The sequence below is a fragment of the Choloepus didactylus genome, chromosome 22 (assembly GCF_015220235.1).
Source record: "Choloepus didactylus isolate mChoDid1 chromosome 22, mChoDid1.pri, whole genome shotgun sequence".
NCBI lineage: Eukaryota > Metazoa > Chordata > Mammalia > Pilosa > Megalonychidae > Choloepus > Choloepus didactylus.
Window position 1 is genome coordinate 27,913,047 of NC_051328.1, and position 72,089 is coordinate 27,985,135.

The following is a 72,089-nucleotide window of genomic DNA, read 5'->3' on the forward strand; positions in this document are numbered from 1 at the left end:
AAAGATCCAAATTTTGTGGGAGAAAAATAAAACAAATGCATAGATAAAATGCACTGATATGTAAGGGATGGGGGGATTACAAATGACTTTGATTTTTTTCTGATTTTCTCCAGTGCACATGTATTATAATTTAAATGGGGGGGGGGTGAGGAGGTAGTAAAAGCATTTAGGAAAGAATGGTCTTCTCTGGTCCAAATCTCCATGTTTTGGAAGCAATACCATGGTCTTGCTTTGTTGGCAATGACACCAAGCTCAGTCCTGTTCAGTTGCATTTAGTAAAACAAGCAAGCCATTTGACTTTTGCCATGTGGTGCTAAATACCAGATCTAACTTCAGCCTTTTTCTTTTTTCTGCATCTTTGGATATTTTAGAGATAGGGCTAAGGATTTGCCCTTTGAAGCAGAGCAACCCTGGTTTTCTTGCTCAGGGCTCAAGGCTCCAGAATTTAAACTCTCTTTGCCCTGGCTAACAGCATCCATTGTCTGGTGCCTCTGTTTCTCCATTGGTGAAATGTGGTGATGAACGCCTGCCTCACTGAAGTAGGGGAGAGAATGCATTAGATACATTCTTCAAAGCACTAAGAGAGGGAAGGGCCAGAGAAATAAAAGGTTATGCAACCCTACTGGCACACAAATCACTTACAAGTGGATGGAGAAGAAAGAACTAACAACGCTTTGTCTCCCAATAAGCAGATAGGGTCTAAGCCATGGGGTCACTGAGCTTTCTCTTAACCTGTGAGTGGGAGGCATTTTTCATGGGCCCTGCTGTGGACTCTGCCTGGCTTAGAAAAGTTGCTGTTTTGTTTAGATCCCTCCCAACATCTTACTTTTCCAATAATTCCATAGCAGGTGAATGGAGGAGTATAAGGATAAAATTGCACAGGAGTCTGTTGCCTTGGAGACCTTGTACTTTTAAGATATTTGTTGAGTCAGCCTTCATTTACATCAACTACCAAATTTGTTCCAACTGGCGTAGATTTTTGTGGACTGACAAGGAAAGATGTCCAAGATACATGAGGGTAAAAACAAACAAACAAACAAACAAACAAGGCAGGTTGCTGAACAAATTGTAGAGCATAAACTCAGCTGTGTTTTAAAAATCTATAAAACCGTCTGTCTGCCTATATCTATCTGTTGACTGATCACTCGATCAATCGGTCTATCTCTCTATCCACCTACAGTCTGTGTTGGTGAATGGAATGAAAAAGCCAAACCATTAATATTGCTTATTCCTGGGAGTGAAAATGAAGTCTACAGATGGAAGGGGTGAAGAGAAGGCTCTCACTTTTTATTTTATATATTTCTGTACTTTCAAATTTTAATAGTTTATTTTGTTTTGTAACTAAAAAAAAAAAAAAACAATAAAATTTACCAATATAATCATAGTGGCCCTCTGCCAGCTTTCTCTAACATCTCAAAAATGCCCAGAGAGAGTTAACACTGATGTTTGAAGTAAGAACAGACTTCTCCTGATCTGGGGAAAATGGGGTTAGGTGAAAGAAGCAGCAAAAAAATGTGGCGGGGAGGAAAGATGACCAGGGGAAGGCTGGCTGCTTAGCTCTCACCCCCAACCAATAGCATAAAGGTTTCAGGCCCAACGCCCATTTGTGGAGACTATTTTAGGAGATAGAATTTGCATCTGAGTTCATTGTCACTGTAACTTGTCAAAGAAGGACTAAGTGAGCTCTCAGGCTCAGCTCCTCGGAAGCTGCTTCTCAAGGTAAAATCTCGAGCCTCAGCTGATGTGGTGGTGGTAGTTAGATGTTGGCTCTTTTCTTCATGATGTATTGACTTCTTTTTCCACCTAGTAAGATCCTTATGAGATAGGGCTTTATGTATACTAACAAGAACATTAACCCTACATTTCTAACAATGTGGGCTGGTTCTTTCTGGTTCTTCTTTGCAGAAGTCAAGACAGTCTCCTGAAGCTTTAGGGAGGCTCTCTCCTAAAGGCTCTGCAGGGGAAGAAGGGAACAATGCTTTGATTACTTAACACTTTTCATGCCATTTTTCCTCGGTTTCACTTAGAGCATGAGGATTAAAGTAGCACATAGTAAATCTCACTCACAGTAGATGAATGTTGAAGGAATGGTCTCCGCTAACATTGTAGAATCGGTTTTAGCTTTATTTTCCATCTCATAAATAAAAAGTCTTATTCATTATAAAGCTACTGTGAGAAAAGAGTCAAATAGAGAAAAGAGTTTGGGAAGAAGGAGTCATTTAGTCAATGTTTGTACCCAAAGGTAGCCCCCGAGATTGGCACTCTGTTCTCAGTTTCCCAGGGATCCCCTTTTCCCCCAGGCTTTGAGGCAATGGACTCTTACATGATCCAGAGGAATGGCAATGGCAACCTCCCTTCAGTTCTGGATGTACATGTCAACATCGGTGGGAGAAGCTCTGTGCCTGGAAAAATGAAAGGCAGGAAGGCCAGATGGTCCGTGAAGCCCTCGGACATGTCCAACAAAACTTTCAATCCCATCCGAGCCATTGTGGACAGCATGACGGTGAAGCCAAATCCAAACAAAACCATGATTGCTCTGTCAATTGGTGAGTTGGGGTCACTTAACTGCGGACAGTCATTATCCCCCCTACTCCAACCCCCGTGGACTGGTTGAACATGGGAGTGGAGGGTGAATCTGAGCACTGGACATGGAAGGTAATCTCTCAGTGGCTCCTTTTTTCTCTCATTAAAAGGGGACCCAACGGTGTTTGGAAACCTGCCTACAGACCCTGAAGTTACCCAAGCAATGAAAGATGCCCTGGACTCGGGGAAGTATAACGGCTATGCCCCATCCATTGGTAAGCTCCTCCCGAGATAGTATACCTGGGGGCTCCAGATCTTTAGTGCTCTTCTAATAATACTAAATTTCTAGCAATTCTCCTTGCTTTCCTGAGGCATCTGAGTTCCTAGGGAAAAGCTAAGATGAAATGACCATTTAGATTTGGGGGGGAAAAGCTCTCAAGATGCTTAAACATAAGCCATAAAGGTCCAACTTCTCTCCTGGCTTCCTTTGGCCAGTTGGCACCTCACTTCACCGGGAGGCTCCCTATCACATACTTATTTCTCAAATAATGCTCCTACCCTGTCGGTACTAATTCCAGTAGGAAGGCCTTGGGTCTGGCTGGAGTTGCTTGTTTACTGAGTCCTTTAGGTCCTAAAATAATTCACTTCTTGCCCTATATAAATAGCTCCTTTACTTTATTTCTCCTACTTTCTATATTAAAGGTCTATTTCAATTATGGTCTTGATTGCATTGAAATGCAGTTGTTACTGTTTAAGATTAAAGAGGTAAACAACAACGCCAACAAAAAACAAGAACAACAAAAAATCGGTTTTTCTGTTGAAAGACAGAAGGTTGATTTTTGCAGAAAGAAATTATTCCTATTTAGATTGAATTCTCCCCATCTATTAAAAATTTCCTCCCTGAACTTAAGTTGTTCTTAACCTTGATTCAGTGTTGCACATTTTTTTCTCTGTGTGTATGCACATAGAAATATATTCTTAATGCAGAATAAAAACCCATTTTCATACCAAAGTGGAATTTTTAAAACACTTCAAAGAGATATCAGGGACCTGACTTTTAGGTGGATTATTTAAATTTTTTAGTTTCATATGATAAAAATTAAAACAAAATTCAGAGCAAAAGTTTAATCACATTCATATTCAAAGTATCAGGGAATTGACTCAATCTGGAAATTCAAAACTAAGTCCCAATTTGATAAATGGCCAAAGGAAATACAGGTGATAAACACACATCCAGGAAAATGTTCTTCCTCATTAGTAATTAAGGAAGGGCTAATTTATATAACTTTCAGAGATCCTTCCATACCTAAAAAATTGACAAAATTTATGAAATATTGCCTCTGGCCTTGCTAATTGAAGACAGTCTTTTCAGAAATATATTTGCAATCTTTTCAGGGATATAATTGGCATGAAGCTACCCACACTTTAGGCTTATAAATTAACATTTGGAAATATGTACCTAAAAATAACCTAAAAGAAAAAATTGTACAAAATACGTATAGCTATATTATATAATGTAAAAACTTAAAATAGACCAAATGTGTTCAACACATTAATTATAACCTTCAAAAAGTAGAGAATCAAAGAATGCTATCTGGAAGGGATTTAGGAATAATCTAAACCCTTTATTTTCCAGAGAAGAAAGCATAATCACAGTAGTGAGGTTGGTGCAGGGTTTTTGATAATTTGGGGGGCTCTTTTATGTTATTGCTTATCACAAAATTGTTAAATATAAAATATAAAGTTTTCTCCCTTCTCTGCAGAGGCTAAGTGCTAAACAGTAAGGTATGTGGTCTGAGTAGGGGCAGAAGCTAGCCTGGAGCCCAGGTTGGCTCTCTAGGACTTCTGTGTCAGTTGAGGGATGACAATCTCTTGTTTCCTCCTCCCACACCTCACTTTTTCCTTCCAGGCTACCTATCCAGTCGAGAGGAGGTTGCTTCTTATCACCACTGTCCCGAGGCACCCTTGGAAGCTAAGGTGAGCTTTACATATGATACCAGCTCTGAAACAATTTAGGGCAAACCATTCTTTTCCTTGTTTCCAGTCCACAAGGAGTAAAGGCTTGAGGGGGAAAAAATCTGGGGATAATTTCCTTTTAGCAATTTGATAACTTACATAGTGGAGGTCACTAATGACTATATGTACTTAATGTCATTACAATACGATAAATGTTGAATACAACTTACATGGTGTATATCTCAAGGAAGCTCAGAGTGCCCAGAGATCACCCTCTAATTGATTCTTGCAAAAAAAAAATTGATAAACAGTCCATACACTCTAAATAATTGAATTTTTTTAATCTTCCAATAGGATCTATTTTATTATTACTATTTTCATTTGTCTCTTCCCTCACTCTGTCACTCAGATGGGAAGAGTGAAGTACTGTGGCATACTGAATAGATGGCAGAGCCAAATTTAAGATTAAATGTCACCCTTCCCTCTGTTGACCACTCTGTGGGGCTGGTATTTGCTAACATAAGAGGTGACCTTTGTCTCTATTTCAGAGAAGAGCCAGGTAGCAAATTTCTGGCCAAAAGTAAATAAATAACTAGGTGAAAAAGTCCAAGGTCACCATGGAAGTCTGCTAAGTTGTAGCCAACCCACTCTTTTTTAAGTGATTTGTTTATTTAAAAAAAAAAAACAACACAACATTTCATCAACATATAGGTATGGACATATATGAAATGTTCATTTCTTTTGGTTTTGTTAACTGCGGTCCATGCTACTTTACTTAGACCTGTAAAAGTAAGTTTATTATTGCCTTCCACTCACCCATCTGACAAGCTCTTTTCTCTTGTTGCTGTCAGAACCTCTAATAAAATTAACCTCTTCTGTTCTCCACAGGATGTCATTCTGACAAGTGGCTGCAGTCAAGCTATTGAGCTTTGTTTAGCTGTGTTGGCAAACCCAGGGCAAAACATCCTAGTTCCCAGACCCGGTTTCTCTCTCTACAGGACTTTGGCTGAATCTATGGGAATTGAGGTCAAACTCTACAATTTGTTGGTAAATGACCTTTTCATGTGTGAACTTTTTATTTTGAAATACATTCAAATTTACAGGACGGTTACAGAAATAATATAAATCCCATATAGAGAACTCCAAGATAGCCTTCCCCACACACAGATCCCCAGATTCCCCAATTTTAACTATTTGCCACATTTCTGGCTAGCTATCAATTCATTTTCTGAACACTTGAGTGTAGGTTGCATACATCAAGATCCTTGAACACTTAATTCTGCCATGTACGTTTCCTAAGAACAAGGATATTCAGTTATGTAACCACCTTAAGTACAGTTATCATGTCAAAGCAATTTATCATTGATATAAAGTTTACTGTTTATATTCCAATTTTTTCATATGTCCCAATAATGTCCCTATGAGTGGTTTTTCCTCCCCTGATAGATTCCATCCAGGATCATGTATTGCATTTAATTGTTATTGTCTCTTCAGTTGCTCTTTCTCCCTTCCTTCCTTCCTTCCTTCCTTCTTTTTTTAAATTGTGATAACATATATACAACATAAACTTTCCCATCTCAACTACTCCCAAGCACACCATTCAGTGGGATTAATCACATTCACAATATTGTGGTGCCCTCATCATCGTTCATTACTGAAACTTTCCCATCCCCCCAAACAGAAACCCTACACCCATTATGCCACTGCCCATTTCCCCTGCCCCCAGCCCCTGGCAACCTGTACTCTAATTTCTGTCTCTATGCACTTGAATATTCTTTGATATTTTCTTTGTAGTTACCAGGAGCCTTAAATTTATCATCCTAAATCTATAACAATCTAGTTTGCTTTGATACCAACCTAACTTCAATAGCATACACCAACTATGTTCCTAAACCCCTCTATCCCCCCACCGTTATGTAGTTCTTGTCAAATATTACATGTTATACAGTATGAGTCCAAAACCACCGGTTTATCATTACATTTTATGTATTTGTCTTTTATATCCTGTAGAAAGTAGAAAGAGGTGTTACAAACCAAAAATGCAATATTACTGTTATTTATATTTACCCATGCCATTACCCTCACTGGAGATCTTTAATTTCTTCACATGGCTTCAAACTATTGCCTATTTTTCTTTCCTTTCCACCTGCAGAACTTTCTTTAGCATCTCCCATAGGGCATGTAGTGTAGTGGTGACAAACTCCCTCAGCTTTTTTTTAACTGGGAAAGTCTTAATGTCGCTTTCATTTTTGAAAGACAGTTTTTCTGGATATAGAATTCTTGGGTGGCAATTTTTTGCTTGCAACCTATGTGTTCTGCTCTTAAATATGTGATCCCACTGCCTTCTTGCCTCCATGGTATCAATGAGAAATCAGCATTTAATCTCATCAAGACTCCCTTGTACATGACACATTGCTTCTCTCATGCAGCTTTCAGAATTCTCTCTTTAACTTTGGTATTCAGCAATCTGATTGTAATATACTGTGGCATGAGTCTATTTGGGTTTATTTTGTTTGGAGCTTTTTTGAGTGTCTTTGGTGTGTATATTCACATCTTTCATTACATTTGGGAAATTTTCAGCCAATATTTCTTTCTTCCTTTTCTCTCTTTCTTCTCCTTCTGGGGCCCCCACAATGTGTATATTGGTATGTTTGATGGTGTCCCACAGGTTCCTCAGGCTCTGTTTACTTTTCTTAATTCTTTCTTCTTTCTTCTCCTCAGACTGAATGATTTCAATTGTCTTATATTCAAGTTCACTGATTTTTTCTTTTGCTAGCTCCAATCTGCAGTTGAACTCCTCTAAGGAATTTTTAATTTCTGTTACTTGGTCTTCAGTTCTCTTTGGTTCCTTTTCATAATTTCCATCTCTCTATTGATATTCTCTCTGTGTTCATCTATGGTTTTCTTGATTTCCTTTAGTTCTTTGTCCATGTTTTCCTTTAGTTCTTTGAGCATATTTAGAAACGTTTTTAAAAAGTCTTTGTCTGGTAGGTTCCAGGTCTGGCCCCCTCATTGATGATTTCTAATGCTTTAATGTTCTCCTTTGCCTGAGCCATCGCATCCTATTTCTTTGTATGTTTTGTAACCTTTTGTTGAAACCTGGACATTTTGATATTTTAATGTGTTATCATGGAAATTTATACTCTGTGGCATCCATTCCTTAAGCCTGTATCCAGCTAGTGCTTTGACTCAGTTTTCCTTGAATGCCAGGAGTTAACAAAAAAAGAGAAGAAAAAAAGAAAGAAAGAAAATACCATTCCCAGTCTTTTCAGATTGACCTGTGCAAGAGCTCTCCTTCAGAGCTCACCCATACAGTGGGTTATGAGAATAGCTCCATACAAAGCGTAGGGCCTCCCTGATCCTTTCTGCATATGCATCTTTTCTGGGGCATGTGTGTGTGGCCCTAGGAATTTCTCCACTTACTCAGACACAAATGTCCTCTCTTCCTTAGGAAACAATTTCCTCATTGTGTTGGGGAACTACACTGTATGTGCTACAGCCAGCAATCTCTTGCCCTGGGCAGCATGACTTGACTGCCTTCTACACACAGGGCAAGTTCTGGGATGAAGAGTCCCTCCAGCCACCACCACACAGATGGGGCCAGACATCCATGCTGGCATGAGGGCCACCGTGCTCCCTCTGAACCAGGGCCAGGGATCTGCTCTGGGAGTGCAGACTGGCTCCATGCTGGTGAGGGGTGGGGGAAGGCACCATGAGATCCTACAGCTTTTAGGTGGCCTTTTCCCTGATTTGGCACATGCCCTATTACTGCAGTCCTTTAACTGTTTACTGGAGCCCTGAGAAAGATGTTTCTGCCAGTTCTTGCTGGTTATTCAAAGCATCTGTGAGGGGATGGAGCCCTGAAGTGTCTCATTCTGCCATCTTGATTGGGGTGGGGCCAGTAAATGACTTTTTAATTTTAGACTCAAGTGCTCAATTACTAGTCCTAAAAGTATAAGATTAGTACCTTTAGCAAGGAAAGGTCTGGAGGTGGGTGGTTAAGGTTACACACATTTTATTGTTTGCATTATACCCTTGGGTTAAGTGAGTATCACCCCTGAATTCTTCGGATTCATCTGAGTCTCACTCTTTCTTCCTCCCAGCCAGAGAAATCTTGGGAAATTGATCTGAAACAACTGGAATCTCTGATTGATGAAAAGACAGCTTGTCTCATTGTCAATAATCCATCAAACCCCTGTGGGTCAGTGTTCAGTAAAAGCCATCTTCAGAAGATTCTGGCGGGTAAGTCCAACAGACTTCACAGAGCAGGAGATGGGGAGGTGATCCTCTGCCAGAATTCTGGAATAAGAAAAAAAAGAGTCCTTCACCTTGTTCCAAGCCTAGGATGGAGGTAGATTATCTCTTCTGGGGTCTCTAGTACACAGTGTGCCAAAGCAGTGGTAGGACTTACCTACAAGAAGGTGAAACACAAGAAATACTTGGCTCTCTAACTTTTACATTGTGTGGAAGAGAGGGTTTGAAATATTTAGTCAATTAAAAGGCAAAATGAGGCTTTGTACCCTGGAAGTGTATCAGAAAAAGTTACAGTTCTAAAAGAGGAAGACAAAGTACACAAACACAAATGCAAAGTACAGTATGACTGGGTGAATATTAAGTGCTAAGGCAATCGACATGAAAAATGACTTCAGCATGTTTCTTTTATTTTCAGTGGCTGCAAGGCAGTGTGTCCCCATCTTAGCTGATGAGATCTATGGAGACATGGTGAGTCCATTGCAAGGTGTATCACATACAATAATCTCAATCCCAAATTATTTTATGGGGGCCTTTAGATGTGGCAACTGGAATAACCAGAAGCAACTCCTTGTCATTTCAGTGTAGCAAATTAGTTTCCTTGCACTCTTTCTGAGTACAAATCCATGACCTCTTAGCCATTTTTCTGAAATCCAAAAAGGTATGGAAACTCAGAGATTTTTGGAATTCATTTGTTGGCAAAATCTGATTTGAGCTGATAAGATATCTATAGATTTTATTCATCTTACTTGTAGATCTCTATATTTGTTAAGAGTGTAAGGGAAGTGGAAGAATATTACTTTGGTCGATTAGTGGTGCTGCCGCAGATCATTCTGGAGTGTTACATATTATATTGTATCTATGCCATATAACCTGTCAAAAATCCTAACAGTTCTGTATTCTGCAACATATCTGGGTCCAAAAGTTTCAGATAAAGGATTGTGGGCTCATATTTTATTTCTAAATCTGTATCTCCAACTGCCGTTGATTCCATAGAGCTGGTTTCATGGGGCTGTATGTGGTATTGGGCTAGGGTCAGCTTCCTCATTTTAGGCCTCCTTTAATCCAGGCCAGTCCCCTTTGAAGACTCTTGGAATCCCATTTGTGCTTCAGAATCGGGATGAGCCCACAAGTCCGTGGGCGGGAAGGCCTGGGACCGGGAGGAAAGTGGGCAAGAAGACAGCCATAGTGAGCACCTCTTCTCCTCAGGTGTTTTCGGATGGCAAATACGAGCCTCTGGCCACCCTCAGCACCCACGTTCCCATCCTGTCTTGCGGAGGGCTGGCCAAGCGCTGGCTGGTTCCGGGCTGGAGGTTGGGCTGGATCCTTATCCATGATCGAAGAGACATTTTTGGCAACGAGGTGAGAGCAACGTAGTGAAATAGGATGCCTTCTTTAGCACCCGTATTTACTTTGCATGCTCAGTAGTGAGGACCTAGGATGCCTTCCTTCTCCTTGGTCCTGTAGTTCAGGTGCCTGGAAAGCTGCTGGATAAGGATAACTGCTGTTCCTCTCCCAAACTCAGTTTCCTGTGTCTGCCTCCCATTTTAAGACCACACAAAAGGAAACAGTATTACTAATATTGTTTGAGGGCTTGTGCCTATAGTTTATATACACTATTTTTATTTAATCCTTACAACAACCTTACAAAGCCACTATTTGTATTAATATTTATAATTATTAATAAATTGTATTAATTTAATAAAATTTAATAATATTTTAATAAATAAATTAATTAATAAAATAGAGGCACCTCCATTTTAAAGTTGAGAACAATGAGGCACAGAGAAGTGGTATAATTTGCACAGAGTCACACCACAGGTGAACAGCAGTGATGGCTGCATACTCAGGTGGTCTGAGCTCGGAATGCCGCTAGGTTCCATCCCTTCCCTAGGGATTATAAACCTGACAGAAAGGATGGTCAGAACACGGATCCCTGAAGCCGAGATTCTTAAGAAAAGTTAAATGTGATCCCTGCGGGGCTTTCAGATCCGGGATGGGCTGGTGAAGCTGAGTCAGCGGATCCTGGGGCCCTGCACTATTGTCCAGGGAGCTCTGAAAAGCATCCTGCGCCGCACGCCTCAACAGTTCTACCACAACACTCTAAGCTTCCTCAAGGTAAGGGAGCCCGTGGCCCTCAGCGCCAGGGCGCAGGGAATGCTAGCAGGGGAATTGGAGTCGGTTCTCATTTCTGGAGCAGTATTCTACTGTAGGGCTTCCATGTCTGTCCAGGAGGTGGCAGCAGAATAAATGCTATCCGTGCATTTCTCTCACCTTTGGTGATTCACTCAGCTCTTGCCAAGCATCTTTTTTTTTCTTGTTGACTCTTTATGCCAGCAGAGCCAATTTAGGTTCCTGGTCATAAGGGGCCAATCTACTTTTAATGACTTGGTTTTTCATCCCCTAAATTTTGATCCTCAATTTCTCTCTGCCTACTCTTGTAGTCCAATGCTGATCTTTGCTACACGACATTGGCTGCCATCCCTGGACTCCGGCCGGTCCGCTCTTCTGGGGCCATGTACCTGATGGTAAGTAAGTGGGTGGCAGAGAGGAGACCTGTGCGTGTTGTGAGGCAAAGGGAAGCCAGTCAGCAGGGCTGCTACAGGTGGTCCCACAGGTTGTGCACTGAGCAATTCCAGGAGCTCCCATGCATGGAGACTACCAACCAGGCTCCTCAGGTGGTCAATTTAGGCATTGTCTCACTGATGTAACTCAACATCAGTGTTCAAAAAGCTCTTGAAAGGACTTAATTCCTGAGTACACAGAATCATTCTGTGTGTAGATCAAGGAAGATATAAGACACAGATAAAAGGTTTTCCACATCATTATAGTTCTCAACTGGGAGTGATATGGTTATCTGGTTTCCTAGGGGGTTGGGAGAATGTATAAGATTTTGCTTGCTTGTTTTCAGAATGACCGGGAGGAGGGGAGGTGCTTTGGTATTTTGGGGGGCAAGGGATGCTAAGTATATTTCAATGGGTGGGACAGTCTCATGCAATAAAGAATCATCTGGCTCATAATGCTAATAATGCCTCTTTGAGAAACATTGGCATTCTGTTTCAGCTTCCCGTTATCAGCATCCAGGAAAGAACTCTTCAATATATTAAAATATTAATATAAACATATACTCTCTTTCCTGTGAAAAATTCCATGAGCTGAAACGAGCTAGAACTGAGTCTTAGTTTTTGGTAGTAGAGTTCCAAGATATCTCTTACAGCAGTCCCTGCCTTCATTTCTGACAGGCTGTTCGCCTGTTTTCCCTCCTGATAAGTTAGCCTCTCCCTTCTTCTGTTACTGGTATAGGTTGAAATTGAGATGGAACATTTCCCAGAATTTGAGAATGACGTGGAGTTCACAGAGCAGTTAGTTGCTGAGCAATCCGTCCACTGCCTCCCAGCAACGGTGGGTGCTTGTGTCTCGGGACATTCTCAACAGTTTCCACAGCCCAGGACTCTCCCTGGGCTGCCTTTTATCTTTGCTCTCCCCGCTTCCCCCCAACAAAGGGTGGTCTCATTTGACTAGATGCAAATGGATACATCTCCTGGCTTCTATTTAAAATTTGTTTCTCTCCCATTATTATCCCACTCATACCTGGAAGAAAAATTGTGGCCTAATATTCTAGGTATGAGGAATCAACGTGCCTCAGTTACTGACTTGGCCCCTCGGTGATGGGAACAGAAGGTATCGATACCTTGATTAAATGGTGTTACTGCTGCTTGCTGATTAGGACGCTGGCCACTTTCCAGATGGTCTGGCATCAGATGCAGTTGCTCTAAAGATAACAGGCTCTTATTTTTGCAGTGCTTTGAGTACCCGAATTTCTTCCGCGTGGTAATCACAGTCCCTGAGGTGATGATGCTGGAGGCCTGTAGCCGGATCCAGGAGTTCTGTGAGCTGCACTACCACTGTCCTGAAGGGAGCCAGGAGGAGTGTGACAAATAGGCCTGCGTCCATTCTCCTGAGGATGGGGCCTGTCTGGGGACAGCTGGGCTGGGCACTGTTGCCCCTCGGGAAGTCAGATGCTCCTACTGGGAGAGGGGCCTCAAAAACACCACACCAAGGGTTCAGAATTGCTCCTGCTTTCCCCCAGCCTATATCCACATTATACACTCTGAATCCTAGATTCAACTCTGGCTCTGTTCTGCTGAAGTGACTCCCTAATTCAATAGTTTGCCACCTCCATCCTCCCTGCCACTTGCCGAATGACTTCCTCCCTTTTTTCCCTGAGGGGTTTTCCAGAAAGCAGCAGAGACAAGAAAAGTAAGACCTCAGAATGAGAGAAACAAAAGTTGAGAGAACCTGTGCCCCTACCATTTCCTCATAATAGAACATATTCTCCCCAGTCAGGTCTAAAGTCCACATTTCAGTTATACCTCACTTAATGCAGCAGAACCATTACTAGAAAAAAAAGTTGGGGACTCACATATTTGGTTAATCATATTCGCAATGTATTAGAAAATTTTGCAATCTGAAGGATCCTTGACAGAAATCCTACCAGTGATTTTTTTTTGTAAAGAATTATTTTATGATGCAAATAAATATCCTTTAATTGATTGACTTTGTAAATTTAGATTTGTGTGTATCAGGCTTTCTTAAAATATAGGGCATAACTGTACTAAAGAGAAGAGGAATCAAAACACCTCCCAGAAATACTTCTGTATAAGGGCCAGGAATATCCTCACTCATCATTGTTATAGAATCATTATTATTTTTGCTGTGAATTTGATATTGATTTATTGATACATGTTATATTATCTTTGCATATGTTTTCTAAGAAACATTTATATTGACAAGATTCATTATTTTGCCAAGGGCCTAAATTATTGTTTTTCTTCTTTTTTTAAAAATAAATTTTACTAAGTATATTCCTCTGTGATGTGGTTTTTCTCCTCTGCGGGGGAATTTCTATCCCCAGGGGCTGCCCACTGCTCATTCTAATTGAGGCATTACCCACTAAGTTTCATATTCTCTTTGCTGATACTGACTCAAGAAACACTATTCCAAAACTATTTTATTTCTGGCTTCTTACTTACAAACAAGGCAAACTTAGAGACAAGAAATTACAACTAAACTTTGCCTTCATTCTCTTTCAAATTTTTGGCCCCAAATTGCTACTCTTGCCAAGATCCACTACCCACTTACTGGGGAACCAAGTTGAACTGGTTTAGCTAGACCTAGTGAATGAGAGGTGTCCTGAATCTTCTCTCAGTCTGGGCTTTCTGCCTGTTGCCTATCTAATCTTTTCCTCACAACTTCCCTTGGAGGAGTGTGGGAGCCCCAGGCTCAGGGCCTTCCCTAAGGGCCTTGAAGACTGTGCACATAGTGGCTTGTGTGTCAGTTAAGGTTTAACCTACTCTCTTTGTAAAATCAGGCCTCTTGTGCTAAATGTAATCTATAGCTTATCTCTTTTCTGAACTCCCCGAGATACTGTTATCTATAAGATAACCTATAATACTCCCTTCTTCCCTGTTGACTATAATTGATCCTTCCCTATGTCACAAGACCCAGGGATTATGCTCTCATACCCATTGGAATGTCTTTGTCTCAAGCTTGATCAGCCCCCTGCCCCACAAAGTGCAGAGTATTTTCACATTGAGCTCTGGACCAGCTGCCATTCAGAGCAGCTCCACTGACTTCCTTTCCCTCTAGTAAGCTCCGAATAAAAGCTCATACTTCAGAATGTGCCTGGCGTCTTCTTTGGCCTCGTGGCAGCAAAAGCCCCTTTGGGCCGTGACAAGGAGGGAAACCGAAATTATCTTCCAAGGTTGGGGGCAGGAATATACCATAGCCAGCCTGAAGATTCCTCACCAAGGAAGTTTTCCTTCTCTAAAAGAGGAACTACAGGTCACAACCCTGCCAGTCACACCCAATTATTTTCCTTTAGACACAAACATCAAATGTCCCCTTCCAATCTATTTTTGACTTAAGTAAGCCCACACTAAAATTTACCTTTAAAAAATTTTTTTTAGTAAATCCAAAGGAAATATATGATTGAGATGACAAAGTTTCAGTTTCTTGTATGCCACCACTGCCTCTAATTTTCCAAAAATGGCTGGGTCCTCTCCCTGCAGCCCTCCCTGCCCCCATCTCTGCCCAGAAATAACCAGGAAGACCACTGTGGTTTACACAAGACATTTTATCTTCACAGTAGAGATAATTCTATCCAGCATTGCTGAATTCTACCCAGAGACCTCTTAAATGTCCAAATTTCTTTGGTGTTTACATTTTGATAAGAATTTAAATGAACATAAACATTTTTAAAAATTATACATGGACACTGGGCAACTTTCAAAGATACAAAACACTCCCTCTAATCCCCCTCCTTCAACCACCTAGTTTCTTCTCCCCCGAGGTAAACACAATGGCAGGTGCTTGTTCATATTTCCAGACTGAATAGAATAGTCCGAATCATTCCTTTCTTTCTTCTTTCTTCAAATTAACTTTATAACTAAACTTTATAATTCTGCTTCATCTGGAAGTCAAAGGAGGGATGACATTCTGAAGTGACCATCACGTCCTGGGTGTTTCCAGGTTAAAAAGAACCCAACAGGTGGGGGCAGCTTCCAAATATGCTAATATCAGCTCTGCGGATGACCGCGGCAGGAGTGATAGTGGCGACCCGGCGTCTCAGGATAAAACAAAGAATGCGTGAAAAGATCAGAGATAGGGCTCTACGCTGTGAATTCACCAGCCTTTCTTTAGAAACCCGAGCACCGCCTACTGTCTAACGGGTGAGGACCAGAGACAACGTGCCTAAGTCGCCACTAAACCCGGGCAGTCATCAGCCATTGCGGGACCCCAGGCGACCCAAGGTTGCGCAGGCGCAGGTGCCGACGGCGGGTGTTGGGGGCGGGGCCTGTGCCGCTTAGGGCGCATGTGCAGACTCGGGTGGCAGGGCTGCGTCGTGTACGACGCAGGTGCAGAATCTGAGAGGGTGACAGGTCAGTCCCTGTGAGGATTTCCTACTTTTCTTGCTCAGTTAGGGGTTTCCGTTTTTGTCTGCACCCTCTCTCCTGAACCCGTTCCTTGTCGCGAGATTATCCCCGTCCCATTTTTCCCCAATTTAGGCCCCACTCGGCTAGAGGCTTCCAGCAGTTCTCAAGTCACCTGGCGTTGTCAGCATCTGTTAACCTTTCCCAGCTCTGGGCCCGGCTCAGCTAGAGCAGGGAGCTGTGAAGCAAAGCAGAAAAGCCGTTTAGCTGGTGTCAGTTTCCAAAAGTATAGAGCCCTGAAATTTTTCTCGAGTGAATCGTGTCCCTCTCGGTCCCGAGTGCCTGGCACATATATTAGGATCTCTTCTCAATCGGAAAAAAGGAATCCCCCCTTATGTTCACACACGCCGCCTCTTACGCACGAGTGGCTCTACTTCAAATACCCTCACGGCTGAATTATGGAGTTAATATCCACTGGAGAAGAACGGAATTCCCGGAGCCTCTCATTCATACTCTTATTTATTTTAAACAATTTAGGTATATTTACTAGCAAGTTCCATATGAGGTTATAAAACCCTCAAATTCAGATACTCCCTTGGGGCCGAATTGTTTGCCAGTACCTTCTAAGAAGCCGTCACACTCCGACATTCTGTCTGAGGTACGTATATTATCTAGATGGTGATGCCCAAAGACGACGATCCACAGAACTAGCACACGTGTGTCTTAATTTTTGTCGTTCAGTGTTTAAAGCATCGGAAAGTATTCTTGTTCTTTGAGCCGTTTACTTGATTATCGAAATTCGAACTAATTTTACATTATGGCCCATTTAAAGACTAAAAACCCCTAGACTGTAAGGTCCATGAGAGCAAAGATTTCTTTTCTTTTGATCTGTTTTATTTTCTTCTATATCCCCAGTGCCTAGAACCTCTTAAGGCACATGGTAGGCATTCAATACATATTTGCTGAATGAATGTATGAAAGAAGAATAAGAGAATACAAAGACTAAACTATTGCCATTACTTTTAATCTTCTTGTTAAGTGAACTACAACAAGAAGTTAAGTTTAACTGAAAATATTACTAGTGTAAAAACAGTCAGACTTCAACTTATTTATTTAGTATTTAAAGGGATTGCAAGTTTTTTTTTTTTTTCTTTTAAGGAAAAACCTGCACGATTACAGGTTTATACTCTTTTGTTCTTGGCAGAGAGACTTTTCCTCATGCTCACCATATCCACAAAGATTATGACAGCCTTTTAGACATCAGCATTCTAAAAGTTAAGGAAAACACCAATTTTTATTAGGGAGTCCACACTTACCAGAATTTAGTTTTAAAAAAATGTTCTCTGGGTTTAGAACTAAACAGAGTGACCTCATCATAGTTGGTTCATCACAGGGTACAAAGTGCTTGTTTTTCTGATTCTGGAATTTCCTAGTTGAAGCAGAGCAAAGTGTCAGTTGGGCTTCCACACTGAAAAAAAAAAATTTCTAGTAAAATATCTGGAATATTTTTGTAAGTGGTGGAGTTAGCATGTATGTGACTAGTGATCTTTAAACTTTTTTGTCTACATGTTCTCTAAAATAATTTTGAAATTTTGACTGAAAATTTCAAACATATATAACAGTGGAAAGAATAGTATAATTAACACCTATATACCTGTGTAAGAAAGGAATAAGTTTCGTTTTCACATAGAGACAGCATGGAATAAGGGAAATGGAGGCAAAACCAGTTTAAACAAGCCCCAGACAAAGAGAAGAGAGAATCTGCCTGATGTAAAGAGACATGAGGTAGTATCAGAGGTGGGAACTCACAGCATAAAATAAAATAAAATAAAAATTTGGGGGGGGGATTGGCTAATCAGTTCAAAATCTCAATAATGAGCTAGTTGGCTCTCTGGGATTGGCTGTACAAATTAAAATCTCAAAAGATGAATTAGTTAGTGTTCTCGGATAGGCTGTAACCTCTGTAGTACCCAGTCAATGGGGAAACAGGGGAGGGACTTGCAAATTAGGAGTAGGAGATTTAAAGATCGCCATTCTCTTCCTCTGGGGCGCCAGCCTTCCGCGTGTTTGGCTGGACGCCCCATCTTGCAGGATCGTAAATAAATTCTTTTCTCCTCCAGAACCGAGAGAGCGTTTATTCCCTTACAGGTACCGCTTTACTTCCGACAACCTGTCACCCAGATTCAATGATTATCAAGATTTTCCCACTTATCTTCTTTTTTCCTTTTTCTTATTTTCTTTGCTGCAGGATAATATAACAAATCCTAGGTATCATGTTATTCCCCACCCCCACCCCATACACCTCAATATGCATCTCTAAATCATATTTTCTTAACCATATGCCACATCACTTTAAGTAAGACAATAGTTTCTTGAAATAGTCTAATTTCTAGTCCATAATCAAATATCCCCAGTTGCCTCCAAAATATTTTTTTATGGTTGGTTTGTTTGATTCAGGATCCAAACAAAGTTCACATCACTTATGGTTTGTCTCAGACTGCCTTAATCTAGAGAAGGTCCCCCCCCCCCTTTTTTTTTTTCCTTTTATTTCTTTTCACATCATTACCTTGTGGCAGAAACTGGGCCAGTTTTGCTATAAAATGTCCCACATTTTGGATTATTTGCTTACTTCCTTGTGGTGTCATTTATCCTGTTCCTTTAAAACCTGTATTTCCACTAAATGGAATTTAGCTGTAGAGCATGCCTTCTCAACAGGGGCAATCAATATTTTTTGCTGGGGGCAAAAGTGTTTTTTTAGAAGGTGAAAATCTTACTCTTTTTCTATATAAAAATATATACATACAAGTTATTTCTAGAATAAAACACAGCAAAAGCCAGCCAAAGTGTGATAAACAGTGCCCCAAATCTTCAGTCATGCTTGGAGAGCGATGAAGTGACCAGGTGTGCCTTGCTGGAAGCAGGCTGGGGGTGCTGTGGGGGGATTCCCTGTCCATCCTGTTCCCTGCTGCAGCTTGGTACCACCAGACAGCAGTTGTCTGCTTTGGCTTATATATTGGTGGGGATGATTCTGGGTCCTGTGGCTGGATCCAGTTCAGCAATGTTGGCTAGACCTAGCAGAATTAGGGACTTGCTCTCTGCCTACCCGCTTCCAGAGTTGGGGTTTCTCTACCTGACCTCACCCTACCCATCAGCTCTCCATCCCTTTCCTCACCAAGAAGATAGGGTCTTCAGGCTGCCCTTGTGTGGAAACTGGCAGGAGCTGGGTGGGGAATGGGAGCAGCCTCTGAATAGGTAATACCCAAATTCATATTATGTATAAATTCCCATTATGGCAATTCTTATGTGGCATCTTATTGCAGGATTTTATGTGGCCCCACATCAGTTGACATAATAACCAAACAGCTCTGTAACAGAGCTGTCATATTTCTCAGAGGACATGTTTGTTTCTCCTACCCATTGAGGTCTTTACAAAGGCCTCAGACTAGGAATAGTTGTGTTTCTCCCGAGTTCCTGGTTTGTTTCTATCTTCTGAGCCATGGGTCACACATAGCTGATGATATTTTCTTATCTCTGTTGGCTTCTAAGGAAGTTCAGTACCATATTTGTTATCTATATCAAATTTGCTGTTTGTGTATTCCTGATTTTAGGATTTTTTTCCCAATTCTTATTTCCATTGTCCTTATTTCTTCACTCTTATTTTAAATCTCATTGTATCTTTATTGTATGTACTTTTATGAGCCTCCTTAAATCATTTTTGGGAGGGGGGGAAGATGAACTATGAATAAATGAATAAAAAGACAAATAGAGGCCATAGGACTTGGCGCTGCTGCCTGGATGAAGAAGGCATTTGGAAACTCACACTTTTGTTCTAGCGATTCCCATTCTGAGAACTTGTTCTAAAGGAAGTAATTCTGAATACAAGGGGAAAAAAATCGCTGTGCTCAAGGATATTCAAAGCAGTGTTATTTATAGTTGCTCAGAAGGAAAGGAAAGGGAGATCGGGGCAAGATGGCAGCATAGAGAGGAGTGGAAGCTAAGTAGTCCCCCTGGAACAACTACAAAAAACCAGAAACAACTAGTAAATAATCCAGAATAACTGCGGGGGGACAAACGAGACCATCCACTCATCATACACCAACCTGAATTGGGAGGAATGCCCGAGAACACAGCATAAAATCTGTAAGTAAAACCTGCGAAACCAGGTCGGAGACCCCCTCCCCCATAGCCCGAGCTGCGGAGCCTTGTGGTGCCAGAGAGAAGCTCTCTCCCAGCAAGCGAATACAGCTCAGCTGAGCTCCAACTGGGGTTTTAAGTAGCGAGTGTGAACTGCTCACTACAGGTACACAGCCCCCAAAAACAGACAGAGGCTTTGGGTGACGACTAACCTGGGAGAGCCGGAGGGTTGCCTCGGACTGGGTCTGAAGGGGACTATCTGTTTCTTTTTTGGCTAAGTGGAGAAAGCCCCAGTCATTTTCAGTTTCCAGGGCTGTGACTCTGGGAAGGGTGGAGACACCACAAGCAGAGAGTGAGACCATTGAAATGCTAATGACCTCCACCTGGGGGGCTGTCTTCTCTAGGAGGAAAGGGGTGGGGCCCTTTCCATTCAGAACCAGACCCCAGAGCCTGGGGGAACACGGCCACACCTCCTCACACCAGTCAAGAATTATAGGCTAACAGGCGTCACCTGCTGGGCAGAAAAGCACAGTGACCCGAGGCATCAAAGGGTGGAGCAATTTTCTAAGACACACCAGCAGGGAAACCAGATACTGAATATTTCTTCCCTCTGGGACCTGAGCCTGTTCTGGTCTGAGAAAACCCGATTTGGATAACCAAGGAAACCATGCCTAGACAACAGAAAATTACAACCTACACTAAGAAAAACAAAGTTATGGCCCAGTCAAAGGAACAAACGTACACTTCAACTGAGATACAGGAATTTAAACAACTAATGCTAAATCAATTCAAAAAGTTTAGAGAAGATATTGCAAAAGAGATAGAGGCTGTAAAGGAAGAACTGGACATGTATATGGCAGATATCAAAAGTTCAAAAAACCTACTAGTAGGATCTATGGAAATGAAAGGCACAACACAAGAGATGAAAGACACAATGGAAACATACAACAGCAGATCTCAAGAGGCAGAATAAAACACTCAGGAACTGGAGAACAAAACACCTGAAAGCCTACACGCAAAGGAGCAGATGGAGAAAAGAATGAAAAAATATGAGCAACGTCTCCAGGAACTCAAGGATGAAACAAAGTACAATAATGTACGTATCATTGGTGTCCCAGAAGGAGAAGAGAAGGGAAAGGGGGCAGAAACAATAATAGAGGAAATAATTAATGAAAATTTCCCATCTCTTATGAAAGACATAAAATTACAGATCCAAGAAGCGCAGCGTACTCCAAACAGAAGAGATATGTATAGGACTACGCCAAGACACTTAATAATCAGATTATCAAATGTCAAAGACAAAGAGAGAATCCTGAAAGCAGCAAGAGAAAAGCAATCCATTACATACAAAGAAAGCTTAATAAGACTATGTGCAGATCTCTCAGCAGAAACCATGGAGGCAAGAAGGAAGTGGTGTGATATATTTAAGATACTGAAAGAGAAAAACCGCCAACCAAGAATCCTGTATCCAGCAAAGCTGTCCTTCAAATATGAGGGAGAGCTCAAAATATTTTCTGACAAACAGACAATGAGAGACTTTGTGAACAAGACACCTGTCCTACAGGAAATACTAAAGGGGGCACTACAGGGTGATAGAAGACAGGAGTGTGTGGTTTGGAACACAATTTTGGGAGATGGTAGCACAACAATGTAAGTACACTGAACAAAGGTAACTATGAATATGGTTGAGAGAGAAAGATGGGGAGCATGTGAGACACCACAAGAAAGGAGGAAAGATAACGACTGGGACTGTGTAACTTGGTGAAATCTAGAGTATTCAACAATTGTGATAAAATGTACAAATATGTTGTTTTACGAGGGAGAACAAGCAAATGTCAACCTTGCAAGGTGTTAAAAATGGGGAGGCATTGGGGGAGGGATGCAATCAGCATAAACTAGAGACTGTAACTAATAGAATCATTGTATTATGCTTCCTTTAATGTAACAAAGGTGATATACCAAGGTGAATGCAGATAAGAGGGGGGGATAGGGGAGGCATGTTAGACACTTGACATTGGTGGTATTGTCTGATTCTTTATTCTACTTTGATTTAAGGTTATTTTTCCTTTTGTTGCTTCCTAGCTGTCATTTTTTTTTGTTTCCTCTTTCTTTTGCCTCTCTACCTTCTTTGACTCTCCCTCCTGCCTTGTGGAAGAAATGTAGATGCTCTTGCTTAGTATGAGCAGAATGTTCAATTAGGATGAACTTAAATGTTTGGAAATGAACAAGGGTGTTGGTAGCAAGATGTGAGAATAACTAACAGTGCTGAATGGTGTGTGAATGAGGTGGAAAGGGGAAGCTCAGAGTCATATATGTCACCAGAAGGAAAGTTGGAGGTCAAAAGATGGAAATGTATAAAACTGAATCCTATGGTGGGCAATGTCCATGATCAACTGTACAAATACTAGAAATCACTTCATGAACCAGAACGAATGTATGACAATACAATTAGAAGTTAATAATAGAGGGGCATATAGGGAAGAACTATATACCTATTACAAACTATATACTACAGTTAGTAGTATTTCAACATTTTTTCATAAACAGTAACAAACGTACTATATCAATACTAGGAGTCAACAATTGAGGGGGGTTGGTTAGGGATAGGAGAGGTTTAGAGTTTCCTTTTCTTTTTTTCTTTTTTCATCTTTCACTTTATTTCTTGTCTGGAGTAATGAAAAGTTTCTAAAAATTGAACAAAAATTAAGTGTGATGGATGCACAGCTGTATGAGGGTACCCAGGGGCAAGTGATTGTACACTTTGGATCTTTGGATAATTGTGTAGTATCTGAACAATCTCAATAAAAATGGAAAAAAAAAAAAAAGACAAATAGATGGTTGTGCTATCTACTCTCCCTAAGTCTCCTCATTTACCACCTGTTTGGAATCCTTTTCTAGGAAACAAAGTCTTGCAATCCAAAAAGAGGGAGAGAAGGCTAAATGTGTTACTGGTTAGAAATAATTAACTTCAATTCACAGTAAGATGTAAATGGCCAATTCAGATTCATTTCTGAAAGTAAGTATTCATAAGGAAAGGGGCGACAGAGACAATAATGAGCACTGAATATCCCATTTACTCCCCTACTTTCTTGGCTCCTTTTGTGGGGCCACAAGACACGCTCTGGCTGATGGCATATGAGCAGAAGTGGTTGAGGAGGATGTCCCGTTTGGCACAGCTGCAGAATATGGCAACTTCAACTGCTTCAGCCCTCAAGAGACTTGTGTGGAGCAGAGCCCCTAGGTGACCTATATGGGACATGTAGATTGAGCAAGAAACAAACTTTGTTGTATTAAAAAAAAGAAGATATACATATAGCACATACAGTACATAAACAGATACACAGCACATCTATGATACTAAAATTACATGGGGGCCAATTAGGAAAAAAATGTCTGAAAAAGACTCCTCAGGGGGATAATATTAATAGTAATTTTTAAAAGGTTGAGAAACACTAGTCAGATTTGTTTAGATTCAGGCTCAACATTTTTTGGCAATCTTTCATAGGTGGTGGCATGTGCTCCCTATTGAGGCATGTCAGGAGGTATGTAAGTTAGTGATGCTAAATTAATCAGTAAATTCTGGTGGTAAACAACCCAATTCCTCCATTTCCATGCACATTTTCAAGTTGACATTACATTTTTTTATGCAAAGGCTATAATTCCAGCATATTTTAATATTGATATTTCAATAAAACGGCTCTATCACTTTTCAAACATATCCAATGGAATTTAAGTACCAAAGGTGATTTGGTAACCATCATAATCCACTATAAAAACAAACAAACAAACATGAACAAACTCTTCAACAGTTAGAAATTTTACATGCTTCCTTTTTCTTCTCATCTTGTATTTCCATTCCATGTTTTTACCAATTTTTTGTTAATGTAATGTATTTTTGTGTTTGAAAGTATTTTATTAATCATACTTCTCTGCTACAAAAATGTGGATTGATATGGCGGACTACTAGATGTTCTCCAATACATTTTCTGCCCTTCTTTTCCAGAAGGAAAAACTCCTGAGTTTTAGCTGGGCATGTGATCACTTGGAATAAGACTACATTCTCAACTTCTTTGCAGGTAGGTTGGCAATTTGACTACATTCTAGCCAATGAGATATAAGCAAAAATGGCATGCATAACTCCTGGTGAATGTCTTTCCTGGTTTGTGTCATTTATCTCTTCCTCCTTCCTGATGGCTGGAAAGGTAAGGGCCGGACTCCAGCAGTTGTCTTAGACCATGAAGTGCCCTTGAAAATGAGTCATCTGTGACAGAGCCTGAGTCCTTGATACTTTGAGCACCATTCCAGCCCTGGGCTGATTACTTCTCAACTTCCTAAAATGGGAAATAAAGACAAATTTAAAAAGTTACCCAAGAAGCCATGGATAGGGAAGTATGGTATTGGGAAAAGAAGGAACATGAGCACTTTAAGAAGGTAGCGTTTAAGGGTTTCATAAACAACATCTTATACGGTTTTCTTGCTTCCACTTTAACCCCCTGCTTCCATTCTTGCCTCCAACTCCTGTGGTATTTTCAAAATGTAAAGCATATCATGTCTTTCCTCTATTTAAGCCCTGCAGTGGTTGAGATTCACACATTAAACATTCGCTTCCAAAAGGTTTGCTCTTAACCACACCTTACTTTCTTTATTGCACTTAGAATAAATTTTAAACTTCATAGCATAGCCTCTGCCTCCCTCTCAAGTCTCATTTTTTTCCTTAGACTTTTTATTTTGGAATAATTTCAAACTTTTGGGACAGTTGTAAAAATAACACAAAACCTATACAGAGAACTCAAACATATCTCCCCACAGATACCCAGATCCACCAATTTTAACATTTTGCCACTTTGCTGTATCCTTCTATATATCGATCCATCTATATATCTATATATCTATATATCTGCCTATTTTCTAAACGTTTGAGAGTATGTTGTATACATCATGCTCCTTGAACACATAATACTTTTATATACATTTCCTAAGAGCAAAGATATTCAGTTATATAACTAATTTAAGTGTAGTTACCCAGGTCAAGAAATTAGATATAAAGGTTACAGCCTATATTCCCCTTTTTTCATTTGTCTCAATAATGTCCTTTTGGACCTTCTTCTTCCATTATTAGATTGAATCCATTATTAGGATTATGTATTGCATATAATTGTCATTGTCTCTTCAGTTGCTTTTTTTTTTTTTTTTACGGTGTAGAAACATACATACACTGTAAATTTTCCTTTCTCAGCTACTCCTAAACATAACATTCAGTAGGATTAAACATATTCACACTGTTGCACTGCCCTTACCACCATCCATTACCAGAACATTCCCATCACCCCAAACAGAACCCCTATGTTCATTATGCATTAACTCCCCCATTTTCCCTGATTTTCACCTGTACTCTGCTTTCTGTCTCTATTGGTTTGCTTATTTTAGCTAGTTTATATAAGTGGAATCATACAACATCTGTCCCGTTATGTCTGACTTATTTCATTCAACACGATGTTTTCAAGGTTCACCCATGTAGTGGCATGTGTATGAACTTCGTTTTTTTAAGAAAAAAAACAAGTTTTATTCACACACCATACCTTCCATCCAAAGTATACAATCTGTGGCTCTTGGTATAATTACAGAGTTGTGCATTCATCACCACAATCAATTTGAGAACATTTTATTACTCCAAAAAGAAAAACCCCACACCCTATAAACCCCTCTATTGTAGACACTTAGCATTGGTATGGCTACTTTTGTTACAACTGATGAAAGAATATTAAAATATTACTGTTAACTATAGGCCATAGTTTGCATTAGGTGTATTTTTCCGATATACCACCCTATTATTAACACCTTGTAATAGTGATGTATGTTTGTTATAGTTCATGAAAGAAATTCTTATATTTGTACTATTAACTACAGGGTTAACTATTAGTTAACACCACAGGGTTCACTATTGTTCTAGTTTGCTAGTGCTGCAGAATGCAAAACACCAGAGATGGATTGGCTTTTATAAAAAGGGGGTTTATTTGGCTACAGAGTTACAGTCTTGGGGCCATAAAGTGTCCAAGGTAACACATCAATAATCGGGTACCTTCACTGGAGGATGGCCAATGGCGTCTAGAAAACCTCTGTTAGCTGGGAAGGCACGTGGCTGGCGTCTGCTCCAAAGTTCTGGTTTCAAAATGGCTTTCTCCCAGGGCATTCCTCTCTAGCAAGCTTGCTCCTCTTCAGAACGTCACTCACAGCTGCACTGAGTTCCTTCTCCTTGAGTCAGCTCATTTATATGGCTCCACTGATCAAGTCCCACCCTGAATGGGCGGGGCCACACCTCCACGGGAATATCCCATCAGAGTCATCACCCACAGCTGGGTGGGGCACATTCCAAGCAAATCTATTCAGCACTAAAACATCTGCCCCACAAGACTACATCAAAGATAATGGAGTTTGGGGGACACAATACATTCAAACTGGCACAACTATGTACAGTCCCATGTCTTATCCTGTAGCCTTCCTTCTAGTGACATGCACAACCCAGAACTTTCCCCTTTCAACCATAATCACACCCATAATTCAGCACTGTTAATTACACTCACAGTAATGTGCTACCATCACCTCTATCCATTTCCAAACATTTACAATCAAGTTAATTTAAAATTCTGTACAAATTAAGCATCAGCTCCCCATTCTCTACTCTCATTCTATCTCCTGGTGATCTATACTCTAGATTTTAAATCCAAGACTTTGCTCATTATAATTAACTCATATTAGTGAGACCATACAATATTTGTCCTTTTGTCTCTGGCTTATTTCACTAACATAATGTCCTCCAGGTTCATCCATGTTGTCACATGCATCAGGACTTCATTCCTTCTTACAACTGAATAATAGTCCATCGTATGTATGTACCACATTTTGTTTATCCATTCATTGGTGGATGGACACTTGGGTTGCTTCCATCTTTTGGCAATTGTGAATAATGCCACTATGAACATTTGTGTGCAAATGTCTTTCATGACCTTTATTCATTTTTAAGGCTGAATAATATTCCATTGTGTATATGCCACATTTTGTTTATCCATTCATCTGCTGATGGACATTTGGGTTTCTTCTACCTTTTGGCTATTATGAATCATGCTGCTATAAACATTGTTGTATGAATATCTGTTTGAGTATCTGCTTTTAATTCTTTTGAATATATACATAGAAATGGGGTGTTTGGGGTTCAAAACACCTGCTAGAACTGTTGAAAGAGCTGAAAAAGAGTTCAGACTTCAATTGGAGATATGAATGAAGCAGATCTGGTTAGGACTAAGACAAATCAGGCCCAAGGGTAAAGGATAGTACTGACTGGGTTTTAAAACTACAACTTTCATGTGAGACCAAGGAAGGAGATGTTTATTTGGTGCAGGATCTATATTTTCTGTAGCACACTAGATGATTTAACTTATATGATCAGTTTGTTTGAACACCATAGGTGCATGGAGCTGTGAATGGGAAGTGGGATTTAGTGAGTTTGTACAGGCTGGGTTGAAATCCCGATACATCCCAGAGTGATATAGGCAGAGAGTAAAAGTGTATTTGCGGGGTCCCCCAAGGAACTGGGAAGAAATGCAGAAAAGTTGGACTTCTCTGTTACGGTGCCCGCGAGTTAAAGTACGAGACAGCCAAACAGAATTTAAAGAGCCTTTTATTAGCCAGCTAGCAGGCGGCTGCTGCCTCTCATTCCGCGCAGGGAGTTCAGCAAGCAGCCCCCACCTGTGTGCGCTGGTGCCTTATATAGACAGAAACCGTATCCTAGAAACGCAAGCAAGCAAGCTATTCTAACAGAAGCAGAGTTGGCAGTTTAGCTCTTGATCACAAAAAACAATTACACAAAGAGTTTCACTTGGAACTGGAACAGTTATTGATCATACAAAACAATTTCACAAAAACAATTTCACAAAGAGTTTCACTTGGGACTGGAGCAGCTATTGATTATTAAAGGGTTACAAAAAGTTTCACTTGGACCTGGAGCAGTTATTGTTAAAAGGGTTACGCTTGGCTGATGCGTGCAACCGCAGCTTTGCCTCCCCTAAAGGTAAAGTTTTGATTTCTTTAACTGGTACAGGCCCAGTCTCACTCCCCCCTCCTCATGGCCTAATACTGTTTACACAACACTATTGCTTTGCAGATGTTTTGGGATTAAGGGAAAGGGACCCCACTTCATTCTCCACCTGGGTTATTGCTGGTTTTCTCGCAAACATTGAGGAGAGCCAATCTGGTGGGCCAACCCCTCAATCTGGGGGCTTTCCCTTTTGAGGCTTGTTGCTGCAAAGGAGAAGCTAAGCCTACTTATAATTGTGCCTGAGAGTCTCCCCCAGAGAGCCTCTTTGTTGCTCAGACGTGTTTCCCCTCTCTGTCTAAGCCCACTCGGCAGGTGAACTTACTACCCTACCCCCTACAAGGGACATAACACCCAGGGGTGTGAATCTCCTGGCAATGCAGGAAACGACTCCTGGGGATGAGCCTGGAACCAGCACTGTGGGATTGAGAAAATCTTTGACCAAAAGAGGGAAGAGAGATGAAACAACATAAGGTTCCAGTGGCTGAGAGATTTCAAATGGAGTCAAGAGGTCACTCTGGAGGGTATTCTTATGTGCTATATAGATATCACTTTTTAGTTTTTGGTGTGTTGGAATGGCTGGAGGGACATACCAGAAGCTGTTGAACTACAACCCAGTGACCTTGATTCTTGAAGATGATTGTATAACTATGTAGCTTGCACAGTGTGACTTTGTGATTGTGAAAACCTTGTGGCTCTCACTCCCTTTATCCAGTGTATGGACAGATGAGTGGAAAAATGGGGACAAAAATTAGATGAAGTATAGGGTGGGATGGAGGTGATGGAAAGTTTTGGGTGTTCTTTTATGCTTTTATTTTTATTTTGGAGTAAGGAAAAGGTTCTGTTGAACACACAACTGTATGATGGTGCTATGAATGATTGTACACTGTGGATGAATGTAGGTTGTGTGACTATATCTCAACAAAACTGTATTAAAAAAAAAACACCTGCTAGATATATTGGATAAAGTATGTATTTTCAGATTCAGAACTAAGCTTTCAAGAGAGTAAGGGAGTCCTCCAAAGAATAAAAAACAAACAGGAAAATGTTTGGAAATGGATAGAAGTGATGGTATCCCATTATTGTGAGTATAACTGTGAATTACTGGTGTGACTGTAGTTGGAAGGGGAAATTTAGGGTAGTGTATGTCACTAGAAGGAAAGCTAGAGGATGAAACATGGGACTTATAGTGAACCCTGTTGGGGATGATGAAGGTGGTTAATAGTATAAATATAAGAATGTTCTTCCATGAACTAGAACAAATGTATGTCACTATTACAGGGTGTTAATAATAAAGTGGTATATGGAGAAAAATACAACCAATACAAACTGTGGCCTATAGTTAGTAATATTTTAATATTCTTTCATTAGTTGTAACAAATGTACCATACCAATGCTAAGTTTCAATAATAGGGGGTAAGGAGTATGGGGTTTTTCTTTTTGGAGCAAGGAAAATGTTCTAAAATTGATCATGGTGATGAATACACAACTCTGTGATTATACCAAGCCACTGATAGTACACTTTGGATGGATTGTATGGTGTGTGAATAAACTGCTTTTCTAAAAAATAAAAAAAAAACCCAGGAGACTGAAAACTAGGATGGTAGAGTATGCTTCTCCTTCTGCTTCTCAGTAAACAAGGGGTTTGGATTTTAACACTAGGAGAGGAGATCTTGGGCCCATGTAAGGCAGGGAGTTGGAACTGAGTCCTCTTCTTGAAGCCAAGACCCTCCAAATGCTAATCCTTTGGTAAAAAGATGGATTAAAAGGAAATCTTACTTAGTTTGGCCTCTTGGGAGAAAAAAAATCTCTTTCATGAGAACTTTTAAGCATAGGCATTCCTTCATATGCTGTTCAAATGTATTCTTCTCGAACAGTCTAAGAACCTCCAAGTTGAGCAGTTCACTTAGAAAAAGTCATCCTGGCCAGTCATATCCCATAGATGCCTGGTAGAAACAAACCGAAAACTTCTCTGGAAGACTGTTCTCTCTCCTAGGCTGCATAGAATTCCCACAGAAAAAGTTCCATTGAAGATGAGCTCTCAGATTACAATTATAAGCATGTGAAAAAACACTGCACCATGAGCAAGAGTCTGGAGAAACACAAATTGCAGGACAGAATACACCAACTTCTTGGCAAATTCAATGCCCTTGTTCAGCTGGATTCTTTAGATATCTTTCTTTGTCCTGTAGGAAGAGATGTGTTCACCCATGGTGTTTTTGTTTTATAGGGCAGCAACATAAGCATCACCCAGGATCTTGTTATAAATGCAAATTCTGGGGCTACATTCCAGACCTACTGAATTAAAAACTCTAGGGCCTGGGGCCTAGTAATCTGTATTTTAACAAGCTTTATGATGCATATTAAAGTTTAAGAATCAGGGTATAGCATGTACTTAAAGACCTGGCTGTGGAGACCCCATTTGCAACTTGCAGCTGTGATCCTTCACGTTCTAAACACAGTCTACCTGCTCTCAAGGAGAGTAGTTTCTTGCTTGTTACGACAAGAGTAAATACTATGGCAGCTGTGGCACAAAAAGTTCTGCAGTTGCTACAACCTTCCCAATTTTTCACTGTTGATACAGAATTCCTTTTCTTTTCCCCTCTAGTTCACAAACGGTAGAACCAATAGGGCTTTTGGCATTTGAGCCATTCTTTAGCTCAGATATTTTAAGAGAGAAATTCCACAAAAACTTGGTTAAGTTCTATTTTAAAGGGTGAAACCCAGCATTGACAGTCTTCTAGTTATGACAAAAGTCTGAAGCCTCCAATTTTTCTCTGCCAAGTTGTATTTCTTGTGGTGCTACACTAGACAAGACTTAAATTAAAACTTCCCTAAGTGCACAGCAGTGGTGCTGAATAGTGGAGGGCATCAGGAGCTGGAAGTTCATCCTAGATATGACATAAAATTCAGAAACCATAAAAAATTGATAAATTGATAAATACAAATTTCTGCATGGCAAAAACTATTATGAATAAAGTCAAAAGACAAACTGATGGCAAGGTGGCAGCATAGGGAGGTGTGAAATTTAGCTAGTCCTCTAGAGCAACTAGTAAATAGCCAGAAACAACTAGTAAATAGTCTGGAACAACTGTTTTGGGGACATCCATGGCTGAACACACATCGTTCACCAGTCTAGATTGGGTGAAAGGGTGTAGACCAGAGCATAGAACTGTAATGCTCCCCAAACTGCAGAAACTGGTACCCCTCCCCCACTGGCATGGCAGGCTGAGCTGGAACACTTCCCTGTGGGAAAAAGAAGCAGTCTCTTGGAAAATAGCTCAACCAAGCTCCAACTGTGTTTTTAATTAACAATTGTGGACTACTGAATACAAGCTATAAGCACAGATAAATCCAGAGCAAGCAGGAAAGGAACCCTGAGGTCTCTCCCAGCAGAGAGGAGGCAGGGCTTGTGGAAAAAAAATAAAAACAGAGACTTCTGGAGTTGGCTGAGCTCAGAATACTGGAAAAGGGTTGTGTCCCAAGAAAAGGGGTCCACAGAACTGGGTACCAACTCTGGCTCTTGACTGGTAAAACTGGGGAGCCAGGGACTGGCTTTGAAAAGGGGATTTCTTCTTTTTTCTTTTTTTTTCTCTCATTCTAAGTAGCTCATTAGAGAAAGCCTCAGACATTCTCAGTTATCAGCCCTGACCCAGGCAAGCGTGGAGTGAAGATAGTCAGAGAGATGAAGGAAGAAGTCAAGTGAAGGAGATAATCCCCTAAAGGGGTTATCTTCCCTAAGAATAGTGGGGCAGAGCCCAGCTCAATTGGTTGCCCTCCCTCACAGAATTCAGACCCCATGGCCCAGGGGTAAAAATAAGACAGAAACAGCTTAAGCTTGGCTTCTGGCTCACCCTCAGTCTTTGGCAGGGACAGGGTCTCCTGAGAATTAAAGGCACTATACCTGTTTATACCCATGGGGAACTGTGGGCTGACAAGTGCCACCTAATGGGCAAGATAGGAAAAGCACAGCATCTAGAGGCCTCACAGGAAAGTCTGACAACCTGCTGGGTCTTATCCTCAGGAAACTTGATACTGATTACATCCTTCTCCTGAGACCTGGGCCCATCTGGTCTGGGAAAATCTGATTGGGGTAATCAAGGAAACCAGATGCCTAGATAACAAAAAATTAGGAGTCACACTAGGAAAAATGAAGCTATAGCCCAGTCAAAGGAACAAACTTACACTTCAAATGAGATAAAAGAATTGAAACAACTAATTAAAGATATTCAAACAAATATGCTAAATCAGTTCAAAACTCAGATCGAGTTGAGGGAAGACATGGCAAAAGAGATAAAGGATATAGAGGAAACATTGTTTTTTGAAAAAAAAATTGGCAGAACTTATGGGAATGAAAGGTACAATACAAGAGATGAAAATTTATTTGCTACAGCAGCTACCATTACCTTAACTAACATTATGAGATAGCGTTTTTAAATTTTCATCAGTAATAAGAGAAAATTATATTCAGATACAGTAATATAAAATTTAATCCTTTTGATAGATATTATTGTCCTTCATAGTGATTTACCAGTTTACCCTCCTACCACTGATACATGAGAATCCCCACTTCTTACCAACAAAGTCAGTAAACAAACTTCTGGATATTTGCATATCTGATGGGTAAAAGTTGGTATAATTTTAATTTTTATTTATCCTATAATGAATGAATTTGAACATCTTTTAACATTTATAAGAGTCATTTGTACTTCCTTTTCTGTGAACTATGTGTTTTATATTCTTTATTCATTTTTTATTAGTTCATGTATTTTTTCCAATCTATTTCTACAATTTCTTTATAGAATAGGAATATTAACCCTTTAGGATATAAGATGAATTTTCCCCTCAGTTTGTGTTTTTTTCTCAAGCAGATTATTTTCATATGATCAGAGTTTTCTATTTTGCTTATTCTGTAGCTTCTGGATTTTAGTAATAGTTATAAAGACCTTCCTCATTCCAAGGTAATAAAGGAATTCTTTTTTTTCCTAGAACTTTTATGTTTTTTTGCATATAAATATTGATCAATTTGAAATTTATCCTGACATTAGGTAAAAATCTAATTTTATATTTTTCCAAATGGATACACAGTTGTCCAAAACAATTTATTGCCTAGCCCATATTTTTCCTATAGGTTTGAGATGCCACATTTATTATATACTAAATTCCTATTTGTATTTGAATTATTTCTGAATTTTATACAGTATTTTATAAAAATAGATTTTTATTTGTCTTAAGTTCTGTTTTGATATCTATGGAGATGATCATATTATTTTTCCTTCCACCTATTAATATGAATTCTTAGGTCAAACCATATGCAGTTGCCATTTTGGTAGGTAAAAAATTAAAATATTAACAATTTCATATGGTCCAAGCTAAAATATTAATAGGTTTCTTATTATTGAGCCATCATGGTCATAATGTGTCATAAATTCTGTTTGTTAATTAGTGTTTTACTTAAGATTTTAATAATATTTAATAATTTAATATTTTAATATTTTATTTAAGATTTGTGATGCCAACAAGTTTATAAAAACTTTAGCAGACAATCCCACAAAGTCTTAATTTTTGGAACCTTTTTTTTTCTTTATTTTTTTAACTGAGGCATAACTTACAGTAAAATGTACTAATCCTAAATTGAACAGCTTAATGAAGTTTTACACATTTATATACCCATACTCCATGACCACTCTCATCCCTTTGGAGACATTGTAAACCACAGCCCTATCTCTTGCTTCCCGGAGAAGCATCATCCAGTGGCCAAGAGCTCATGCTCTGGAGGCAGACAGATCTGGGCCTGTTTTGATGTTGCCGTTTATTGACTGTGGATTCTTGGGCAAGTCTCTTTACCTCTCCAAACGTCAGTTTCTGAGGTTCTGAAAGAGGGTTACCACTTTCCTTATAAGGTTTTTTCCTCCCAGTGGTACCCAGTGCATTTAATATTTATTCAAAAATATTATTTAATACACAGTCTACTTCCAAAAAATTTATAATTGTTCCCACAATGGCCTTTTTGTGCCTTTCTTTTTTGAATTTAGGACCCAAGTTCACTCATTGAATTTAGATGTCATATGTGTTTAGTGTTTCTTAATTTAGAACAGTTCACCTGAATTTTAAATTTTTTGTTTTTCGTGACATTGACAATTTGAAGAGTCCAGGCCAGTTGTCTGGTAGAATGTCCCACGTTCTGGATTTGACTGCCTCGTGATTAGATTCAGGTTCAACAGTTTTTGACAAGAGGATTCCATCGATGATGTGTACTTCGCAGTGCAGTCCACCAGGAGGCACGCAAAGCCAGTTTTTCCCACGATTGGTATTCCTGAATTCCAACACTTGACCAAGGTGGAGTCACCTCACAGGGCTGTGATGGGAAGATTAAATGGGGGAATGCACACATGGGGTCTGACCCATAAATATTATTTCTTGTCCATTCCCCTTCAACCTTGATTTGGGAAGAATAAAAGGAAAATTGAAGTTAAAGCAAAACAAAACAAAACATTAAACCACCTGAAAAGTTACCATAGGTTCTTCCAGTTTCTCTTGTGCAATCAAAAATCCTAGTGTCTAGTTCCAGGCAATGGAGGGATTGCCAAGACTGTCACACAGACTTGGTTCTAACCATTTTATGATATTTGCTTCCATAGGCAGCCAGATGTGCAGTTAAAAGCACAGAAGGGGCTAATTCATGGAGGTGTGGCCCAATAATTTGTAATTTCAACAAGCACCCAGGTGGTGGATGCTTAAGCACATACAGCTGCCTTAGCAGTTAGATGTAGTCTTGAGAAATGTAAGGAGTGGTTGGAAAGTTTCAAACAATTTGCTCATGCTTTAATCTTAGATTTAGCATGTTGGTGTGGAATCTGGTCACTCAGTCATTAAATATTTATTGAGCATCTGTGTGGGGGTAGGGGAAAACAGAAAATAAACACGCAGACAACTAAGGGAATTTCCTTACTTCAATCTTTACCTCCTTTCCTTTTTTTTTCTCTTCCCTTTTTCCTTTTCCTCCTGTTCTGTGTCCCTCTAAAGGGCATTAGATGGTTAACAGGCAACTGGTAAGGCCTGCAAGGATAGCTCTCAAAAAGATAGCTATTTTAATAGTTGCCAAAATAAGATTGCACTAAGGATCCCAAGAAAGAGGCATGAAAGCCCCAACATTTCCCAAACACTTCAACTACAAAATTTTGCAGCAATTACAGAAAAAGAAAACTGTAACCTGGGACAATACCACAGTCACATACCCCTTTCTGTCTCCTCCTCCTATAAAACCCCCAATCCTGCTTTAGAAATTACCTAATTTTGAGGTACTATCTGATGAACATCAGTTGAATATATTAAAGCCTTTAAACTCTATCTGTTTTGATAGACTATAAACGAAAACATTTGAAGGGGAAAGGGCTTCCTTAGCTAGGATAATCAGGGAAAGTGTCTCTGAGGAGTCATCATCTGAATTGAGACCATGTAATGAGAGGGTTACCTGGAGATAATTTGGGTTAGAATGTTCTAAACTGGGACTGCATGTTCAAAGGCCTAGAAATTGGTAGAAAGAAGAGAGCATGGTTGGAGGTGAGTGAATAAGGAAAGAAGGGCCTTGTGGGCTGGGAACCCCCTGAGGATTTTGTCTTGTTTTGTTTGTTTCTTAATGTTAGTAGCTTTATTGAAATATCATTCACATACCATACATATTACACGAAGTGTACAATTAAATATACCTTTTGATATATTAACAGAGTTGTGCAACCATCACCACAATCTCATTTTTTACATTGTCATCATTTTAAAAAGAACACTGTATCTATTAGTAGTTACTCTCCATTCCCCACTCCCCCAAGCAACTAATATACTTTTATATCTAATATAAATTTATTTATATTAAAACCTAATATTAATTTAAAACTAATATACTTTTCATATCTATAGATTTGCCTATTCTGGACATTTCATATAAATGGAATCATATACCATGTAGTTTTTTGTGATTGACCTTTTTTTACTTGGAGTAATGTTTTCAAGGTTCATCCATGTTCTAGCATGTTTCAATATTTCATTCCATTTTATAGTTGAATAATTTTCCACTGTATGGTATACCACAGTTTGTTTAGTCACTCATCAGTTGATGAACATTTGGGTTGTTTCCACTTTTTGGCTTTGATGAATAATGTTGCTGTGAACATTCATGTACATATTTTTGCATGGACATATGTATTTCTTAATTCATTTTTTAAAAATTAGAACAGTTTTAGGTTTATAGAAAAATCATGCAGAAAGCTCAGAGTTCCCTTTCATATATATGGTCTTCCCCATTATAACATTTTGCATTAGTGTAGTACCTTTTTTACAACTGATGAAATGATAATATAATTATGCTATTAACATTAGCCCACTGTTTATATTAGGGTTCACTCTTTGTGTTGTACGGTTCTGCGGGAATTTTTGAGTGTGTGTGCATTAACTTATACACAACCTAAAATTTCTCTTTTCATCCCTTTTCAAATATACAGTCCCAATAGTGTTAATTACATTCACAAAGTTGTGCTTTCCTCACAACATCCATTGCCAAAACTTTTCCATCACCACAAACAGAGACTCCTGACCAATTAAACATTAACTCTCCATTCCTATCCCTCACCCCGAGCCCCTGGAAACCTATATTCTAGTTTCTGACTTTATGAATTTTCGTATTGTGTTTATTTTATTTCTTATAATGGAGATCATATAGTATTTGTCCTTTTTGTGTCTGGCTTATTTCAGTCAACATGATGTCTTCAAGGTTCATCCATGTTGTAGCACGCATCAATACTTTAGTCTTTTTTAGGACCCAGTAATATTCCGTTATATGTATTTACCATATTTTTTTTATCCATTCATCTTTTGATGGGCACTTGGGTTGCTTCCATCTTTTGGCAATTGTGAATAATGCTACTATGAACATTGGAGTGCAAATATCTGTTTGAAACCCTGCTTTCAATTCTTTTTGGTTTATACTGAGAAGTGGGATTGCTAGGTCATATGGTAACTCTATGCTTAACTTTCTGAAGAATAACCAAACTGTTTTTCCACAGTGGCTGCACCATTTTACATTCTCACCCACCAACAATATACAAGTGTTCCTATTTCTCCACTTACTCTCCATTACTTGTTATTTTTCTTTTCTGTTTTTTAATAGTACCTTTCTAGTAGGTGTGAAATGATGTCTAACAGTGGTTTTAATTTGCATTTCCCTGATGGCTAATGACATTAAGTAATTTTTATGTATTTATTAGCCATTTGTATATCTTCTTTGGAGAAATGTCTATTCAAGTCTTTTTCCCATTTTTAATTGTTTGTCTTTTTATTGTTGAGTTGTAGTATTTCTTTACATATTCTAGATATTAAGACCTTGATCAGATATATGGTTTCCAAATATTTTCTCCCATTCTGTAGGTTGTCATTTTGATTTCTTGATAAAGTCCTTTGATGTACAAAACTTTTTAATTTTGATGAAGTCCCATTTATCTAGTTTTTTATTTTGTTGCTCATGCTTTTGGTGTAAAACCTAAGAAACAACTGCCCAACATAAGGTCCTAAAGATGCTTCCCTATGTTTTCTTCTAGGAGTTTTATAGTCCTGGCTCTTATGTTTAGGTCTTTGATCCATTTTGAGTAAATTTTTGTATTGGTGTGAGGTAGGAGTCCATCTGCATTCTTTTGCATATGGGTATCCAATTTTCCCAGCACGGTTTGTTGTAGAGACTATTCTTTCCCCATTGAGTGGACTTGGCACCCTTGTCAAAAATCAATTGGCCATACAATGTGGAATTTGACTCCCGGGGAGGAATGTAGACCCAGCATCATGGGATGGAGAACATCTTCTTGACCAAAATGGGGAAATGAAAGGAAATGAAATAAGCTTCAGTGGCAGAGAGATTCCAAAAGGAGCCGAGAGGTCACTCTGGTGGGCACTCTTACTCACAATATAGACAACCCTTTTTAGGTTCTAATGAATTGGGGTAGTAGGCGGTAGATACCTGAAACTATCAAACTACAACCCAGAACCCATGAATCTTGAAGACGATTGTATAAAAATGTAGCTTATGAGGGATGACAGTGGGATTGGGAAGGCCATAAAGACCACACTCCCCTTTGTCTAGTTTATGGATGGATGAGTAGAAAAATGGGGGAAGGAAACAAACAAACAAACAAACAAACAAGGCACCCAGTGTTCTTTTTTACTTTAATTGCTCTTTTTCACTTTAATTATTATTATTGTTATTTTTTGTGTGTGGTAACGAAGGTGTCAGGGATTGATTTTGGTGATGAATGCACAACTATGTAATGGTACTGTGAATAATCGAATGTACAATTTGTTTTGTATGACTGCATGGTATGTGAATATATCTCAATAAAATGAATTAAAAAAAAATCGGTTGGCCATAGATGTGAAACATTGCTGAAAACAATTAAAGAAGACTTAAGTAAATGGAAGGATAATCCATATTCATGAACTGGAAGAAGAAATATTGTTAAGATGTCAAAGCAATATACAAATTCAGTGCAATTCCAATAAGAATTCCAACAGCCTTCTTTGGAGAACTGGAAATGCCAATCAACAAATTAATATGATTCATTAATCATCTTCTCTATTAATCATATTCTATTGATCATATTCTTCATTCTCTAATTAATGTGGTACATGACATTAATTGATTTTTTTATGTTGAGCCACCCTTGTATACCTGGGATAAATCCCAATCATGTCTATAATATTTTTAATGTGGTGTTGGATTTGGTTTGCTAGTATTTTGTTGAGGATTTTGTTGAGGATTTCTGAACTCTTAATTCAATTCCATTGGTCTATATGTCTGTCCTTGTGTCAATGCCATGCTGTTTTGATTATTGTAGCTTTGTAACAAGTTTTAAAACCAGGACGTGTTAATCCTCCAACTTTGTTCTTGTCTTTCAAGATGGTTTTGGCTATTTGGGGCTGCTTACCCTTTCATATTAATTTGTTGATTGGCTTTTCCAGTTCTCCAAAGAAGGCTGTTGGAATTTTTATTGGAATTGCATTGAATCTGTATATTGCTTTGACATCGTAACAATATTTCTTCTTCCAGTTCATGAATATGGATTGTCCTTCCATTTACTTAAGTCTTCTTTAATTGTTTTCAGCAATGTTTTCTAGTTTTCCATGTATAAGTCTTTTACATCCTTGGCTAAATTTAATCCCAGGGTTGATGCTTTTGGTTGCTGTTGTAAATAGATTTTTTTCTTTAATTTCCTCTTCAGATTGTTTATTACTAGTGTATAGAAACATCACTTATTTTTGCATGTTTATCTTGTACCACAAAACCTTGGTGAATTTATTTATTAGCTGTGGTAGCTTTGCTATGGATTTTTCAGGATTCTCTATGTATAGGATCATGTCATCTACAAATAGGGAGAGTTCTATTTCTTCCTTTCCAATCTGGATGTCTTTTATTTCTTTTTCTTACCTATTTCCTCTGGCTAGAACTTACAAAACAATGTTCTGTAACAGTGGTGACAGTGGGCATCCTTGTTTTTTTTCCTGATCTTAGGGGGAAAGCGTTCACTCTTTCATTATTGAGTATGACGTTAGCTGTGGGTTTTTCATATATACCTTTTGTCATGTTAAGGATGTTTCCTTCTATTCCTAGTTTTCTGAGTGCTTTTTTTTTGTTTAAATCAAAAACAGGTGCTGCAAACATTGGGACTGGCAGTTTGATGTGCTGAGCCCTCAAGCATGGGACTTGCCCTTATGAAGCTCATTACCACAAAGGAAAGTCTAAAGTTGTATGTAATGGTGCCTAAGAGTCTCCCCCTGAGTACCTTTTTGTTGCTAAGATGTGGCCCTCTCTCTCTCTAACTGAGCCATCTCGACAGGTGAATTCGCTGCCCTCCCCCCTACGTGGGACCCAACTCCCAGGTTGTAAATCTCCCTGGCAATGCAGAGTATGACTCCCGGGGATGAATGTGGACCCGGCATCGTGGGACTGAGAGTATCTTCTTGACCAAAAGGGGGATGCAAAATGAGACGAAACAGTTTCAGTGGCTGAGAGATTCCAAATGGAGTCGAAAGGTCACTCTGGTGGACATTCTTATGCACTATATAGATAACACCTTTTAGGCTTTAATGTATTGGAATAGCTAGAAGTAAATACCTGAAACTACCAAACTCCAACCCAGCAGTCTGGACTCCTGAAGACAATTATATAATAATGTAGATTACAAGGGGTGACAGTGTGATTGTGAAGACCTTTTGGATCACACCCCCTTTATCTAGTGTATGGATGAGTGGAGGAATGGGGATAAAAACTAAAGGACAAATGGGGTGGGATGGGAGGATGATTTGGATGTTTTTTTCACTTTTATTTTTTATTCTTGTTCTGGTTCTTTCTGATGTAAGGAAAATGTTCAGAGATAGACTGTGGTGATGAACGCATAACTATGTTATCATACTGTGGACAGTGGATTGTATATCATGGATGATTGTATGGTGTGTGAATGTATTTCAATAAAACTGAATTTAAAAAAAAAAAAAACAAAAAAAAACAGGTGCTGGATTTTGTCAAATGTCTCTTCTACATCAATTGAAATGATCATGTAGGTTTTTGTTTTCCTTCATTCTCTATTAATGTGGTGCATGACATTAATTGATTTTTTTTATGTTGCGCCACTCTTGCATACTTGGGATAAATCCCAATCATGTCTATAATATTTTAAATGTGGTGTTGGATTTGGTTTGCTAGTATTTTGTTGAGATTTTTGCATCAATATTCATGAGAGATATTGGACTGTAATTTTCTCTTCTTGTAATATCTTTATCTGGCTTTGGTATTAGCATGTTGCTGGCTTCATAGATTGAGTTGGGAAGTGTTCCCTCCACTTCAGTTTTTTGGAAGAAGTTGAGCAGTATTGGTGCTAGTTCTTTTTTGGATGTTTGGTAGAATTCACCAGTGAAGCTGTCTGGTCCTGGACTTTTATGGGGGATTTTATTATCATTATTATTACCAATTCAATTTCTTTACTTGTTACTGGTCTATTGAGATCTTCTATTTCTTGAGTCAGCCTAGGTAATTTGTGTGCTTCTAGGAATTTGTCCATTTCATTTAGGTTATGTAATTCTTTTTATTTTTGTGGGGCCAGTTATAATGTCCCCCCTTTCATTCCTGATTTTAGTTATTTGCATCTGGACATTTATTTGGCGTATACTTGGGAGGGAAATTTCTATGTCATGTAGTAACTCTATGTTTAATCTTTTGATGAACTGCCAAACATTTGTTATATCTGTCTTTTTGATTATAGCCATCCTAGTGGATGAGAAGAGATATTTCATTGTTTCTTTTTTTTTTTTTTTAGTTTACATTAGGTGTATTTTTTCCCATATACCACCCTAATAGTAATACCTTGTATTAGTGTCGGATACTTGTTATAATTCATGAAAGAACATTCTTATGCTTGTATTATTAAACCCTGTCCATCATCCACAGCAGGGTTCACTATGTTATACAGTCCCATGTTTTATCTTCTAACTTTCATCCTAGTAAAATACACGACCCCAAACTTCCCTTTTCAACTACATTCACATGCATAATTCAGCACTGTTAATTATACTCACAGTAATATGCTACCATCACCTCTATCCATTTCCAAACATTTACAATCAACCAGCTAGAAATTCTACATAAATTAAGCATCAGCTTCCCATTCTGTACCCCCATTCTATCTCCTGGTAACCTGTATTCTAAATTCTAACTTTACGAGTTTGTTTATTATACTTAGTCCATATTAGTGAGATCATACAATATTTGTCCTTTTGTGTCTGGCTTATTTTATTCACATAAAGTCTTCCAGATTCATCCATGTTGTTGCATGCATCAGGACTTCATTTGTTCTTACAGCTCAATAATATGCCATCATATGTATATACCACATTTTGTTTATCCATTCATCAATTGATGGACAGTTGGGTTGCTTCCATCTTTTGGCAACTTTGGATAATGCTCCTATGTACATTGGTATACAAATGTCTGTCTAAGTCTTTGCTTTCAGTTCTTCTGGGTATACAGCTGATATATGGTATATAGTATATCTGATATTGCTGGATCATATGGCAATTCTATACTGAGCTTCCTGAGGAACTGCCAAACTGTCTTCCATAGTGGCTGCACCACCATTTTACATTCCCATCAGCAATGCATGAGTGTTCCTGTTTCTTCACATCCTCTCCAATACTTATAGTTTTCTTTTTTTTTTTTAATAGGGGCCATTCTAGAAGGTGTGAAATGATATCTCATTGTGGTTTTGATTTTCATTTTGCTAATACTAGTGACATTGAGCATCTTTTCATGTGCTTTTTAGCCATTTGTATTTTCTCTTTGAAGCAATATCTATTCAAGTCTTTTAATTGAGATGTTTGTCTTTTTGTTGTGAGTTATAGGATTTTTAAAAATATATTTTGGATGTTAAACCCTTATGGGATATGTGGTTTCCAAATATTTTCTCCTATTGAGTAGGTTGCCTTTTTGCTTTCTTGACAAAGCCCTTTGATGCACAATTTTTTTAATTTTGAGGAGGTCCCATTTATCTATTTTTTCTTTTGTTGCTTGTGCTTTGGGTATAAAGTCTAAGAAACCATTGCCTACCTCAAGATCTTGAAGATATTTCCCTACATTTTCTTCTAGAAATTGATTAATTTAGGTCTCTGATTAATTTTGAATGAATTTTTGTATATGGTGTGGGACAGGGGTCCCCTTTCATTCTTTTGCGTATGAATATCCAGTTTTCCTAGCACCATTTATTAAAGAGACTCTTCTTTCCCAATTGAGTGGACTTGGCAGGCTTATCAAAAATCAATTAGCCATAGATTGGAAGATCTATTTCTGAACTCTCGGATTGATTCCATTTGTTGATATATATCTATTTTTATGACAGTACCATGCTGTTTTGACCACTTTGGCTTTGTAATGTGCTTTAAAGTCAGGAAGTGTGAGTCCTCCAAACTTGTTCTTCTTTTTCAAGATGATTTTGGCTATTGAGGACCCTTTACCCTTCCAAAGAAATTTGATAATTGTCTTTTCCATTTCTGTGAAGAAGGCTATTATAATTTTGATAAGGATTGCGTTGCATCTGTAAGTCAATTTGGGTAGAATTGACATCTTGATGATATTTAGGCTTCCAATCCATGAACATGGATTGTCATACCATTTATTTAGGTCTTCTTTGATTTCTTTTAGCAATGTTTTATAATTTTCTTTGTACATATCCTCTACATCCTTGGTTAAATCTATTCCTAGATATTTGATTCTTTTAGCTGCTATTGTAAATGGAATTTTTACTTCTTTTCCTTGCCTAACTGCTCTTGCTAAAACTTCTAGCACAATGTTAAATAACAGTGGTGACAATGGGCATCCTGTCTTGTTCCTGATCTTAGAGGGAAAGCTGTCACTCTTTCACCATTGAGTACAGTGTTAGCTGTGGGTTTTTCATATGTGCCCTTTATCATGTTGAGGAGGCTGGATTTTGTCAAATATTTTTTCTGCATCAATCACAATGATCCTGTGGTTTTTCCTCTTCAATTTTGTTAATATGATGTATTACATCAATTGATATTCTTGTGTTGAACCACCCTTGCGTGCCTGGGATAAAACCCACTTGATCATGGTGTATAATTCTTTTGATGTGTTGTTGGATTTGATTTGCAAGTATTTTTTTGAGGATTTTTACATCTATATTCATTAGAGAAATTGGTCTGTAATTTTCTTTTCTTGTACTAGCTTTATCTGGCTTCGGTATTAGGGTAATGTTGGCCTCATGGAATGAGTTAGATAGTGATCCTTCCTCTTCAACTTTTTTGAGCAGGATTGGTATTAATTCTTCTTGGAATGATTGGTAGAATTCATTTGTGAAGCCATCTGGTGCTGAGTTTTTCTTTGTTGTGAGGTCCCCCCAGCACTGTATAACCATTTATAGCTTTTTTAAAATTTTATTTGTTTATTTATTTTAAAACAGTTTTATTCACACACCATACAATCTATCCAAGGTGTATAACCAGTGACTCGGTATAATCACAGAGTTGTGCATTCATTTCCACAGTCAATTTAAGAACTTTTTCATTGCTCCAAAAAGAAAAATCCCATTCTTTTTATACCCCCCTATTATTGACACTTAGCATTGGTATGGTACTTTTGCTACAATTGATGAAAGAATATTATAAGATTACTGTTAACTATAGTCCATAGTTTGCATTAGTTGTATTTTTTCCCAATTGGCAGGCTGTTACAGCAGTTCAGTTGAGATTTGATATTGGCTTGGATGAACACTGTAGCAGTGGAGATGGTAAGAGGCAGTCTGATTGAAGGCATATTATAGGAAATTGAGTTGACAGGACTTGCTAATGAATAGGATGTAGAGGGTAAGGGAAAAGAATCAAAGAGACTTCACTCCCCCAAGCAGTTCCTTTCATCTTACATTGCATTTGCAATGCCATTTTGATGGTTGACAGGCAATAAAAAACAAATCATAAACTTTCTCCTTGGAGATTTGGCTAACAACCAGATTGTAAAGCAATCAGACAGCAAGTATTTGTCAAATGCTTCCAAGTGGCAAAGCAATTGATTAGTTCATATGCTACACCCTATGAACACATGCAGCTTCTCAGAAAATAGCATAATTTCCAGTTAATCTTGCCACAGTGAGGTCAGTATTAAAAATACAAGTCAACTTAATTTTTTAATGTCTGCTTTGCCCCCCATCCGCCACCCCACTTGACCGAGCACTTCTTAACTGTTGGCTTTAAGATTTAACTTCCCTTATTTCTCTCAAACAGGAAACTTTTAAATGTTGGCTCTTGCTTATCTGAAATTTTAAACATGTCATGGTGTTTCTCAGAATAGAAGTTTCTGTGATAGGTTAAATGTGCCTTTTCTATAAATGTTAATTAAAGAATGAGCCCTTCACATACAATGCAGATGAAATCAATGTCTTTATTCATTAAACAAACATTTATTGAGTGCTTACTATGGGCCAGGCACTGTGCTAGGCATTGGATATACCACAGTGAGTAAGACAGTCCCTGCCCTCAAAGAGCTTAGCCAAAGAACACGTAAATTAGACTGATTTATTAGTCTGATAAATGCTATTAAAAGAGAAAGCTCAAAGAAGTGGTACCCAAGAGAAGTGGGTCAACATAGGAAAAACTTGCAGAGGAGATGTTTTAGTTGAGACCTAACGGACAGAAAAATTATCCAGACAAGTGTAGGGTATTCCAGGTTGGAGAACTAGCAGGACCTAAAATCCAGAGGCAGAAGTGTGTTACACTTTGGTAGAATGACAAATTTGAGGTGGGTGGAAAGTAAACTCTAAGGGGGAGTGAGAAGAGAGGGATGAAAGGACCAGATCATGAAAGGCTTTATAAACAATATTAAGAAATTTGGACTTTCTAAATTTTTAATGCAGTGTAGATATTGGATTGTGCCAGTGGGCAGGCTAGAGGTAGGAAGACCAGTCAGTAGTTCAGGAAAGAGATGATGGTGGCATGAACAAAACAGGGTGAAGGCTTGGGGAAAAGAGAAGTGGATGAACTTAAGAAATGATGATGAGGTAAAATCTAGAGTTGTTGGTGATTGATTGGTGGAAGATGTTAAGGGCAAAGTTCAAGTTTTTCATTTAGTGACAGGGTAGAAGGTGGGAAGAGACCCAGGGGGGATGTAGATGTTAAGCATGGTCTGGGATGGAGGAAGGGAATATCATGGATTCAGTGTGTGGACATGTTGAATCTGAAATGTCTTTTGACATGTCTGAGTTATGTCAAATAGGTGATTGGATTTACCAGTCTGGAACTCAAAGAAGTCTGAGCCACAGTTAATATATTTACAAGTTATCTTCATATAGTTGGTTTTAAAAATCATGGGCATGAATGAGATAGTTTAGAGAGAAAGCATAGAGTGAAAAAAGAGGTTCTCTGTGCCTTGAGGAATTTCAACATTTAATAATTAGGTAGAATAGAATGATCTACAAAAAAAATTGAGTTGTGGCTGGAGATATAGAAGGAAAACCATGATACAGTATTTCAAAGAGGAGGAAGTGGTCAGTAAAATTAGTCATTGCTGACAGTTCAGGTGAGATGAGAACTGGAAAATGTAAATTGGAGTGAGTGACACAGAATTTACTTTTTTGTTGTTAGCTAGAGCTGTTTCAGTGGAGATAAGGGGCAAAATCCAGGTTTGAATGAGTTGAGAAGGAAGTGGGAGGTAAGAAATAGAGTCGATGAATATAGACAACTCTTTTGAGCAGTTTGGCTGTGTACATGAGAATAGGTTAACCCTTGAAAAGGATATGGGAATGAAGGGAGAGATTGAGTAAATTAAAAAGTCAAAGTGAAGGATTCAATTGAAGTGAAGTTGAATTTAGAGAAGACAGAATGAATAAGAAAAATGTAGTTCTTGAGAAGGTAGGAGGGGTGGAATCTAAATCTCTATTGGGGTAACCAGCCTTAAATAGGAGCTAGAACAATATCCATCTTGTAACAAAATATAAGAGGGAAGATAGCATGTGAAGAGAAGTTTAGATGTTGGCATCAGAGAGTTGAGAAATTCACATCTGAAAGGTTTTACTTTTCTCCACAAGGAAGGGAAGGTATGTGGTTAAAGGTGGTTAGAGAAAGTTCTTGTGGAGAGGGTTGGAAAGGGTTGCAGGTGAATGCTGAGGTGATCATAAATTGAAGTAGTGATCATAAATTCCTTGTAAACTAATCTGCACTATTGTGTGATTTTTTCCCATTCAGCTTTTTTGCCTGCCTGGACAAAGAGAAAACAGAATTTGCTGCATCCAGGGATATAACTGCTGAAGACAATTCAGCATTTTGCCATATTAGTCTTTCTCAAAACATGCTCTTGTTAGATACTAATGGATATATTGAGATAAAAACTGTTCCCTGATCAAATAAGTTTGGAAGAACTGCTTTACATTCTGCTCCCTTCTTAATATGCGCATGAACGTATTTGAGTTTGTGTACTGGGTTCTCTAGGGAAACAGAACTGATAGGAGATACCTGTAAATATTATGAGATCTTTATAAGAATTGTCTCATGTGACTGTGGGGATGTACAAGTCCAAATTCCATAGGGTAAGCTGCAAGCTGGAAACTTCAATGAACGTTTTCAATGAATTCCCCAGGAGAAGCTGGTTGGCCGAAGTAGAGATGGAAATTCTCTCTTCTGACTGCTTGAAATCATCACTTCTCCTTTTAAAGCCTTCAACTTCTCCCATTGTTGAAGGCAATCTCTTTGCTTAATTTTAGATATAATCATCCATAGATGCAATTAACTTGCTGATGATTCAAGTCCACAAAATGTCCTCACAGTAACAATCAGGCCAGTGCTTGCTTGACCAAACAACTGGACACTAAAACCTGGTCAAATTAACACATGAGCTTCACCATAACAGGTTGTGAAGATCTTACATTTAAAAAAAATTAAAAAAAAATTTATATACTCAAAAATTTAAATTTCAAGCTTATTTGCACCCAGCATGCAGTGTGTGTGTGTGTGATACATCCATTAAGCCTCATCCTTTGGTTTATGGTGGATCAGATCATCAAGGGTTCCCTCCCTTCTCCTTTACCCCTACATAAGAAACCTTTATTCTTTTTCATTCAACATGTTTACATTACCTGTAGTTAGTCATTTAAATCTACATTGATTTAAGGTGGAGCAATAGCTAACTCTTTCTCACGTGTACTTTATTCTTTACAACTGGCTGCTCCATGTGCCTTGTGGTGCACTTGTTTAAATTCCTGTCATAAACTTTAAAAAAACACAACGAAATAGCTTCCTTATTGTTCTTCTAGGAACACAAAGAGCCAACCTGAAAACTGGCAAGGAAAGTAGGATCAATGACCATCCCTAATAGTTAGGATTAAGTCTGGCAGGAGGGAGGGAGGCAGTCAGAGTTACTTGTGTTATTATTTCACTCTTAATAACAACAAACATTTTTATAGGCCTTTATATTTTACCAAATGCTTTCATATATTATTTTACTTAATCACATTTCATTTTTGTTAAGCAAGGTACAACTATAATTGGTGGATGCAAGGAACATTTTTGCTTGGGGGAATGACAAATGAAAGCAAGGCTAGGATAGGAGCTAAAAAATATTAAGGACAGTGGTCTAAATCAGAGGTGATATTGCCCACATGGAGGTAAAAATTGATCCTGGGGAGTGAATAAAATCTTTGGTATTACAGTGGTTTGTGATCCTCCAAAGGGTCAAAGTACATAAATAGATAAACAGTGTATTTGTGATATTAAAATTTCACATGTGGGGGTTTGTGATTAGGAAAAAATATCTAAAAAGATATGTTGGGGGTGGGGAGTCATAATGAAAACAAGAAGTTGAGAGACACTGGTCTAAATCCTGTGGTTCCCACAGGACTTTTTGACATCCGTGAATGATTCTTCTGCTCCTAGACATGTCAGGCCACTCATTTGTCTAGCACAGTGCCTGCCTCTGGCTTCATTTGCCCTGCCTGTGATCCCCAGGGACCCAAATTACTATGTTTTGCTCCTTTAAGTTCTTTCCTCTCCTGGCCACAGCTGGCTGAATTAGAGTGGACGTGAGCCAAGATCAGTTAAAACTCAGACTGACCAGTGAGTGACTGGCTCTAGGAAACTTGACTTCACTTCTCAGACTCTTGGGATGCTGCTCAGTATTTTTATAATGTCTATTCTACACTATCTTTTGGAGATGGCTTGAGTGGGTACTAAAAGAGATAATCAGGATGCTTGGGCTGGTGACACATTCAGGGCTTTAGGTAGTTTTTGCTTTTCAGGAGAGAAATTCATTTGAATCATCAGCTCTTTATCCTTATCCCTGGTTTAATGTAGAGAAGGGCTTCTCAATAGCTGCATCATGGACATTTTGGACTAGATAATTCATTGCTGTGGGAACTGTCTTTTGCATTGTAGAATGTTTAGCACCTGGCCACTACCCAGGAGCATCCTTTCCCCCAAGTTGTGACAATCAAAAGTATCTCCAGACACTGCCAAATGTCCCCTGGAGGGCAAATTTGCCCCTTGTTGAGAACCACTTATGTAGAGAACCCAGAAGATCAGAAAGTATCAATCTCCTCATCATATCAGGTATGATCAGAAACTCCCATAAAGGGCTCCTGATACGCTGTTAAGCTCCCGCTTCATGAGGAAGTTACCAGAAATAGCTTAAGACAGCCCTGGTGAGCCAACACTAGCATCGTTATCATGATATTCAGAGGTGACATTTAGTGAGAGCTTGTTTACATGCCAAAATTTGATCATTCTATATATTAATTTATTAGTCCTCCCAGAGGATTTAGACCTCTGAAAGAGCCCTAAAGAGTCAGTGGTGTAATTGAGGGAACAGAGACTTGGAGACCTTAAGGCAAAGGCCCAAGGTCACCCAGGAAGCACAGTTCCAGAGCCCGCACTCATGAGTGTGTAACCACTCCCCTGCACCATCTTCTTTGTATTGTCTGTACTTCATCCTGTACAACACTCAGCATAGTACCAAGCACAGAATAGGTTCCTTTTAAGCCCTCATTGATTCTGTCCATCTCGACATCGACGCTTTCTGGAGCACCCTGGCCTCAGGCTTCTGTATGCTCCCCTACTTCACCAGCGTCTCTGCTCAAAGGTCACTTTCTCAGCGAACACAAACAGTATCACCACTTGTAAAACAGCGTCCCCTTCACTCCCTAGCTCCTTACCCCGCTTCATGCTTTTTCATAGTACTTAGCACCATCTGACATATATTTGTTTGTTCCCCAGCCACCAACAGACTACAATGTCAGTTGCATGAAAGCAGGGACTTTGCCTGTTGTGTTTTGCTGCTGTATCCACAGCACATAGAATAGTGTGCGTGGCACATTCTAGATGCTCATTACATGTGTTGAACAAATGAAGAAACCCTTTAGCTGAATGCTTTATTCAAATCTCTTTACTCTGGCTATTTGTTATTACTTTTTTTCTTTTCAAATACTGTATTTAAAATATAACCTTCCGAGGCGGGGCAAGATGGCGGCATAGAGAGGAGTGGAAGCTAAGTAGTCCCCCTGGAACAACTACAAAAAACCAGAAACAACTAGTAAATAATCCAGAATAACTGTGGGGGAAAAAAACGAGACCATCCACTCATCATACACCAACCTGAATTGGGAGGAATGCCTGAGAACACAGTATAAAATCTGTAAGTAAAACCTGCGGATCCAAGTCGTGAGACCCCCTCCCCCATAGCCCGAGCTGCAAAGCCTCGTGGTGCCAGAGAGAAGCTCTCTCCCAGCAAGCGAATATAGCTCAGCTGAGCTCCAACTGGGGTTTTAAGTAGCGAGTGTGAACTGCTCACTACAGGTACGCATCCCCAAAAAACAGACAGAGGCTTTGGGTGACGACTGACCTTGGAGAGCCAGAGGGTCGCCTTGGACTGGGTCTGAAGGGGACTATCTGTTTCTTTTTCGGCTCAGTGGAGAAAGCCCCAGTCATATTCAGTTTCCAGGGCTGTGACTCGGGGAAGGGTGGAGACAGCACAAGCAGAGAGTGAGACCATTGAAATGTTAATGACCTCCACCTGGGGGCTCTGTCTTCTCTAGGAGGAAAGGGGTGGGGCCTTTTCCATTCAGAACCAGACCCCAGAGCCTGGAGGAACACGGCCATACCTCCTCACATCAGTCAAGAATTATAGGCTAACAGGCATCACCTGCTGGGCAGAAAAGCACAGTGACCTGAGGCATCAAAGGGTGGAGCAATTTTCTAAGACACACCTGCAGGGAAACCAGATACTGAATATTTCTTCCCTCTGGGACCTGAGCCTGTTCTGGTCTGGGAAAACCTGATTTGGATAACCAAGGAAACCATGCCTAGACAACAGAAAATTACAACCTACACTAAGAAAAACAAAGTTATGGCCCAGTCAAAGGAACAAACATACACTTCAACTGAGATACAGGAATTTAAACTAATGCTAAATCAAATCAAAAAGTTTAGAGAAGATATTGCAAAAGAGATAGAGGCTGTAAAGGAAACACTGGGCATATATACGGCAGAAATCAAAAGTTCAAAAAAACAACTAGTAGAATCTATGGAAATGAAAGGCACAACACAAGAGATGAAAGACACAATGGAAACATACAACAGCAGATCTCAAGAGGCAGAATAAAACACTCAGGAACTGGAGAACAAAACACCTGAAAGCCTGCACGCAGAGGAGCAGATGGAGAAAAGAATGAAAAAATATGAGCAACGTCTCCGGGAACTCAAGGATGAAACAAAGTACAATAATGTATGTATCATTGGTGTCCCAGAAGGAGAAGAGAAGAGAAAGGGGGCAGAAGCAATAATAGAGGAAATAATTAATGAAAATTTCCCATCTTTTATGAAAGACATAAAATTACAGATCCAAGAAGCTCAGCATACTCCAAACAGAAGAGATGTGAATAGGCCTACGCCAAGACACTTAATAATCAGATTATCAAATGTCAAAGACAAAGAGAGAATCCTGAAAGCAGCAAGAGAAAAGTGATCCATCACATACAAAGGAAGCTTAATAAGACTATGTGCAGATCTCTCAGCAGAAACCATGGAGGCAAGAAGGAAGTGGTGTGATATATTTAAGATACTGAAAGAGAAAAACCGCCAACCAAGAATCCTATATCCAGCAAAGCTGTCCTTCAAATATGAGGGAGAGCTCAAAATATTTTTCTGACAAACAGACAATGAGAGACTTTGTGAACAAGACACCTGCTCTACGGGAAATACTAAAGGGAGCACTACAGGGTGATAGAAGACAGGAGGGCGTGGTTTGGAACACAATTTTGGGAGATGGTAGCACAACAATGTAAGTACACTGAACAAAGATAATTATGAATACGGATGAGAGAGGAAGGTGGGGAGCATGTGAGACACCACAAGAAAGGAGGAAATATAAAGACGGACTGTGTAACTTGGTGAAATCTAGAGTATTCAACAACTGTGATAAAATGTACAAATATGTTGTTTTACGAGGGAGAACAAGCAAATGTCAACCTTGCAAGGTGTTAAAAATGGGGAGGCATTGGGGGAGGGATGCAATCAGCATAAACTAGAGACTGTAACTAATAGAATCATTGTATCATGCTTCCTTTAACGTAACAAAGGTGATATACCAAGGTAAATGCAGTAAGAGGGGGGATAGGGGAGGCATGTTAGACACTTGACATTGGTGGTATTGTCTGATTCTTTATTTTACTTTGATTTAAGGTTATTTTTCCTTTTGCTGCTTCCTAGCTGTCATTTTTTTTCCTCTTTCTTTTGCCTCTCTACCTTCTTTGACTCTCCCTCCTGCCTTGTGGAAGAAATGCCCTTATATAGATAGTGGTGAAGGTGGTGAACACATAAATGTATGACCATGCAGAGAACCATCGATTATTTACTTGGGATGGAATGTATGGTGAGTGAATAAAACCATATTAAAAAAAAATGGGTTGATGACAAAACCTCGAGGGCAATATACTGAGTGAAATAAGCCAGACACATAAGGACAATTATGGCAGGGTATCACTGATAGGAATTAATTATAATATGTAAACTCATAGACATGAAATATAAGGTACCAAGATACAGGATGAGGTTTAAGAATGGGGAGTGGTTGCTTAGTATGAGCAGAATGTTCAACTAGGATGAACTTAAATGTTTGGAAATGAACAGGGGTGTTGGTAGCAAGATGTGAGAATAACTAACAGTGCCGAATGGTGTGTGAATGAGGTGGAAAGGGGAAGCTCAGAGTCATATGTCACCAGAAGGAAAGTTGGAGGTCAAAAGATGGGAATGTATAAAACTGAATCCTATGGTGGGCAATGTCCATGATCAACTGTACAAATACTAGAAATCGCTTCCATGAACCAGAACAAATGTACGACAATACAATTAGAAGTTAATAATAGAGGGGCATATAGGGAAGAACTATATACCTATTACAAACTATATACTACAGTTAGTAGTATTTCAACATTTTTTCATAAACAGTAACAAATGTACTATATCAATACTATGAGTCAACAATTGAGGGGGGTTGGTTAGGGATAGGGGAGGATTAGAGTTTCCTTTTCTTTTTTTCTTTTTTCATCTTTCACTTTATTTCTTGTCTGGAGTAATGAAAAGTTTCTAAAAAGTGAACAAAAATTAAGTGTGATGGATGCACAGCTGTATGAGGGTACCCAGGGGCAAGTGATTGTACACTCTGGATCTTTGGATACTTGTATGGTATCTGAACAATCTCAATAAAAATGAAAAAAATAAAAAAATGTGGTACATACACACAATGGAATACCATTTGGCCATAAGAAAGAATGAAGTTATGAGATGTGCTGCAACATGGAAGAACCTTGAAAACTTTCCTAGTCAAATAAGTGAGGCACATAAGGACAAACATTGTATAATATCAATTCCAAGAATACACAGAGACAGAAAGTAGATTAGAGGTTACCACAAGATGGGGAGAAGGGAGAAAGAGAGCAATTTTTGACTTTTTTTTTCAAAAAGAGATACTAAAGAGATTATGACAATTAAATGCAATACATGGTCCAGGCATGGATTTAATAATGAAGGAGAAATACCCAAAAGGTCGTCATTGAGACAACTGGAAAAATTGGAATATAGACTTCATGATTTATATCGATGTTAAATTTCTTGAACTTGGTAATTGTGCTTAATGTTTCATAAGTGAATATCCTTGTTCTTAGCAAATGTACATACAAGTATTAAATGGTAAAAAAAAAAAAAGGTATGATATAAGCAACCTACTCTCAAATATTTAGAAAACAGAGAGAAAGCGAGAGAGAATATAGCAAATATAGCAAAATATCAAAAGTTGATATATCTGAATATATAGGTATATTGTAATTCTCTGTAATATTTCGGTACTATTTTTGCAAATTTCTTGTAAGTTTGAAATTATTTCAAAAATAAAAAGTTAAAAAAAAGAAAAAAATATATATAACCTTCCTCTGAATGATAAAGGAGGTTTATATGGAAGGGCATGGCTCTCAGTGGGCTATGGGGGCTCCCCAACTAATGCCTATCAGAGACTTATTCACTGGCCTATATCCCTCACATATTCATTTAAATTTTTGTTTCTAAGGTTTGTGAAAGTAATTCAATAGACTCCTGATAATATACATAGTCAGTGAAGTTATTGTATTTTTAGCTTGTGTTTAAATCACTAATTATCAACTATTCTTTGAAAAACATGTTACAGACAATACAATGGCAGATTTTTACATAAAAATAATCAGTTGATTTTACTTTTCCATCTCTCTGCATAACTGATACCCATCAAAAATGGTGGGTGGGTGCACTCAAATGGCCAATTCCTGAGACACTGGGGAGAGAGAGTTTATTGCTAGGCGGGAAGCAGATCGGACGGCCTATTGGCCTAAAAATCTGTTTTCTTGTGCTGCAGTTTTATAGTATCAAAAGATGGGCAGGTTTTAGGATAATAAGCACAATGGCTCCAGCTGATGTAATTATCTGCGGTGATCTAATTATTGAGCATGCGCAGCCTGATTACATGCTTAGTCACAGGATGTATGTAAGAAAACGGCAGCCTTGGTACAATGATGGGTGTGATTTTTAGTATTATGAGGTATAGGTCACTTAAATGTTAAACTTTAAGCTACTGTGCTTGTCAGGCAGGTTCATTTGGTTCCATCCAGCTTCCCTTATCAAGATAACTTTGGACTTGGGGTGGGAGCCTTATAGGCTGACTCAAAGCCCTTCATTAATAAACATTAGGGGCTGTCTTTAGTGATCATAAGACTATAAAGTTGAAAAACCGGATAAAATGGGTACAAGTAAGGGCCATTTACAAGGTTTCCATAATCACAAAGGCACAAAATAAAGGCTATACCATCATTATCAGAGATCAAGGCCGCTGGATTACAGTTCAGAGACTTCAGGTATTTCCCTCTGTCCACTGTAATATACCAGAAAGGAAAGAAGAATAGCTATATAATGAATCAGTAATCATACATATCCCTTAAATCCTAACTTCTCGGATACAATGACCACTGTTCATAAGTTGAAAAAGAATGTAGCTTTCAATAAAAATTTATGGAATAGCCAGATATGCCGCCGCCTTTTCACTTCCGAGACGAGGCGCCGCGTCGTGGCTGGTTGCAGCAGCTTCTCGCCTCACGGCGTGCCTTAGCGCTTGAGGCCTCGGGGCCGCGCTGGAATGGAGAGACGAGCGTCTCCGCCCTCCTGCTCTCGGCACTCGGCCTCCCAGGAGGGCGGCGGCGGGGCGTGGGGGAGCTGTCGCCTCCGCCGTCTTAGAGGAGGCGAGCCCGGGCGCGTGTGGGCAGCGAGCGGCTCCCCCGCGGTCCCGCTGGACGTGGCCGTGAGCGGCCGCCGTGCGAACCTGCCGGGCCCTCGCTCCCTACCTACAGGCCCGGGAGGTCTGGCTGTTACGGGCTGTAGGGAGATGGACGGATGGTTTCCGTCTGTGATGACTGTTAGCGCACAACCTGCTGTCTCGAAAACCTGCTGGAACAGCACAACTTCTAATACCTCATGGTTCAGAGGGTCGCGTCCAATTCTATGAAGACTGGTGTCCAGCAAGCACATGCTCCCAGCCTTCCCAATACCCCAAACCTCCAACACATGCAGTTAAGCCGCTTATCCAAGACACATGAGCAGTAGAGCCTTACGAAATCAGTTATCTTGAGGCTTAATTTAGCACCTGCAAGATAAGGGATTTGAGCCAACATGAGTTCACCATTGCTAAAATAATAAATGCAACCATAACTGAGTGCACATTGTGTGCTCCAGACACTGTGCTAAGTGCTTTACATGCATTATCTCATTTAATCCTCACAAAACTCCTATTAGCTAGGTATTATTATTCTCATTTCAGGGAAAAAAAGCACACAGAGTCCTAAAAGTGGTTTTATTTTTGGGCCTCTGTGCCATGGAATATTAGGTAAAGGCATTTTAGGATGTCTTTCAACAATGGATTTTAAAAAGTAATGTTGCTTGTGGTAATCCCATGTGTTCAGAGATTCTTATAATGTGATGTAATGTAATAGTGAACAGTGGTGAGCACAGTGCAAACTCAAAAAGATTTCATGATCGACTATAGCAGGACAAAAATTGCTCAAAAATCAATTTAAAATGTTGTGTCCTTTGAACTTGGATTGTATTTGCTCTCAGCTCAAAGAGATTGACAAAGTTATCTATTAACACATCTGTATCCAAGCCCTTGAAAAAAAACTAGGAAGTTCTGATTATGTATGGATTATACACTTTATATACTGTAAAACATTCTTAATAATAGATTTCCTTTTCAGTGTTATCAGGGACTAATAAGTTGTTCCAATACTAATGCTTGAAGAAGGAAAAGCTGCAAATTAAAAGATAATATACTGAGATATGATAGCTTATTTTGAAAAGTAATGTCTGAGAGTTTTGAAAATTAATGTATTATGTAAGAGCTTACTACTGAATTTATGGTGAATCCTTTTATAAAGTAGACGATCACAACCTGTTTTTAAATTTTTTTATTTGATTAAAATATCTGGGTTAAAAAAAAATATGAAACACTTAGCAATTGTTCTCCTTGTATAGAAAATGAAACCACGTAGTAACTATAGATGGAAACAGTTAAATTACAGTTAAAGTGCCTTTGTTTCAAAAAACTATCCCTTTCTTACCCTCCAAAAATTATGAAACTTGATGATCCTCTATAATATAGGGCTTGGGCAGTGGCCAGGTTGGGTTTTGAAAAGATTCCTACTGCTGTCTTGCAATTAGGCACTTCAGGTCGCTGTGCTTACTCAGGACTTGAGAGAGCTCATTCCCCTAACCTGAATACTAGCGCTAAGAGATTTCGATTGAATTTATGTCACATCTAAGCTTGAGCTCATCCTTAGACCCTGTGCAGCTAAGTAGGGTGAGGAGGCAAAGAAATGGCTTTCTGTTGCTGGGGTTTGGGGCTAGAATGGATGTCACCAAATTGGAAAGGATGTCTAGTCACACACCATCCTATACACTTGGCATCCTATACACTGTTCCCCAGACTCCCCATATCCCACAATTGAATGTGCCACTCTCATTACTGAATCCCAGTGGCCGCCCACCTGAAAATGCCATTAGGAGACTGTTCAGTGCTCACTGAAGTCTCATTCAACACTGGACCAGGTTTTTAAAGAGATCATTTAGCAAAATTTTACACTACACACAATCTTATGCTATATAAAAATGCCATCATATAATAATATATTCTTTAAATTTTTTTGTGGGGGGAGAGTCAAAGTTAGGGGTAAAATGTTAACAAAATAAAAATTAATTTAGACCAAAGCTGTCCAACAGAACTTTTTGCAGCGATGGATGTGATCTATAGCTGTGCTGTCCAACGCAGAATCCACCGGCCACATGTGGCTACAGAGCACTTAAAATGGGACTAGTGTGAATGAGAAACTGAATTTTTATTTAATTTTAATTAACTTCAGTCTACAAAGCCACAAGTGGCTAGTGGCTGCTGTACTGGGATGGTGCAGGTAGTCTGTCCTTTAAGAGGATGGCTACTTGACATTTGGACCCCATCTGCTTCCTCACATCTAGGACTTTGAATATAGGAATTCAAAGAAGTTTAAATTTAAATTCAAAGCTTGAGAAAGCCCCTGAGACTTCCATGTCGCTATTCTCTTCCCTCACCTTGGAATGGGGTGATCCTTTCAGAGAGGTACAGGCAGACAGCTCTGCATTACTCTAGAATCACATATATATAGTTTCTATAGGAAGTTGCTAACTTGAAAATAATTTAGGTAGAGGCTGGAATTTCAGAGGGGAAGTCAGAAAGAGTCCAGTCTATCACTATCTGTCTCCTCACTGGCCCTTTCACTTTACACCATCATCTGCTGTCCTGGCCTTATGTTCAGTATTAAGGAAATTTTACTCTTTTGTACTTTCAGAAGGTCTATAGAGGCCAGAAGAAGATCCTGTGCTCTTGAGGAGTTTTTAGAGTGACTTAGATTTGAGTGTTAGAATAAATTCAAACTCCTTTAAATGAAACATATGAATGAACAGACCCAGCTGGCAAAGATAGCCATTCAAGCATCTTTGGTGTCTAGAGCAGCCTTAGAGCTACTTGGCAGAATTGGGAGAATTCTGATCTGCCATTGAGGGAGCTTTATGAAATCTGAAGCATATTAAAAGTGGGAGTAGAAACAAAAGGAAAGATGAAATGACAGTATCTCTCAGGTTTGGACAAAGTGAGATATTTAAAAAAATTGGCTCAGAGGCCCATGGAGTTCCAGACTAGATATAGGCCTTCTTCCTATTCCTTCCAACCTGAGGACAGCACCAGTGTCCAAAGTAAGGGGCACATGTACTGAGCATGAAAAGTCACTGGTCTTGGAGCACGAGGGAGAACTGTGTTGTTGCTCATTGCAGGGTGAGCTATTGCCAGGCAGGCTGTGGAGGAATCCAGAGGGTAGCTTGATGAAGATTCAGAATCCCAGGCCCACCCTGGGAGATTTTGATTCCAGCAGACCTAAGGCAGGCAGGACAACAGTCATTGTTAAAAAGATTTGGGGACTGCTACAAAGACTGGATGAAACACCTGTTCTTGTTAGTGGAGAGTGATCAGAAAAAGCTAAACAGCACCAAACTGAGCTCCTCTGGCCGAGGGATCAGATTAAAGAGAACTCTTCCCTAGACCCCAGGGAGATACATATGGCATTATCACAAGTTACATCTCTCACAAGCCAGAAAGGTCTTGTTTGCTGATTATCTGTTTTCTACTAACTCGAAAGAGGGCAATGTATTAATTGGTTTAGATTTAGTTCACCATCTGACACCAAACATTATCTTAGCAATATTTTGTGTATGGGGGTGATAATAGCAAAAGCGAACAAAAAAAAGATCATGTTCTTAGGTTAGGATCTCATAAGAATGAGTGTTTACTACTAGTAATTAGAAAGCACAAAAGGGGACATTCCAACCAGTATCTTACTTTGGAATTTTCATGTTAATGGATGGCAGAGGCACAGGCCAAAATGTCCTAATGGTAAGTAAACATTGAGGCTAATCACTTCCAAATTGGGCCCAGCCACTCCATGACATAAGAGCTTGCTTTGTTTTGCAGAGATTTTGTTTCTTATTTTTGATAACCAATAATTGTGATGGACACACTCACATGTAAACATCCAACCCTTCTCCCATTCCCTTCTGTGAAACTACCAGGAGCTCCGAGGGCTCAGAGTTCACATCCCTCTGGAATCTGCCAACAAGCTCTTTGATGGAAGGTCCATTTCCCTGCTTTTTACCATCTCTCCTCTTTCCTGTCAGGCAAGGTGTGGACAGAGAGGTTTACGGATTTACTCCACTGACACTGCTCCATGCTTAACAGGACCCCAAGCCACAAGCTTTTCAAGGTATGCGCCGAGAGGAAGGCCAAGGGGGGGAGAAAGTTAACACCACTGTTGCACTGTGCCAGTCATGTAAGTTCCTGAGTCTCTCTTTGGACACGAGTATAGACACAAAGATTTCTCTGCTTGAGTGTACATGGGCGCAACTCATGCTCACCTGAAGAGAGACAGTTCAGGCTCAGAAGCATTCAGTTGCCATGACTGAGGTTGGTACTGGAAGGGGGCAGAGCCTCCTCAATCCTCCTGGTAGTCTTGCTCGGTTAGGATGCTGGTAGACAGAAGATCTAGTGACAGGTTTCTCTGCTCTTTCTCAGACTTTACTTGGCGGTAGCCCAGCGAGTTCATGGTATCACCACAGATTTTCTGAATTTGAGTAACCTTTTTGTAAGGCAAAGACCAGCGCCAGGCTTGGGAGACATTGAGGGCATTCCTAGCATTTGTGTGGAAGGCATGCTTACCCGTGCCCTTGCCTTGGGTGATGTTATGTACCCAGGTCTGGAGCCGGGGCAAGAATTTCAAGCCTACGAAGTCATACATCTGGGAAGTCTGGGTCAGGGGCTTCCGGACCAGGTCCTCATAGCGCATGAGCAGGTAGCGCTGCTTCAGGGCCTCAGGCAAGAACTGGACGGCTTCATAGATTTCCCGCTGACTTTCACAGATGGCCTGCATCACGTGGTAGGCTTGGTCCTCCTTCTCGAGTTTGTTCCACAGCTGCCCTACCACAATGCGGTTGTCAATCATGAGTTCTCCCGCAGTGCGTTCTCGGGAACGGAACACAGCCCTGGGGTCACGGACCAGGTGCACAATGTGCAGGTTGAGGGCAGGATCTATCAGCAGTGGGTAAAGGGCCTTCAGGTTGAAGAAGCGCACCTCCTTGAGCACCACGTGGCTGTAGGAGCGGCAGGCCTCCTCCACCACCTCGAAGGGCTGCCGATTGCACAGTACCTTGCAGTGAGCCTGGGGGATGATCCTATCTCGTGGGAAGATGCTGCAGGCAGGCGGGGAACACAGGGCCCGGCTGGTCTCCCATTGGAAGATGCTGGACTGTTTCCGGGGACCAGGAACCATATAGGCATCAAAGACGCTCATGTCGCACTGAAAGATGGCCCGGACCAGGTCCCGTACTGCCATGTGCAACTTCAAGGCAGTGCTTTGTGTGAAGCTCATCCAGACATGCCAGGCAGGCTCCATCAGGTAGAAGACATCTGGGTGCTGCCCAAAAAGCTGCCCCACAAAGGAAGAGCCCGAGCGCCAGGAAGACAGGACCAGCACATGCACAGGCTTGGGCTCCTCCTTCCTAGACAGGGAACTGAGGTTGTGGCCGGAAAGATGGAAGAATAGAATGAAGACGGCCATCTGGGAAACCAGGAACAGCAGAAGCTTGATTTTTTTTGGTAGCATCGTTGTGCAGTAGAAGACCTTTAAGGATCAAGCAAAAGGAGCTGTGTTAGGCTGCTGGTTTAATGTCTGCCTTCCTCCCTTTCTAGCCAAAATCACCTGACCTCACAAGAAACAGCTAGAATGCCTGAACCCTTCTGCAACCAGTTGCATGAATCCCTCTGCAAATCAATTCCTATCCTTCACAGTTGGTGAATCAATGACTTATTTTCGTTAGGCTTTTTAACTCCCTCCCTTCCTATCTATCTTGTCCATTGGATTACTGAGAATGCCTGAACCCAGGCATGATTAATTGATACGTAGGGGAACAGCTCCTTCCTTTCATCCTGCATGTTTCCATGCAGCCCCAGCAGGCAAAGCTTGGCTGCAGTCTGACCCAGGTCTTGGTATAATGCCGAGATTTCCTTCCGAATCTGAGAGATCAGCAGCATTGCAAGGAGCTGCCTTGAGAGCTTTGCTCCCCCGCCCCCTTTCTAGAGCGAGACTGCCACAAAGCCATTTCTTGTGCCCCTCCCTTCTTTCAACTGAGTGCAGGACTCCCCACCAGGATTCCCTGGAAGTTATGGCTACAGGCTATAAAACTGCTCGACTTTAATTTAGAGTTGTCTTCTTGGTAGCAGAGCCAAGTGTTAGTGGCTCTTGTTATTTGGTCCCCTCTGGTTTGGTGGCATTATCATGGGACTAAACATATGGGGAACTGAAAGAATTCTGACCTTGCTTCTCTGTAGGTAGTCAACTATCTGAATTCATCTGGGCTCTTTGTCTTTACTGGCCAACTCTATAAAAGCATAGCAAGCCAATCTAAGAGCTGCAGTAGTGTTATCTGTGATCTGCTAGCCACTGCACTGATGCTCAGGGAATACCCTACTCAGGGCTGCCCAGTACTGTTAGGCAGATTGTACACTGCACAACACAAAGGACTGCCATCTCATGAAGGATTTAGATATTTATTATAAAAAATTTCTGGTAGGTGATAGTAAAATATCTTGGGCCAACAAAATAAATATACTAGGATGATTTTGGAGGTTAAATATCTAGAAAAAGGAGTTTCATTTTGTCATTCACACCAAGGTTCATATAGACTGATGACAACCCTGAATTACTCCCTTCGCAATCAGGGCTTGTTTCATGTGAAAATTCCACTGTTCTCAGTGCTATGCTAGAATACTGTAATAAGGGGAGCCTTAACCCTTTTCCTCACCTGACTCTATCATTTTGGGTGTCTTCCTTACATTGTGACATAAGGAACTCTTGAGCAATATAATAGCTATTTCACATAATGTGGAATATTAACAATACTAAGGAGTTAATTTGCATAACATTATATGCCCAAGAAATTTTCCCTCCCAGCTTTAATAAAGAAGAGAGAATGTATTTCCAGACATTAATTGGACCTGGATTTAGGGTTTGCTAGTTCCAGCAAATATTTTATGTTTAATTTTTTAATAGGTAATATTCACATGGTTCAGAATTTTTAAAAGTGTCATTATGATGGACATTAGATCGGCGGGCTCAGAATTTAAAAAAAGATTTTCCTAAGATTTCACATGCAAGGAAAGAAATCAGAGGGGTGCTTGCCAGCCTGCAGCCTCACTTGTCACACTCAGATCTTTAACATATCAAATGACAGGCGAGGGAAAACATTGTAACAAGCAGTTATGTCTGTGGAGGAGGCCTGTGGTCATAAGTTAGAAAACTTCTAGAACTGTTTGTAAAGAGGAGTAATGACATACTTTCTAAAGGGATCACAGTACTTTTCCAGGGAAAAGAAAGCCTAAGACTCTTACTAGGTTGCTGAATCTGTTACCTCTTCTCTGATAACTAACAGCTAGTATTTATCTACTAGCTGGTGTTTTGTCAGCACTAGACAGTGAAAAGTTTACTTCTAACACCTGTCCTTAAACTGCCCATTTCCTAACTTGCCCCCAGGTTGCAACTGGGTTTGTGGATTTTTTCTTTTTTTTTTTATGTATTCTTTCGGTTGCTTTAAGAATAGATAGGAAAATTGAAATGGATATGTACTCTTAATTTTCTCTCTTTATAGCACAAAATGTAGCAAGCTGTCCACTCTGTACTGCCCCTTGTTTTTTTATCCTTAACAGTGTCTTAGAGAGCTTTCAATAATAGAACAGAAAGTTTCCTCATTTTTTTTTTTACCACTACATAAAATTCCATTTTATGAATGTGCCACAGTTTAAATAGTTTCCTCATTGATGGGCTTTTGTATTGTTTCCAATTTTTCGTTTCAGTAATGGCCTTTGTGTTCACACATCATTTCACAATTGTGTAAGATAAATCTCCAGAAGCTGCTGAGTCAAAGAGTGTTTGTATATGTAACTATGATACCTATTGCTCAGATGGATCCATCTCAGTCATGAACCATTATATATGTCAAGAGTTCCAGAGGTATTAGAGGAGGAACTGGGTAGCCACGTGTGTCTCTCTGGAGTTTATAGCTAGCTTCCTGAAGGGGTAGAAAATGGTTTGCCAGCTCCTGGGCTTCCCTTGGAAGTCCCCCAAACCTTCTAGGAAGTGTTCTGTGAGCCAAACCAGACCTTGTGGGGCAACGGCAGAGAAGCCCCTCGCTTCCATTCGTTACAACATCCATTACAAATGCCCTTCCTCCAAATGTGCCAAAGGATCCAGTGGGGATCATCTCTAACTGGTGGCCTAAAAGCCCCTTGCTATATGCCGGAGAAATGTTCATCAATGGTAATTTCTGCCTGTAATCTTTGTCCACAGGTTGGAACAAAACCAAGATATGCATCTGGTTCTTTAAAACTTGTGCTCAAAAGGAAACTAGAACTTGGCCACTATTGATAATGGCCCAATGATGCCCCTTGCCGCAAAGATGGAAGAGATGACTTTTACAAGAGAGCTTCTCCCAAGGGCAATGTGAGTAGAGAAAAAGTTTGGAACACGGATAGGAAACAGTGGAGCAGGCGAGAGAGGAGGAAATAGAGAACTTCACCTGTTTATAATTATCAGGCAACTGATAAGAGTTTTAAGAGCAAGGCCTGTAAGTATCTCTAGGAAAAGGTGACATTCCCTACGGATTAGGAAAATAGATCTTTCAAAGGTTTACCACCCCCTCCCCACTCACCTCCCCCACCCCCCACCCCCCATCCCGGCTTTGGGCCAGCTCTGCCTCTGGGGCAGGGCTCTTCGACTCTGAGCACTCCTTGCCAGTCAGCTCTCCTGGCCTCACACCTATTCCTGCCCAGAGCTGCTGCTGGACTTTCACCCTTGTCCCCTGCTCACACTCAGGACTGAATTTTCCAAGGTTCTCAGGAATTCGCATGGAACCGCCCTGCCCCTAATCCCGCCCCCGCCCCCTTCTTTCTCTGCTCATAAGTACTTTCCCTGGCCAGAAAGAGGGTATGCATTTGTGAAAAGTCTCTAGAAACACCCTGGGTCTGGACAGTAGCTGATTGGATTGACTGGAACAGCTAAGGAATACTTTAGGATGTATCTCGGGCAAAGCTCATCTCTGCAGAGATGGGGATCAGCCGTAGAGGCAGATGCTCTTGAGACCACAGGAGAAGCCAGGTGACAGGGCTCACCAGACTGTTTAAAGTCTTGGGAAGAACAAGAACACTTGGTGGGCACTGGCCTTGCTGTATGAGGCTTTTTATGGCAATTTCCTCCAATCTAATGACCTCCTCTTTTCCCCTGTCTTGCATGGAGGGTAACTTCTGCAGTCTTTGTGAGAAGACTGTGACATGACTCACTCCCAAAGTCCCTAGTTACACCTTCTTGGCCAAATATTCTTTTTTTTTTTTTTTTTTTTTTTAGCTATTTAACTGTTTGCTTGAATTATGCCCTTCTTATCACCTGTCTGCTCGTCCCTTACTCTGGTGATGGCCTCTCTCCTTTGTCTCTTGGCTCTTCTTATATCCACTACTCTTTTTTTTTTTTCTTTTTTCAAGATTCTGCCCACATGTCACTTTCTCCCTGAAATTTATCACCCTTCCTCCCAAGATTTAATTGTTCCCCAAACTTTCTGTTAGCATCTATAGTAAGTTGCTGTATATAAATGTCTCTACTTGAGGCTCTGATAACTTAAGGGTAAAGCTTATCTTTGTCTACAGACATGTAACAATCCTACAGCTCATTAGGGCTCATTACACACTTGTTGAATAGATGAATAAAGCAATGAAAGTTGAGGTGGGAAAAGGCATAGATATTCCTAGAAAACAGTTAAAGGAATGAAAACTGAAACTTCTCCTTTCTGAAATGCACCTGGATGTCTCTTTCATATCAGTTATTAAAATTTTAATGATTCTATTGAGTATTGAACACACAGCCAGATGGTTCAGTTGCATGGAGCAAGGATTAATAGAGACATAGGTTTGACGCCATATGATATTAGTTATATTCACTCCAAAAAAAATATTTTCTATCCTGAAATATGAAAACTAGAAAATCCATGAACATTATTTAAAAAATATATTTATTAAAAAGAAAAATTTAAAAGCCCCATTGCAGGACTATACTTCCCTTGCTTGAGCCAGCCCAGTACTAGGTGGGAGAGACAATTTAAAAAAAAAAAAAAAAAAAAAAAAAGACCAATACCTCCTACCATTACCACCCCCAAATAATTTTAAAGCAGGTTATCCCAATAATGGGTGAGTGGTATCAACTTAGCACACAAAGGACAGTCTGTCACTAAGGAGTCACTAGCTCTTTAGGATCTTGAAAAACATCATGAAAGGAGTTTTTCCCTTTCTAAGGAAGAACCTCCATGTTAGGCAGAGGAACTGTGAAGGCACCAGGATGACTAACCTCATCATGCAGCCTGATTACAGAGGGCTGAATTATAGATGACCCCAAAAGTGGTACTGTATAATCTTTCAGAAACAGGATGGGGAATTCTGAGAAAAACAAACAAACATCAATTTAAGAACCCTGGCTGCCACCACTCAGCACAGTCCTAACTTCGATTCCCTGGTGAGATTATGCTTCCAGAACCAGAAATTCGAGATGGCAGAAAAAGTCTTGCACAAACGGAGAGAGAATAGAGCTGGGTTTGGGTAATCAGCATCCTGACAATTAGCCTGTAAATTCAGGAACTGGAACATAAGCACCTGGGTAGAAGGTGTCCCTAGGATAACTATAACTACACTGAAGATGTCTGGAGGACTGCACCTGGGTTCTTGCCATTGCTATGTTCCTAGAGCCAAAAAACAATGCCTGGCACAAAGTAGGCGCTCAAGAAACAGCTCTCCCAATGAATGACCACATGAACAAACATTTGTGTGGCATTTTTTTTTTTTACTGTTAGAGGTGCCCTCATTGATACAGGTAGGGAAGGGTGGATATGATGCTATTTTCACTTTACACATGTAAAATTATTCCGATTCTAATTCAAAGTTCCAAGGTCATACAAGACAGAATTCTCTACCACTGCTGGTGTGCTGACCCTATAACCTATCAGATTTTACATCTGAATGGCATGTGACAATTTTCAAAGCCCTTTTAGCCACAGTTATGACCCACTTAGATATATAGGACACTGATGATCCACACCCCATTTTTCAGAATAAATAAGCTGAATTTTCATAATGACTGACTCAATCATTAGTTGGTATTGGTCCTGCCTGGATCAGAATCTAGGTCTTTTGGGACCCAGGTGAGTTTTCCATTATTACACCTCACCTGAACTGTGGAGAAAATCTGCAGCTTCCCAAACCCCATCTCCTTCTTCCCACCACCAGAACACAGGAGAAGCTGTAGGAAGTACAGAAACTTGAGCTCTGGAGCCAAGATCTGCACTAATCAAATGCCTCAGGGGACCTTTTACAAAATATACATCAGACCAGTCCCACCAGCCATCCAGACTCTTTCAGACCCTTTTGGGGATGGAGCCAGGTGGAGGGAGTGGCTGGTACGCAGGTTTTGTGCTTTCTCAGAAAGATTCCCTAGGTGATTTTGATTCAGTTCCCCTCCACTAGCCGTTCCCTGCCCCCAACCATTGAAATCCCAGCTTAACTGCCCGAGGTTATCTGATACTCCTGCTCCAGTGGCCCTGGGATAATGGCCCTGCACTGGAGGTGTGTAAACAGAAAAATTCTCCCCTTACCTTGTTAAGGACTTAGGCGTCTCCACTGCTTTAGAGAGGTTCACAGCTAACCAGGCTGAGCCGCTTTTCTCCTCTGACTCACCGGCTCCCCTCTTGGCTTCCTCCTCCTACTTGCATTTTGCTTAACCGTCCCTACTCAGAGCAAATTCCACTGCCCTCTCTCTTCTTCCAAATGAACAACCCATCTTCACAGACCAGGTTGAGAGAAAGCACTGGCTTTAAAGTGACATTAGCCGCTTTAACACCCAGGAGACTCAGCGGGTAGGGAGACTTCCCTTGAAGTGGGTCGGGAGAAGCAGAAGAGGAAGCACGCTCTCCCGCAACTGGGAGATGATCCTGGAATGCAGACTCCCTGAAGGCAGCGTGAAGGTAACTCCCTTAGGGCGGGGTGGAAAATAAAAACAAGAGGCCCTTGGAAGAACTAGGAGATGAGGTCCATAGAGAGATCCCGTGATCAGCCAGAATGTCCACAAAATCTTAAACCCTAATCTTAATCCCTGTTTTAAAAGGAAGGGGGAAAAAGCATGAAAGCACCTGCCTGTTCACTCCACTCGGGGTTTAGGGAGATAACATTTCATGGCCTCTGTGTCACTTTCATCTTCACCCTTCCTGTAGGAGGTAATTACTAGTTCCTGGGGGGACATAGATGTATTGGTGTTTGGTTGGAGAAAAGGAAAAAGTTCTGTTTTTCCCCCCTTTAAGCAAAAAAAAAAAAAAAACAAAACAAGTTATCATCAAAGATTATGGCTTCTTGCCCTGCAGCAGATCACATTATTCCCCACAGCTACACTAACCTCTGCTACTTTACAGAGTTGTGAGGATGATACAATACAATGGCTGAAAAAACTTGTCATGGTCACACCAGTCAGTATAAATTGTGGTCGAGTGTAAAAGCCACCGATTTTGGACTCAGAAGTCTGGGCTGCTCATCCCTCTTCTCTGAGCCCTAGGATAGCAGTGTAAAATAAGGATAATGAAATTCACTTTAGAGAACTGCTGTGTTAGGGTTAATGCATATGATGTCCCAATACAATACCATGACAACAATAAAAGTTAAAAAGGGGTAGTTATTACTGAAGAAGAAGAAGGAGAAGAAGGAGAAGAAGGAGAAGAAGAAGAAATACCTCTTTCTTCTTCCTTAGCTGCTTGCTGATTTTCCAGGTCTTGAAAGAGAGTGGGCGGGGAGTCTTATAACCTCTGAGATAACCTAGGAAGTAGCTCTGCTAGTTTCCATCAGCTGAGACCCTTAAGGCCTTATCATTTGCACAAATGACAAGAACCTGGGGTGTGGCCTCGTATTGATTTCAATTTTATGGCCTGCTCTCCCTTCCTGTTTCTCTCTGGCAGGACACTCTACGTCTGAGGGACTCAGTGCAGCTGTATAATTAAATCGAAGAGCCTAGAGCTGGGCAGTTGGTAGTTCTGCTTTTATTCTTATTATAAAAGTCATACTTGTTAATTATAGGAAATTTGAATAATACAAAATGTATAAGGAAGAAAATGTGAATCCCTTTACATTTCACTGCCCAGAGAAAACCAGTGTCCACCTTTTTCCTTTGCATGTGGAAATCTGCATAATTGAGATCATACTGAAAGTGTAGTTTTATATTTTTTCCTTTTGTTTTTATTTTATTGTAAAACATTTTAAATTATGAAACACAGTTAGGACATAAAGGTACAATTTAACAAATAATATAAAGGAACTACCACTTAGATTAAAAATAAAAAAGCATTGCCAGGCACCCTGCCAGGGCTGTTTCCTGGGTCTCTTCTCTCGCACACTTTGCCTCATTATTCCTAACTTTCATGGTAAGCAGTGCTTTGCTTTTCCTTGTAATTTATCCCTTTAAACACTATGGTTGAATTTTCCCCATTTTGACCTTTATATAAATGGAGTCATACCATATGTGTTGTTTTAAACTTGGCTTTTTTTCACTTAACGTTATGCTTGTAAGAGTCACCATGCTGTTGCATGTGTAGCTAGTTTATTCATTTTTATGGCTGGCTATGTAATATTTCATGTGTGAATATACCACAATTTGCTCATTATCTTGCTAATGGACATATGAGTTATTTCCATCTTGGGGCTATTACTGAACATTGTTGACATATCCTGGTACACATCTATACAGTGTCTGTAGGGAAAGATGGTGAACTGATTTTTATCACTTTGCACCATAGCATGAGCATTTTCCCATCTTAATAGGTATTTTTGAAAGACATTATTTTGTAAGGATTCATAATATTCCAAATTTCCAGTACTTTGTTAGACAGTTAGATTGCTTCGTTTTTCTCTGTTATATATACCATTAAAGACTAAGGTGATGGTCTTATGATTAGATGAGATAGTCTGTGCCAAGTACCTAGCACAGTTCCTAGCACAAAGTAGCTACCCCTCCTCCTTCCTTACCTTCGCGTCTTTAGTTTGTGATTCACAAATAAGTTAGAAGAATTTTTAAAAAGCCTGGGTTGGAAGCAACCCTTGAGAAATAGGTAATCCCATTTATTGAAAATCCAGTGTCCAAAACAGAGGTCATTCCCAGCAAGGGAAGACTATGAAAGAAGATAATTATAGCTCCTGCTTATTTAGAGTTTGCTACCTACTAGATACAGTCTCCTTTTCACTTATTTGGGTTAGTCTTTTCTATGGGTTTAGGAGGTAAATCCCATATTTCCCAAATGATGGAATAGAAGCTTGGAGAAGTGGAACAATTTATCCATGTTTACATGGCTTAATGTGGCAAACGAATCAAAAGCCCAGGCTTGCCCAAAAGACAGCAACACCTCCTCCATTTTCGGGGTCCAGTAGGTCTATTCCCTCTTACTGTACTAATGAGAGTAGTAAGAATATGGGGCAGAACTCTTTCTACAGTTATAGGAACAGAAATTCAACATTCATAAAAAGCAAGTAAGTGACAAATTTCCCTTTACCACCCATGTAATCCACAATGTCTGCAGCCTTTTACAGGGGATTCTGTTAATCATAGGGAAGGGAAAGAGACTGCATCCTTCCCTATTGCCTAATAAACACTGAAAGCTTTTAATCCAGCCCTTTCTAATATTCTCCTCACATTTTTTCAAAGCCTTCCCAGATATAATAGGGCTCCTCAAACACACCATAACCCCTAAGTAATTCATGTATGCAATCCATATCACCTGCTATCTTTTCCTTGACAGGAATTCATGCTGGTAGAATGCCAGGCAGCAAAAGAAAGCTATCCCCTGGTCACTGGCATCTGGTGGTAGGTGCAAGTAAAGGGATAGTCAGGCTTTCCTTGAGTTCCCTTTCATGTGGGGTTCCTCATTTTACTCAGTATGCATCAGCCTGCAGCGCAGATGTCAAGGCCTGAACTTGGTGGGTGACATCGCACACCCTGCATTGGTCAGCAACCCTTGCGAAAGCCTGGTGTCTGGCCTGATTAGGGCGCTGGCTAATTGGTTGGGTTTAGGGAATGGATCCTAGAGGACTAGGGCTCCTAGGTTTGGCTAAGCTTTCACAGGCTATAGAGGTTGGACCTCAGCACCAAGGGAGGCCAGCACCTTCTGAGGCAAAGTCTGCAAACCGGAAAGAGAATCTTGGTTGCTTTAAATCCTGTTATCAAATGGACAGTCACCCTCAGTCAGAACTTGCTTCCTTGAGATGGGCCTCCAGGTGGGGTGGTGGTGGTTGTGGTGGGGGGAGTAGAGAGGATCCCCTGGCAAAAGGATGGCCCTTATCTCTGTATTAGAAACATTTGTTTCAACAGTGGGAGAACAAGTGGGATTAGGGTAGGTCAGGATTAGGAAAAAGGTGAAAACAGCTTTACACTTCTCCTTGGTTCTTGTTTCCTTGAGGGCAGAGGGGATAGGCAAATGGGGAATAAGGACCAGAGTTCCCAGTAAAGGTCAGGTGTCACTGAATGTCTTTGGTGGTTGAGGGGCTTGACATTGCTAGACAATGGGTGCTTTATCTGAATCAGGCCAGACGAGGACCTGGGATTTCTACCTCCAGGCTTTCAAAAATTGTCAGAGACTGCGGCAGGTGATCCATGATGGCCCAGTTAAGGAGTTCCTAGGTGTGAATTCCAGGAAAATGTGAGGGAGCCTTCTGGTGGGCTATAATCCCATGTATCAAATTGATCACCAAATAGCCATCAGATTTGCCTCCCTTCTCTTTATGTTTGCATCCACTGCCTTTGCTTAGGCTCTTAATTTTTCTTGCTTGAGTTTCTGCTGACAGCCCCTCTGCCTTCAATCCTACTCCCAGACTTTGCACCACTTTGCTGCTAGTATGAGTCCCATTCCTATCACTCTCCTAATAAAACCCTTCAATGGATCTCATTATAAATAAGGTGAAAACTCCTTGACATGCCCTTAATTATCTTCTAAGAGCTGGTGTCGCTCTACTCTCCATCATAATCTCCATGATGCAATACATTCCCCCCAAAATATCTGTAGAGTGCCTATTACATACCAGACTCTCCTCTAGGCACTGAAAGCAGCAGTGAATAAAACAGGCAAAATTCCCTGCACTGGTGGAGCTTGCATTGTATTGGGTGGCAGGGCAAACACATAAATAAAATGTGTAGTATATCAGATTGTGGTAAATGCTATGGAGAAAAAGGAGGGAAGAAGGAATTAAGATTGAGGTTGGGGGTTTGTTACAATTTTAGATAGAGACACGAGGGAAGGTAACATTTGGGCAAGGACCTGAGGGAGGTGAGGGAAAAAGACCAAGAAGATATCTGAGGGAAAACTACTCTAGGCAAAGAGGGCAGCAAATTCAGAGACTTTAAGCCAGGAATCACAAGGAAAGCAGTGTGACCTGTGCAGAGTGAGTTGGAGGGTGGGAATGAGTGGTGGAGGGTGGGGATAGATGAGGAAATTGAGAGATAACAATGACCTGGGTGGGACATTCTGTAGGGCTGGGTTAGCCCTTTGTTAATAAGAGTTTGGCTCCTAGTTGGAGGGAGATAAGAAGCTACTAGAAGGTATGACTCTAGGAATGACTTGTGTTTTAAAAGCATCATTCTGATTACTGGGAGGGGAATAAACCATAAGAGGGTTGTCTTAGTTTTCTTAGGGTACTATGACAAATACCACAAAATGGAATTTATTAGCTCATGGTTTAGAAGGCTAAAAGTCCAGAAATCAAGATGTCAGCAAGGTCATGCTTTCTCTCCAAATTGGTGGCATTATGATGCTGGCTTGCCTCAATACTTGGGGTTCCTTGCTCCTGTCATATGGCCATCTCCCTTTCCTTTGTCTGAAATGGTGGAACTGTAATCCATAACACTCTTTAAAGTCTGTTCCTCTGGTTT

At 40.0% G+C, this 72,089-nt stretch overlaps 2 protein-coding genes and 1 long non-coding RNA gene across 4 annotated transcripts; 2 read left to right on the plus strand and 1 right to left on the minus strand.

Annotated features, from left to right (window-relative positions):
• The first annotated feature begins 1,636 nt into the window (after positions 1-1,636).
• Positions 1,637-13,001, plus strand: TAT (tyrosine aminotransferase). Of its 2 annotated transcripts, XM_037816450.1 has the most exons (12): positions 1,637-1,719; positions 2,301-2,546; positions 2,694-2,798; positions 4,433-4,500; positions 5,368-5,526; positions 8,583-8,721; positions 9,149-9,201; positions 9,940-10,092; positions 10,720-10,848; positions 11,175-11,258; positions 12,034-12,132; positions 12,532-12,672. In XM_037816450.1, the coding sequence occupies exons 2-12, from the start codon at positions 2,312-2,314 to the stop codon at positions 12,670-12,672; spliced, it is 1,365 nt and encodes a 454-aa protein (XP_037672378.1). In that variant the 5' UTR covers positions 1,637-1,719; positions 2,301-2,311. The 2 variants fall into 2 exon arrangements, with proteins under 2 accessions (XP_037672378.1, XP_037672379.1); XM_037816451.1 differs by lacking the exon at positions 1,637-1,719 and having other exon boundaries at positions 2,312-2,546; positions 12,532-13,001.
• Positions 13,002-15,622: 2,621 nt separating this feature from the next.
• LOC119518670 lies at positions 15,623-39,628 on the plus strand. Its single transcript, XR_005213813.1, has 4 exons — positions 15,623-15,671; positions 16,200-16,320; positions 23,800-23,872; positions 39,574-39,628. It is a non-coding gene; the product is annotated as an uncharacterized LOC119518670 (long non-coding RNA).
• A 19,915-nt stretch (positions 39,629-59,543) lies between these two features.
• On the minus strand, positions 59,544-66,872 carry CHST4 (carbohydrate sulfotransferase 4). The gene is made up of 2 exons (XM_037815790.1): positions 66,790-66,872; positions 59,544-60,728 (listed from the first exon to the last, which is right to left on the minus strand). Exon 2 carries the CDS (start codon positions 60,708-60,710, stop codon positions 59,544-59,546), a length of 1,167 nt encoding a protein of 388 aa, XP_037671718.1. The 5' UTR covers positions 60,711-60,728; positions 66,790-66,872.
• Between the last annotated feature and the right edge of the window lie 5,217 nt (positions 66,873-72,089).

Coding starts and splice junctions, on each gene's coding strand:
- TAT (XM_037816450.1), top strand. CDS start 2,312: ATGGACTCTTACATGATCCAGAGGAATGGCAATGGCAACCTCCCTTCA. Junction 4,501..5,367: donor AGGCACCCTTGGAAGCTAAG/GTGAGCTTTACA, acceptor TGTTCTCCACAG/GATGTCATTCTGACAAGTGG. Junction 11,259..12,033: donor CTGGGGCCATGTACCTGATG/GTAAGTAAGTGG, acceptor TTACTGGTATAG/GTTGAAATTGAGATGGAACA.
- CHST4 (XM_037815790.1), bottom strand. CDS start 60,710: ATGCTACCAAAAAAAATCAAGCTTCTGCTGTTCCTGGTTTCCCAGATG.